This window comes from Mya arenaria, chromosome 9 (genome assembly GCF_026914265.1).
Source record: "Mya arenaria isolate MELC-2E11 chromosome 9, ASM2691426v1".
In the NCBI taxonomy this organism is placed as follows: Eukaryota; Metazoa; Mollusca; class Bivalvia; order Myida; family Myidae; genus Mya; species Mya arenaria.
Genome location: NC_069130.1, coordinates 72213190 through 72284042, shown reverse-complemented (window position 1 = coordinate 72284042; position 70853 = coordinate 72213190). Strand labels below are relative to the sequence as shown.

Here is a 70853-nt window from a genome sequence, read left to right as displayed (position 1 = left end):
CCTTCACCCTCAGTCCCCTTGCTTCTTCATGAAAGTTTGGTCAGAATGTTTATATTATAATATCGAAGTTAAGTCTAAATCTGGGTCACATGGGGATAAAAACTAGGCCATTAGGTCAAATCATAAGAAGAGCTTGTTAACACTCTAGAGGTCACATTTATGACTGATTGTTCGTGAAACTTTGTCAGAACATTTATATTGATTAACTCTAGGCCAAGTTCAAATCTGGGCCATTTGCAGTCAAAAACTAGGTCACCAGGTCAAATTTAAGGAAAAGCTTGTTAACACTCTAGAGTTCACATTTATAACTGTATCTTCATGAAAGTTGGTTAGAATGTTTATATTAATAACCTAAGTCAGTTTTAATCTGGGTCATGTGTGATCAAAAACTAGGTCATAAGTTCAAATCATAGGAAAAGCATGTTAACACTCTAGAGGCCACATTTATGACCATACGATCATGGAACTTGATCAGAATGTTATACTTTATGATTTTTAGGTAGAGTTTGAAACTGGGTAATCAGAGGTCAAAAACCAGGCCACTAGGTCAAATCATAGAAAAACTTGAATTGGATCAGGTGAAGGCCCTCTTGTCTAAATGAATTTAATAAAATATTTGTAAATATCAAAATTAAAGCTGGGTCTGCTACTGGCACAGCCCTCAACAAGCCATACAACTCAAATTTTTAATAGTAAGAATCGCTTTCTAAATTAAATTCAGTAATTCCGTAATACTATAATCAAAATCTGTCAACACAAGGCAATAAATCAAGGTCTAAAATGCATGTACAATTACGACAGCATTCTTGTTTATTTATCGAGATCAACAGAACACGTGTTTCAACAGCTGTCAAACTGGGTCATATCACATTTGATATTATTATCTGTGTATTCAGAAGGAAATTCATTTTTGGAAACAGAAGTGACAAATGACATGTGTTTATTCAAGCCAGACTCTAGTTAACTACATGGTAAATCAGCCATTTTGACACATTTCTGAACCATGAAATGTGACGTCATTCGTGCCTGATCTATAGGATATATTTATATGATATTTATTCATACATGCCATATTTTCTTGGGTCGATTCCGGGACACTCGTCGTAATGTTAACGCACACTAGGGGGGTCCGGGGGCATGCCCCCCCCCCCCTGATTTTTTTAAATGGGGACGTCTGTGGTGCATTCTAGAGCATATCTGAGGCTATTTTAGTCGTTTTTAACGTCGGGGAAAATGTACCTATTTTGACTGCCAAGACCTATTTTTACTTGACATGGTTTGTTTTTTTCTGCATTTTCTTGAAAAAATAAAACCAGATATATTCCCAGGCTTTAAATGAAGTGCTAACCAGGAGGATATGCAGTCTACTTTCGGTTTCATAAAACAGGAAATAAACAACTTACAGGCACCTGTTTTCCTGCGCTTTTGAGAACATGCGTTACAAAATGTTTATTTTTCATCACATTTAAAACGTTTGCAATTTATGACACACAATATTTTTTAGACGATCAAGAAGATTTTCCAGTCGATGAGCTTTTTTCTGTTTGGAGATGCATATAATTTTGATAGAGACGGGTCAACAACCGGCTGTAGAAAGCGATCACGTGACCTGCCATGGTCACGTGATTAAAGCACTCTATATAACCACCTGTACACCATATCTTCAGTTTTATTTGGGCGTAAAAATACACAACGACAGTTCAAAAAAAAGTTCAAAACACTACAATTCCTTATGAACGTGTAAGTTGTTTAAAGTATAATGACATATCAACTTTGAAATTTGAATGGAATATGGGATGTTTTCCGTGTTTTAATTTTGTTTTTTTACCCATTTTGTCACTTTCTTTGAACTTACCTTCATGCTCGTTTGTCGGTAAAATGTGTGAAAAATATCAATTCATCAATTAAAAGCTATCATTCATAAGACCAAACAAATTCATACGAAAACAATAAATTTGTATACAAGAACCCTCCCCGACTCGTAAAGCACAACAATAGGCCAATAGATCAATTATCGGGTGATTGACGATGACCTCGACGACGCACATACCAATTAACGGATTAGTGTCAAAAAGTCCTGTGTTTTACGACCAGTGTCCCAGACAGGCAAAATAGCTGACTTACATTGGTAAAATTAAGATAATCGATTCCGAGATTTTTTTTCATTTTTTTTATGACTTTCCGGGACAAATATGCACTCTCTGTGACAGAGATACGATTTCCGGGACAATCCCGGACGTCCGGGACGTTATCACATGTATGATTTATTATTGGTAGTTTTAAATAGCCAGTGACATATTTGGGGATTTTCCATAAAAAAAACGAGGCAAGCACGTGTCAAACATGCGCTGTCATCTTTGAAGGCGTGTTTTACCCCTGTCTATTTCAGTCGCGATTTTCTGAAAAGTTTGAATAGTAACATCATCTTTTTTCATGAGTAATATAATTATCGATGTTTATACTAAACAAAATGCATTTGTTGCGAAAAAATAAGTAACCGATATGTTAATAAATGACCGTATATAAGCATGGCGCATTTTGGCGCAATCATGCGGGAATCGATAGAGGAGCATTTTGGAGCAATCATGCGGTAATTGATAAAGGCGCAATTTGGAGCAATCATGCGGGAATAGATAAAGGGGCAATTTGGCGCAATCATGCGGGAATCGATAGAGGGGCATTTTGGAGCAATCATGCGGTAATTGATAAAGGCGCAATTTTGAGCAATCATGGGGGAATAGATAAAGGGGCAATTTGGAGCAATCATGCGGGAATTAAGATAAAGGGCCAATTTGGCGCAATCACGCGGGAATCGATTGAGGAGCATTTTTGGAGCAATGATGTGATAACTGATAAAGGAGCAATTTGGAGCAATCATGCGGGAATAGATAAAGGGGCAATTTGGCGCAATCACGCGGAAAAGGGTTAAAATAAAAGTGTTTTAGTTATTTTATGGAACAATGATGCACTTTTAAAAACTTCATTGAAAACTGTTCATAAAATCTTTACACTAAAAAACGAGCGAATAATAAACTAACAAAAAAGAATAGCAGAGAACTTTCTCAACAAACCGGATCTAGAAAATTGACAGTTATAATTTTGCATGAGGGGCGCCCCACGTGTAGCGGCGTAAAAAACACCCTTTTCAAAAAAAGTGGAAATTTAGAAAATATATTAAAATTCTATAAAACTCGGAAAATAAGCATAAAAGAAACAGAAAATTTGTTTATTGCAGTGAAAGATTGTATTTTATTCCTCTCGTGATCATAATAGAATAATAACTGAAATAAACAAATATCCTCTCTATCTTGCACAAAATTTAACCATATATTGATAAAAAATCAAAAGAAAGCAATTCAACCGCACAATATTAAAACTTGCAACATTTAATAAATTAAATATGACTAAAGTTATATACGTACATTGATTATGCCCCCTTTCATAGAAGAGGAGTACTTTGCACTGGTTGGTCAGTGGGTTGGTCAGTTGGTAGACCAAACCTTGTCCAAGTGATAACTTAAGAAATGCTGGACTTATGGTCATCAAACTTAACATGAAGGTTGGACCTGATTAGTAGATGACTCTTATTTATAGGGGTCACCAGGTCAAAGGTCAAGGTCATGGTGACCTTTAATGGTATAATGTCAAAGCTTGTCTCAGTGATAACTAAACAATGCCTAGACCTATGGTCCTCTAACTTAATATGGAGGCTTGGACTGACCAGTAAATGACCCCTTATGATTTATGGGTAATGCCCAATGGCCCTAAAATTTGCCTTGGAGGTTGGGCCTGACTAGTAAATTACACCTATTGATATAAGGGGGCGTTAGGTCAAAGGTCAAGGTTGTAGTAACCTTGAATGATAAAAAGTAGTCCGAGTGATATCTTTTATCCCCTGGCGTATCGAAGGTTTCAGGAGGGGGATATAGTTTTTGGCGTTGCCCGTCATTCCGTCTGCTTGCAAAAGTGGGTAAACAATGGTCATTAAGTTTTGTGAATGGATAGAAATTATGATCTCAGATTTTTACTAGTACTCTATGCTTGTTTTAGACAAACCTAAACTTAAATATGACTATAAATACCTACAGGTGGCCCTTAACATGAGTGTCAACCTGAAGATACCAGTCCATGTAACCAAGCTGACCAAGGCTTCAGTGACATGGAGTAAGAATGAGAAACCAGTCCTCTCCCACTGCAACCTGACTGTTAATGTAAGTGACCAGACAATAACCTTTACCCTGAGGAAGGTCACATGGTAAGACAATGCGGTGTACACAATACTTGCACAGAATGAAGCATGACCGGTCTCAGCTGAATATGATGTGAAAGTCATTGGTAGGATGTCTTGTCAAGTGTGAACATTTTAAAAATCAAACTTCACACAAAAACAAAGCACAAAGAGAGGAAGTGCAGTGTGCAAGAATCATAACTCTTTTTTAGTTTATTACAGAGTTATTGCCCTTTATTACTTTTTCTTATCCAGAGCAAGACTTAAAAACTAATAGATTGAATCTAATAGAACTTCATGCAATGGTTACAGGTAAACACAATGAGAGAAAATGCAGTGAACAAGAACCAGAACTCTATTTCATCTAATCATACCATGTCAATATTTTTGTTTATTGTGGGAGATCATGTAACATTTAAAACATAAGCTATGTAATAATGTTACATGACATCCCACACCCTTCCCTAAATTTGCCACGAATTGGACGTGGAAAATGGGTGGCAGTTGGTGGAGTATTGGAACGGGTGGCACTTGGTGTAAAACGATGAAAAACAGAATAAAATGGGACTTTGATCTAATTTTTCACCATTTTCCACCAAATGCCACCCCAACGTGGCACTTGGTGGAGTATTGGAACATTTTCCACCAAATGCCACGTGACAAATTTTTTCACCAAATGCCACCCCAACGTGGCACTTGGTGGAGTATTGGAACGTTTTCCACCAAAGGCCACGTGGCAAATCTTTTCACCAAATGCCACCCCAACGTGGCAGTTGGTGGAGTATTGGAACGTTTTCCACCAAATGCCACGTGGCAGTTGGTGGCAAATTTTTCACCAAATGCCACCCCAAGGTGGCAGTTGGTGGAGTATTGGAACAATTTTCCATCAAATGCCACGTTCAGTTTCTTTGATCTTTTTTCACCAAATGCCATGCCAATGTGGCAGTTGGTGGAAATTACGTGGCACTTGGGGGAAATAAAATCATGGGATTTATGAAGTATGCATACAACAACCTAAGAACAACAAAAAACATTTCTTTGCAGTCATTTAGTTTCATATGTACACAAAATTACAAAGGATCACAGTTGATGGTGAAGAGCTGTCTGCATTTCTACATTTGGAGAAATCCTGAAAACAGTTTTAGTATTATTTATTTTGGAGGTTTCATTTTAGCTATCATTATTCAAAATATATTTTAAATTTGATGCATAAATAAAATGACAACATTAAAAACATACTCTTAAATAAGTTTCTTCAGCTTTGGGCCTATAGCCAGATTAATACCAAGTATAACAACAAAATGATATACCATAACTAATTATAGATTTCAGCCTCATACATTGAATCATTGCAAATATGTTTTACATGAGCACTTGTCTGTTGTATTAGCAATGACAATACAGGTAAAAAGTTAATTTAACTACCAGTTTTGGTATTTTGAATATTGAAATGTCAATAACCTGTTTCTTTCTTTAGTGATGCAGTCATTCGGTTGTTGTTTTCTGCAAGTTTGGCTATACTTCTTCTGCTATAGAAGTCCCCTATTCATATTTCTTTCTGAAAAAAGCGATCATTTTAATAAATCTGTTCTATATAACAGGGTTTGCCTCACAGAAGAATGTTATTTGTTCTACAATTTGTTCTACAAATGTCTTTGGAAACATGTGTACACCAAGATTCACTTTAATATCTTTATTTTTTCAAAATCATGCAGCCAACAACATGAATTACACCAAGGCTTTGTCAATACCATTAACGATTTTTCTTAAAAACACACACACCCTTTAGATCATATACATCTTCTTCATCTTTTCTTGACTGGCATTTAATATTGTTTATCTCACCCTTCATAGCACTTAGCACTTTTAAATAAGTATAAGCTAATAAAATATGATAAAACTATGAGGTCAGTCTTCATTTAAGTTATTGTAATATTCAAATATTTACCAAAAAGGTCTTAGAATCTTTTCCAAGTACATTGTCATCCTTATGGGGGGGGGGGGGTTGTCTGGAAAAAATGTGTATAACATTTCTTTATACATGTTCAACTTCATTGTACAAATTGAATGATAATTTTTAAACTTAGTACATTGCTTGACTGAGTATTTGTCAATTATTTTGGAATAAAGTGAAACATACTTGACAGTATATGCATAAAGCTTATCTCTTAGTCAAACTTTAAACAAAGACAAAGAGCCTAATATGTGTAAAAATAAAATAAAATGACAAGTCATGATCTTTTTTGGATGTTAAAATGATAAAAAAAAAACAGTTACCTTATAATCAATCCATTTTATTAAACAAAACTGCACAATTTTTTTTCTCACTATTCAAAGTTCCACAAAATTAATACTAGTAACTGTCAGAAGATTCAAATATTTTGAGGAGATTTTCCAGCAGAGAGGTCATTCCGAGTTTAAATCAAACATTAATGGGATCCCTGTACCTTTGGGGAAATAGCAACAGAGCACATGTACACAGAAAACTTAGTTTAACTCATCATTATCATGATCATGATAATCATCATCACATTGTTGTTGTCGTCGTCATCATCATCATCATCATCATCATCACCACCACCACCACCACCACCACCACCACAACCACCATCATCATCATCATCAATAACAACATGTTGTTGTTGTTGTCACCACCACCACAATCATCATAATTACCACCACCACCATCATCATAATCACCAATACCACCACAATCATATTCACCAACACCACAATGAACTACCAACAACAACACAATTGTCAAAATCAACCACCACCACCACAATCATCATAATCACCACCACCACAATCATATTCACCACCACCACCACCACCACCATCATAATCATCATCAATAGAACCACCAACATCATAATCATCATCAATAGAACCACCAACATCATAATCATCATCAATAGAACCACCAACATCGTAATCATCATCAGTATAACCTGAGCAACATTACCAGTTAGTTTTAAATAGTAGCATATGTAATGATGCTAAAACAGCAGCATGAACAGCAACTGTCGTAAATTCTACTATTATTCCATCATGATAAGTAATGGTTCCATTTTACAGAACTCTTGAGATTTTCTAAGTCTTTTTTCACCAAATGCCACCCAAAAAATTAACTAAGTTCATTTTTTCACCAACTGCCATATGAAAAATTAACTAAGTCCAACTTTTTCACCAGTGCCACATGAAAAAAAAAACTGAGTTCAATTTTACACCAACTGCCACCTCCAGTTGGGTGGAAATTTCATGGCAGTTGGTGGAATTCTTGATATTCCACCAAGTGCCACCCATTTTCCACCAAGTGCCACCCATTTGCCATGGATTTGGGTGGCATTTGGTGGAAGTTGGTGGCAAATTTAGGGAAGGGCGAATGCCCTTTGTTTATCTTTCTTGTCGGGAGTATAACTTAAAAACTACTTGATGGAATTTAATTTTAACTTCATACAATGGTAAAGCAAGATGATATGAAGTGCAGTGTGCAAGAACCATAACTCTTTTTCAGCTAATCTCAAAGTTACTGCCTTTTCTTACTTTTTCCTTGTCCGGAGAAAAACTTGAAAACTTGGATGGACTTTCATTTAACTTCATACAGTGGTAAAGCACAATGAGAGGAATTCCACTGTACAAGAAGAGCCATCACTCAATTTCAGCTAATGACAGAGTTATTGCCCTTTGTTACTTTTTTTGTCAACAGCATAGCTTCTAACTGCAGTGTAACTTCTGAATTACTGAATGGATTTTATTTATACAACACAATTTGGTCAAACTTGATGAGTGCAAATGCAGTGCACAATAACTGAGTTATAGCATCTTTTCCAAATCAAAGCGCTGAAAGCGCTGCAAGACTGTCGGTGACGTAACTGAAGCAAGCAAACACTACCGCAAAGTTCTTTCAAATGAAACGTGATCAAATGATTTCATACGAATGATGAACACTCTTTAAGGTAGATGAAGAAGGATAAATGTGATTATAATAAGCACAAATATATTGGCCCTACTTAATCATGTATCCAATGGCCTACAAGATTCTTAATTCAAATTTCCTAATTTTGAACCGCTTTAAATTAGTTAAATGCATATTCATTATGTTAAAATTCCTTAAATTTATGACGTCGCTTATAACAGTTTCAGCAAGCAATTACATTCCTTCATTACATTAGGGTCTGTTGAAGCCAATGTCTTTAAAATGCAAATACAATACAAACTATACCCAAGATTCAAGGGACATAATAAAAAATATAACTTTAAAATGATGCTCTTTCAAGCCTAAAAATGCCTCCCAGAACTTCTATCAACAGAGTCCACATATCTACAAAATTTGTGCTCGAGTTACTTTCTTTGATATAAAGTGAAAACAAATCTGCATGGTGCTGTGGCATCATACCATGAAAAAAACTAATATCTTTAAAATTTGTTTTCTAGTTTGTTTTTATTATAAAAGTGTTAATAAATCTGCATGGTGCTGAAGAAAAAAACTAATGTCTTAAATTTCAAACCTGCAGCATTATTTAGCGCCATGTTGTCAAGAATATCTGGACAATTGAATGAAATATGCATGGACCAAAATGACAGCTGGTTTTTCATTGACAAAAGATGCCTTTGAGGCAGTTTTAAGATTATACTATTCAAAGTATGAGGGTAGTTGGTACAGTTTTCACTCATATTCAGATGATGGCTGATATTTGCTGATAAACATGTATCCTCTTAGCAGCAGGGAATAAGTAAATGACATAGTTTTAATGACCAATATTGGAGATGTGACCTTGACCTCCAAATCCAAAGGGGTCATCTGCTGGTCACCCCAAACCTAAATTTCAAGTTTGAAGGCCATGGGTGCAGACTTTGTCGAGTTGTCACACAGGCAATTGTCACACAGGCAAGCTTTTTGCGTTCAATGGTCTGTGACAAATCAATAGGGCTCACCTACTGGTCAGGCCCGACCCCAAAGTCAAGTTGTTCAAGGGCCATGGGTGCAGGCTTTGTCCAGTCATTATTAGTACAATCTTTTAGCATTCAAGGTCACTGTGACCTTGACTTTTGACCCAATGACCCCTTAAATCAATCTTCTAATAGTCAGACTTAGCCTCCATGTTGAGTTTGAGGGCCATAGGTGCAGGCATTGTCAACTTATCAGTCAGATGTATGGTTTGACACCTTCCTGTTCAAGGTCACTGTGACCTTTGACCATATTACCCCTAAAATCAAAAGGGGTCATCTACTGGTTAAACCAAACTTTCACGTCAAGTTTGACGATAGGTCTAGGAATTGTAGAGTTATCACCCGGAAAAAGCTTTGGTCTACTGTCAGACAGACGGATGTAGCGGCCAACATGTGCAAAGCAATATACTCCTCTTCTTTGAAAGGGGCATAATAAATTGAAATTTATTAATATTTTTGTTTATTATGTTAATTGACTTGCACTACATACAACAAGTACCATTTTGATATTTTCGAATGCTCATTTGGGCATGTACATGGGTTTTGATCTGACTATGAACATGAATTACAGGGATGATAATAGAGCCAAGTTGCTAATCCTGAAAATTTCTGCATGGGGTTCAGGGGGCTGCTTAAGGCCCCGATGGGTCCAGGGCAAAGCCCTGGTGGGGGACAAGGGGGGCGAAGCCCCCGAAGCTTTCCGTATTTCAGAGATTCTAATACCCTTTTTTGCCTTAGAATAGTGTTCATGGAGTACACCTTTCGGTTTGGTAGATATAATTATGTTCAACAAGAGACATCCACAATCAGAACAATTATCAGGAATCTTAGCAGTGAAGTTTAACACCTTTGTCTTTAAACAAAGTTAAATCTACTTTTTTACCTGAAGTCACAGGCATAAGACATGTACCTGACATTTTGGTTCAGTTGTCCACTTCCCATAAAACTCAACTCACAGGCTATGAAAATGCCTGTGTATGAACAGTCTACACTGTGGGATGTTTGATTTATAATAGTGAACAACATATCGATTATCATGCTTGCAAATGTTTATTGTAAAAGTGTTAATTATTCAATTTTAAGTATCATATAAAGAGTATTTATTCCATTTTCTGCACATTTGATGAGAATATATTGTTATTAATTATTATATATATAATATATTCCAAGTAATATCCAAACAGGACTTAAATGCTTTGGCAGCGTAGCCGTTGTGGACATGGTGGACTTTGACGTATTCTGGTCCCTAAGCCAGATTTTTTCCCCTCATGGTGTTACATGAGTCCAGTAGCACAAAAACTTGATTGTCCCATGGCAGTTCAAGTCTCTCAAACAGGCTTTCAAATTCTATGAAAATTGATTCAGAATCAGCCCTAGTGATTTTTAAGGAGGCCAAATGTCTCAACACTATTTCTTTCTCTATAGCAGAAAAATAGCTGCAACAGTTTTCTCATTGTGTTTGTTGACTTGTCTTAGTTGAAACAAACCGAGATCTATTAACCCCCACATGTTCATCATTGAAATGGCTAGCCACTCTGTTAGTCATCTTGTATGATGCTGTACACCTTTGAAGTTTTTATTCGCTTTTGTATCTTTGGCAAGTGTCTTAAGTAAGGCACACTACTGTGGTGCCAGGGAGCATGTTCAGCCATAAATCCAAGTATCATGGCCTCTGGATTGAATTGTCAGTCATTGACAGGAACAACTGGATGCACTGGCTGAGGTGTCTGTTCATCCCTGACTTTTGTAACCATCAACATACCTGGAAATACAAATTACAACTATAGAATTTAAATCTCACTCAAACTGGGTCCTCAAGACGTTTTGTTGAACTGTCTCAATAGAAAATAAAATGACTTCCTCTATGTGATATGTATTACTACTACAAAATATGTATTCATTTTTTTTAAATTTGAACCAAACCAATTTTCATTTGAACCTCCCATTATGGTCAACAGCCACTTCTTATTGAGAACAATGCTTCAAACATTATGAGAATAATAAAGAAACGGTTTACAGCGTAAACTTCAATCGGCCAAATAAAATTTGTAAAATAAAAATTGATTATTATGACACAATCCGAATCGGGATGTCCGAAATAATGCTACATGCGCAAAATTCTTTATCAGTTTGATCACTTTCTATTAACTTAAAAAGAAACGTTTCGTGAATTTTTCTTGAAAATAAATGGCAAATATACCCTTAAAATCGACGAATCGATGTTTTTAGAAGTTGGTGGTGGTCGGTTTTTTCCCCAATTTTCCAATACCCGTTTATTCGTCTTCGTCGTCTGTCATATCCGGATACGACCATCCGGATACTGTCTTCTAGTCCCATCGGTAATTTCCGTAATCACCGGATGCTATCTTAACCAATCATATAGCTCGATTGCCAAGACGTAAATAGGTTCGTTAATTTCCGGCTTTACACTTCCGGAAAACTCACCTTTCGCTACCCATATTGTTCGAACTGAGCTCGATTCGCTCCTGCACCCCTCCCCCCTAGAAAAACTCAACGGATTAACATTAATCTCAAAATCGATCCGTGAGGCCTTAAATCCGGAATTCCGGATTAATCCGGAATTTTATCATCCCTGAAACTACATTGAAAACTACATAGTGATGTTCCCTCCTATCAATTCTAAATTTAAATAACCATGAGAAAAAAGAATGTTTTCACTGCACCATGAATAAATATGTCAAACAAAATAAATGTCAAGTTATTCAAGATTAATTTAACACTGTTCTTTTGATGATTTCGTGCATTCCTGACTGCAGGTTTTTCCCATTTTCCCACACAGTTATTTCATATTGGCCTTACAAGGTCAGATCTTGAGTTGGGTCTTCATTGCTGGACACTATCTCTTTATCTCCACAGAAAACACACTGGTGCAAGTTTCACTGCAACAACTGCAAACAAAGTTATATTATATTCTAACTGAACTCTGCATCAATATTCAATTATTTTTTATTGGATTTAGGAAATGTCTTTGTTTTAAAGGGTTCATATAAATTAATGCATTTTTTCAATTTAATGCATTATCATGCTGGACTCTTTGACATTGATGGTTAAAACAAAGAAGGCATATGATTTGTGTACAGATTAAACATTATTAATTATAAATGTGTTCTTTAATTAATAGACAAGTGGCAACAATTTCCCCAGTTAAAAAAGCTTACATTTGTATATCTGCAGATTAATCAATTTGCCTTTGTTTTGCTTTGATCATTTAAGTCAAATGAGTTAGACATGATAATGCATTAAAATAAGAAAATATTTTTGGCATCAATCTATAGTGTGTACCTTCAATCTAGAAATAAATTTCTTCTCAACAGATGCTAAATTATAAAAAATATATAAACCAAGATTTTGATTATGACATACCTGCATAGTTAGTGGTCTCCATAACTGCTCAGAAATGCTCCCTATGACAAACTAAGTGCTGGTGTATGGCTGGGTAATAGTGCTGCTCCAACCAATAGCGCAATTCTTCCTACAGGTGGACCAGCTCCTCAATATGGTTTCTGTCATGGCAGTGATAACAGTATGTAACATGCCCTTTTCTACTTTCCAGAGAATGAATCTTCCAATCTAAATTACAAATTTAAGAACAAATATATACATATGCACATGTAATGTTGTTAAAACAAACCATTTAGATGCCACAAAACTATAAGATTTTAGGTGAAAATTGAGCCAAATCAAAACATTAGTCATTTAAAGCTGCACTCTCACAGATTTACTGTTTTTACAACTTTTGTATTTTTTGTCTTGGAATGACCTATTTTTTTGCTAAAATATCTGCAAACCAGTGATATAAGACTACTGACAAAATATTAGATTGCAGACTTCCATATTTCAGGTCGAAAACAAAGGTTTTATGGCTTAAAGCGTTACTAACGGTTTAAGAAAAATGCATAAAACATTTTGAACTTAAATATAAACATTTTCTGACAAATTTATTGTCAGCAATCTCTGAATGATTAACATGCATTTTCACATAAATTGGCCCGTTCCAAGACAAAAAATAAATAAAGTAGTCAAAACATTCAATCTGTAAGAGTGCTGCACTCTCAGTCACAGATTGAAGTGACAACTTCTTTTACTTTTTGGCTTGGAATAAACTAATGAAAAGCAGTATGAAAACTGATGAAATAAGACTGCTGACAAAAGATAAGATCATGTTTTTTATATTTACATTTGTAACTATTGGTTTTATGGTTAAAAGCATTACTAACGCTTTACTAATAATGAGATTTTTGGCACAGAATATCATCTTTTGACCGTATTAAAATAAGAAAACAGCTTTCCAATATTTTCAGTTGTCTTTTTGACTGAATTAATATAAGAAAGCAGCGATCCCCTTTTTCCAGTTGTCTGTTATGTCCAGTGTTCAAAACTCGCATAAAATAATTCATTACAAGACCAAGAAATAAAAAAATAGTTGGTAAAACAGATAATCTGTGAGAGTGCAGCTTAAACATATGATATGCATTATCAGCCAAGTGCAGACCTACTCACATCCTGGCTACACAACCAGTACATTCATCAGCTTTACTGATTCGAACCAGGCACATTTATATTGGTAGACTAGCATTTTACCATTCTGTGCTGGCCAGTAAAGTTCTCATTTGAACTAGAATTCAAAATGTATATACCTTTGTTCATTTTTTTGCCAACTCTGTTTCAACTGAACTTCCTAAATGAATGAGAAGTTTCAAAAAATAATTACAATATCTCAGTAAATACCTGCATTTATGTGTTTCTTGTGCAATCTGTCAGCTTTGGTAGGCTCAGGTTTCATTTTGTCCACCTCAATACTTGTAATCTTCTAGTCTGATGTACTGCCATCCAATTTTTAAGTCAGGTCAGGCAGCCATTTCAGCTTTGTTCCAGTTGATTGTATCAGATGATGTTAACAATACTAGCCTTGTATCCAGGCACTTCTCAATCTGAAAGTTTACAAAAGAACATGGCCTGTAATATTTAATAAAAAAATCATAATTGTTTACTCATGGATGATGGGTTCTAAAGTAAACCTTTGAGAAAAGATGCTACTGGTATGGTGCTTGAACCCACGACCATGTGAACACTTGCATGGAGATCTGTCAAACTGAGCTAACTGGGTAACTGATTTTTAGGCAGCTCCCAGCTTGGCTCTACAATTGACAGGTGCATTATACATTATAGAGACAATAAATCAAACACTTGAAGCACTAGTCCAAATAATAGTAACGTAACTGATCTTTTTACAAATTTTGAAATGGCATATCCTTCACATACAATTTTTTTGTACCAAAAGTGGGTAGCTATTCCGATTGGGATTCCGGGTCAGATAATTATATATATCTAAAATATGAGTTATGTACACAAAAAATAAAAGCTGACGAATTATTATGAGTTTGATGAGTGTTTTTCTTCATTTCATACTGTCAAAACATAATGATATAAACTGTTATACATGAAGATCACCTGCAAGGCTGTGGTGCATAATTATATAGATGTACATAGATGTAAAATGGTTGTGTTTAAATGCATTAAATGCTTGTTTTGTGAAAAAAATCTTTGCACTTACATGGTAATAACTAAAATACGAATATAAACCTTTAATATCTATTTCAAACATATAATACTTATCTAACTACGATTTCAATATCTTTCAACCCCCACCCTGTTTTGCACAAACCCGATTAGACGTAAGGGATTGGAAGAATCCCATATAACACGTCTATTTTTTTGACTATTGAAGCATATATGTTCTTTTTTGATGGTTGAGACGTTTCAGGTTAAACAACAATAAAAATGCGAAATAATTTTAGTGAATAATCAACTCTGAATTGAAAGTAACATGAAGATGTTGTAGTGAAGGATTTGCCATATATATATATATATATATATATATATATACACACATTTTTTTTAATCGTAAAAAGAGTCCGTCAATGTACAAATATTTAGACTAAGAGATGTAGATCAGCTAGATGTACCTTCTATTCCAAATAATTGTACGTTGACAGATTTTTTTACGATTTTTGATACAGCAAATCCTTCACGTACAAATTGTTTTGTACGAAAAGTGGGTAGTTATTCCGATCGGGATTCAGGGTTAAAGCATATTGCATCTATAACATATCATAAAAACAAGAAATATTACCAGATAATGTTATTTTATATAAATTCCATAACCAAAAAGTAATATCAAGCAATAATTATGAGTTTGATGTTTTTTTCTTCATTTCATTCTGTCAAAACATAACAATATATACATGAAGGGCACCTGCAAGGCTGCAGTTCACAATTTTACAACAATCGGATGATTTCGGCCATCAATTTTTACAACTCGCCATCTTCGGTAAGCTTCGAGATAGTCAATCCCTGTTGGATACTGGCTGAGGTGTTCAGATTGTTCGGCTAGTCCAAATAATTGTACGTTGAAGGATTTTTTTTAGATTTTTGATATGGCAAATCCTTTATGTACAAATTGTTTAGTATCAAAAGTGGGTAGTTGTTCCGATCAGGATTCCGGGTTAAAGCATATAGCGTCTATAAAATATCATAAAAACAAGAAATATTACCAGATAATGTTATTTTATATTAGTTCCGTACACAAAAAAATAAATATCCAACTTATAATTATGAGTTTGACGGCTTTTTTTCATTTCATTCTGTCAAAACATAACGATATATACATGAAGGGCACCTGCAAGGCTTTTAGGGCACAGTTTTTAATCGCTCGGAACATTTCGGCCATGGCCGAGTTATTACGATTGTATAACGAGGTCTATCTAGAAGCTTTGTCGGAGGAGGTCGAGTTATTACGATTGTATCGAGTTGTTCCCCTTCGCATAATTGTTTTCTGTGTCAGTCAACTTTCGTTTTATTGGAAAGGTAAACAACTTGTTTTAATGCACTAAATGGTTGTTTAGTGCAAAATAACATTTCACTTACATTGTAAAATATGAATATAACTCTTTATGATCAATTTCAACCATAAAATACTTCACTTAAAACAATTTCAATATTTTTAAAACACCCCCGTTTTTTGCACATTCCCCTTTAGACGTTAGGGATTGGAAGAATCCCGTATAACACGTCTATTATTTTAGACTAATTGTTCGGCCAAGGCCGAGTTGTTACGATTGTATTATCTCGAAGCTTGTTGGAGGTGGCCGAATTATTACGATTGTTGTTCCACTTGGCATAATTATACCCCCCAAAACAAAGTTTGGGGGTATACTGGAATCGGGTTGTCCGTCTGTCCGTCCGTCCGTCTGTCTGTCTGTCTGTCTGTCCGTCCGTCTGTCCGTCTGTCCGTCCGTCTTTTTTTTGTCCGGGATTCATCTTTGTCGTTATTGAACGAATCTTTTTCAAACTTTCAAATATTAATGACCATGATGTAAACCTGTGCCTCCGTGGATTTGGTCAGAATCGCATGATCCTGAGTGGAGTTGTGGCCCCTTAATGAGTTAAATTGGGCAAAATAAGCTTTGTCCGGGATTCATCTTTGTCGTTATTGAACGAATCTTTTTCAAACTTTCAAATATTAATGACCATGATGTAAACCTGTGCATCCGTGGATTTGGTCAGAATCGCATGATCATGAGTGGAGTTGTGGCCCCTTAATGAGTTAAATTGGGCAAAATTAGCTTTGTCCGGGATTCATCTTTGTCGTTATTGAACGAATCTTTTTCAAACTTTCAAATATTATTGACCATGATGTAAACCTGTGCCTCCGTGGATTTGGTCAGAATCGCATGATCCTGAGTGGAGTTGTGGCCCCTTAATGAGTTAAATTGGGCAAAATTAGCTTTGTCCAGGATTCTTCTTTGAAGCTATTGAACAAATCTTTTTCAAACTTTCAAATATTAATAGCCATGATGTAAACCTTTGCCTACATGAATTTGGTGGGAAATAAATGTATTGCCTTGTGCGTTCTAGTGATACCATAACTAAGGCCAGGGCAAACAACCTAGACAGGGAAGGGGTGGGGGGTATTCGTTAGCCTTTGGCTTACAGTTCTAGTTGTTGTCTGTGTCAGTCAACTTTCCTTTTAATGAAAAGGTGAATAATGTGTTTTAATGCATTAAATGCTTGTTTTTTTTGCAAAATAGCTTTGCACTTCAATGGTAAAATATGAATATAAATCTTTATTATCCATTTCAACCATAAAATACTTCACTTAATACAATTTCAATATTTTTCAAACACCCCCGCTTTTTGCACAAAACCGTTTAGACGTTAGGGATTGGAAGAATCCCGTATAACACGTCTATTATTTCAGACTAATGTACATGTACCTTCGTGTCCGAAATTGATCACTTCCTGGCAGCTCATTTCTGGATTGTCTCCATCTAAATTTAACATTTTTAGACGCATACATTGATGCCATTTTTGCTTCGATTGATGTTAAAGCAATAGCACTAATACAGGTCGGTTATTTTTGTAGAAGAACGTGTTAGAAGTAACATTCAATTTCATTTCCGCATAATCGCCGCCATATTGTGTATGACTTAAAAACTACACCCTATAGTCCAAAATAACAATAGGCATAACGTTGACACACTGTGATAGGTATAATCCAAATAATTTACTCAAACAAATACAATAGTTTGATTGCTGCTGAAAAAATCATTTGAAACATAAAAGCTTTTCACAAAATATTACATGACATGAAGTCTTTAACCGCGTATGATTTATTTCTTAATAATAGCTTTCATTCATAAAATAAGTTCTTTGCCGGTCAGTCTTGAATGCCGGATATGTGTGATGTCACACGGGGTGCAAACATGTGTGTAGCTTACTATTGGATGTAGGGTAAAATGATTTGTATGTAAATGCTATACTTTCATTATTTTTCATTATTTTGTTTAATAAAACTAACCAAATTGCAACGGTACAACTATACTAAGAGTTACACACAATGTTTGTCATAAAAAAGGCAATAACGCCTTAAATACACATAAGCAGGTACTTGACGCCCCACATTCACGTAAGTAGTTCTGTTGCTACGCAGGTGGTGTGTATTAATATATTCATGTTCAATATGTCGTGTCAGGCGACTAGTCGCGTTTCTGAAATACCGCTCTCTTAAAAGACTGTCGGCTTGCAGCCGACAGTCTAAAAATAGTTTGCCATTCCTGTGCCCAGGCGGCATTGTGGTTATTCTCCACTCCTGTGATAGCTCTAATATGTTTTATCTAAATTATTGTCACTTAGAGAAGAAGCAATACCTTATTTATATTATTAGCATTCATTTTCTATTTGTGTAATATAAGAATTAAGTGCCAAAATGTGAATGAGCCCATTAACATTGATTTTTTTAACAAACATTTTATGTGAAGGAAAACTTTGCCTCCATTTATTTCGGTTCAAAGTAATGGCAAGAGACAATTGCATCTTTACATGTTCAGCAGTGATCCAATTTATAAAACATGTCACTAAAAAGGGACCCTCAGCTTCAGAGACTATGTCTACCATTCCAGAGTCAATGCAGATACTAATCTGCAGAATAGCAAGTCCTAAAGTAGTCAGATTAAATGATAAATATCGTAACTTTGACATTTAGTATTTCTGTAGAACAATGCTGGCATATAAGATGATTATATGAGCCACTTTCACGTCCATTCACTTGATAAAAACCAGTAGTTGTGTCCTTTTTGAAAGGCAAAGAAAACATATTCTGTTGGGAATAATTTACCCATAACCTCTTGTTGGAAAGGTGGGCACTTGGACCACTAACACTATAAATAATTGCTGTGGAGTAATATTACACTTTCAATACTTGTTTGTGTTTGTAGGTATGCCTGGTGTAGAGATAACAAATGTGGATGGTACTCTATCAACTCTGCCACTATGGACAATTACCTCTCGCTCATTCTCAAGAGGGTAAGAAAGTGTATGCATCCTGGTAAGCTGATTTTAAAATGAAGAAGATAATTGTTGATTTCATGTTAGGACCAGCATGTCACATAGAAATACAATGTCAGAAGGTCAACTTTCAAGGTCACAGTTATGGATCACTGGTCAACTTGGCCATGTGCTTGGTGATTTAAAGTAACTTGGCACAAATGTTCGCCAGATTTAGGCGTGTCAAAAAAATGAGTTGCGTATTCATAAAATCGCTTCGATACTATATTCAATAATCTTAACTTAGGGACTGTTGACAATGTCCAAACATATGCCTTTCATTCAATATGAGGCATATAGTAATCAGACCATCCCGTCCATCCATCCATCCCAATAGTTTCTGATCAATTTATTGTGAATGCTTAGGCCCAGGGACCTTAAAGTAGGCAGGCAGGTTGTTCCTGACCAGAAGATGAACCCTATGATTTTGATGACAGTGGGTCATAGGTTAAGGTTGTTCCTACCAGTAGATGAACCCTAGTGATTTCGATGAGAGTGGGTCAAGGTGAAGGTTGTTGACCAGTAGATAATTTCCATTTAATTTCGATGACAGTGGGTCAAGATTAAGGTTGTCCTGACCAGTAGATGAACCTATTGATCTTGATGAGAGTTGGTCAAGGTGAAGGTTGTTCCTGACCAGTAGATAATTTCCATTTAATTTTGATGACAGTGGGTCAAAGGTTAAGGTTGTCCCTGACAGTAGATGACCCTATTGATCTTGATGAGAGTTGGTCAAGGTGAAGGTTGTTCCTGACCAGTAGATAAATTCCATTGATTTTGATGATAGTAGGTCAAAGGTTAAGGTTGTCCTGACCAGTAGATGAACCCTATTGATTTCATGAGAGTGGGTCAAGGTGAAGGTTGTCCTGGCCAGTAGATAAATTCCATTGATTTTGATGATAGTAGGTCAAGATTAAGGTTGTTCCTGACCAGTAGATGAACCCTATTGATTTTGATGAGAGTTGGTCAAGGTGAAGGTTGTTCCTGACCAGTAGATAATTTCCATTTAATTTTGATGACAGTGGGTCAAAGGTTAAGGTTGTCCCTGACCTGTAGATGAACCCTATTGATCTTGATGAGAGTTGGTCAAGGTGAAGGTTGTTCCTGCCAGTAGATAAATTCCATTGATTTTGATGACAGTGGGTCAAAAGTTAAGGTTGTCCCTGACCAGTAGATGAACCCTATTGATCTTGATGAGAGTTGGTCAAGGTGAAGGTTGTTCCTGGCCAGTAGATAAATTCCATTGATTTTGATGACAGTGGGTAAAAGGTTAAGGTTGTCCTGACCAGTAGATGAAACCTATTGATTTCATGATAGTGGGTCAAGGTGAAGGTTGTTCCTGGCCAGTAGAAATTTCCATTTAATTTTGATGACAGTGGGTCAAAGGTTAAGGTTGTTCCTGACCAGTAGATGAAACCTATTGATTTTCATGAAAGTGGTTCAAGGTGAAGGTTGTTCCTGGCAGTAGATAATTTACATTTAATTTTGATGACAGTGGGTCAAAGGTTAAGGTTGTTCCTGACCAGTAGATGAAACCTACTGATTTTCATGAGAGTGGTCAAGGTGAAGGTTGTTCCTGGCCAGTAGATAAATTTCCATTGATTTTGATGACAGTGGGTCAAAGTTAAGGTTGTCCCTGACAGTAGATGAACCCTATTGATCTTGATGAGAGTTGGTCAAGGTGAAGGTTGTTCCTGGCCAGTAGATAAATTCCATTGATTTTGATGACAGTGGGTCAAAAGTTAAGGTTGTCCCTGACAGTAGATGAACCCTATTGATCTTGATGAGAGTTGGTCAAGGTGAAGGTTGTTCCTGGCCAGTAGATAAATTCCATTGATTTTGATGACAGTGGGTCAAAGGTTAAGGTTGTTCCTGACCAGTAGATGAAACCTATTGATTTTCATGATAGTGGGTCAAGGTGAAGGTTGTTCCTGGCCAGTAGATAATTTCCATTTAATTTGATGACAGTGGGTCAAAGGTTAAGGTTGTTCCTGACCAGTAGATGAAACCTATTGATTTTCATGATAGTGGGTCAAGGTGAAGGTTGTTCCTGGCCAGTAGATAATTTCCATTTAATTTTGATGACAGTGGGTCAAAGGTTAAGGTTGTTCCTGACCAGTAGATGAAACCTATTGATTTTCATGAGAGTTGGTCAAGGTGAAGGTTGTTCCTGGCCAGTAGATAAATTCCATTGATTTTGATGACAGTGGGTCATAGGTTAAGGTTGTTCCTGACCAGTAGATGAAACCTATTGATTTTCATGATAGTGGGTCAAGGTGAAGGTTGTTCCTGGACCAGTAGATAATTTCCATTAATTTTGATGACAGTGGGTCAAGGTTAAGGTTGTTCCTGACCAGTAGATAATTCCATTAATTTTGATGATAGTAGGTCAAAGGTTAAGGTTGTTCCTGACTAGTAGATGAACCCTATTGATTTTGATGACAGTGGGTCATAGATTAAGGTTATACTGACCAGTAGATGAACCCTATTGATTTTGATGACAGTGGGTCATAGATTAAGGTTATACTGACCAGTAGATGAATCCTATTGATTTGATGACAGTGGTCAAAGGTGAAGGTCATGGTGAACAGGAGCTGAATTTTTTTACGTTCAAAATTCCTGCTTGTTATTAAGTAAAAAAGTTTCAATGAGATGCCTTAGACACATTGCCCTCTGAAAGAAGTTTATGTGTTGCCGGTAAAGATTTGCATGCGATAAGACCCCAGCTTCTCCATAAATCTCAAGCGTAACAAACTTAAATAGCTTGAACCTGTTATAAATAAAATATTTCAATAAATTGGGGTAATTTAGAAACATGACATACAAAATAAAAAATGTCATGTACATACAGTGTACTAATGCTCAAAAGCAATATGTTTGGTCATTAAGAACTTGTGTTTCTATAGTATAGGACAAATAGATTTCAGTGTAAATCACTTGTAAATGGGATATGTCAGATAAGCACAAATTTCAAACTTTTTTTCTGTATTTCAGAATGCATCCATGCCACCTGGTTTTGACATTACGGCTGTTGACTGATTTCAGCAATGCAGGTATTCCGATGTTATTGTTTAACTGGAGGCAATAAGTTTGGAAATAAACTGGACAATATTGTGCTCAGATTGGATGAGCATGACATCATTTAACCACTGATATCAAGGTTAAAAATATCAGCTATTCTTAATCATATAAGCTCATGATATACTGTTTGTTTCTTTCCTAATTGAATTTCTTTCATGCCGTTTTTGTTGCGGCTTTGAGATAATATCATTTTCTAATGAAACAGCTGACTTGTATTGGTCTTTGGTCTATATGTGCATCTATTTGCACATTTTGTTTGCTCTTTTTAGCAAACATTACATTAATTGCAAACAAGTATCAAAACTTGCTACACATGGATGCAGAATGATGTTTCATTTACAGGCGCCTAGCCAGGCATACTCCCATACTCCCGGGAGTACTTCGATTTTGAAAAATGAAAATTCTGAATGGCCTAAATCAGGTGTAAAACTTGAACCAGTAAGGGGGTACAGGCGAATTTGAAACCAATCCAGCTCGGCATTATAAAAGTTAAATGTAAAATGTCATCGGTAGAACTGTACATAGAATCATTTACTACGATGTTCCAAGCACACTTTAAATATGAAATCTTAAACACGGTAAACAACTTAGCTTTACTTATACGTATTATAACTATGATCAATTATAGTTATAGTTACCTCCCGTCTTTATTACGTCAAGTCAAGTTTTAAACAGCGCGAATTTTAAACAAACAAAAATGGCGTCTCCGACAACCTTTTACCCACCTTGTCCCGATATTTTTCGAGGAAATGGAACTTGTGCAACATCAGTCCTGTATGATAGTGAGTTCAAATTCAACCTGCTGACCAAACACTGGGATGAGGCTCCAAGTTTCAAGTTTCCAACAAGGTATTCTATACTATTATTTATAAAAATACACACGCTACTGTAGACTTTCAAGAAAAGTAGCACTTCCCTTCTCAAAAAAGTGCGGAAAACGCGCGTTTAACGCGCGTTAAACGTGCAGAAAACGCGCGTTAAACGCAGCGGTATTGGCACTGCGTTTTAAGCGTATTTTTCTTACCGAGTGCGTAAAAAGTGAATAAAATTGAACAGAAAAGCGCACTTAAGCGTATTTTTCTGCGCTTTTTACAAAAAACGCACTAAAACGCACTTGAGCGTATTTTAAGTGCGTTTTTTAACAAAAAAAATACACTTAAAACAAACTTACACAAAAAAAAACACACTAAGTGTGTTTAAACCGCGTTTTTTTGGATAAAATGCGCACTTAAAACGCAGTTGAGTGCGTCTTTTCTGAAAGTGCGTTTTTTACCTCCAAAAAGCGCAGTTAAAACGCACTTAAGTGCGTTTTTTTAGAAAGAATGCGCACTTCTTGAAAGTGCGTTTTTAGTTCGCTTTTTGGAGGTAAAAACGCGCTTCTAGAAAAGACGCACTCAACTGCGTTTTAAGTGCGCATTTTTGGGTTAAAAACGCAGTTAAACGCACTTCAGTAAAGAAGTGCGTTTTGATCCCTAAAAAACGCGCTTAAAACGCACATCCATTTTTACTGATTAAAAGTGAATCTTTTGCACCCAAATTTTATGAAAAAAAAAATGCGTTAAAAGTGCATTTTTTTCTGCATTAAAAGAGCATTTTTCTGTGTTAAAAAAGAGCACAAATTCACTCAGGTACATTTTACCTGCATTAAAAGTGTCCATTTTTGCAAAAATAAAAAATGGACACTTTTAATATATTATATATATATATATAAATATATTGAACCATCAAAAATAGAACACATTTGAATAAATAAATACTGATTTTGTTTCATTTAAATTTCCTAAACATGAGTTTGTGTTACATATATAAAAAAAAATCTTATAATTAATTTAACATGACACCTTGTAACTGGACATAATGTATTTACAGTCAGACAAACAAGTACATATTTGTAAAATTTAGCAATAATAAAATAACCTTTTACTCAGTGGCAAAAATAATTGATAGAAAATCATGAAACTGTAAGCTACAAATTGGAAAATGACAGTCTCAGGAATCTTTTGTTATATTTTTGTCAAATCTAGAGATTCCTGACAGCTCTGGAATAAAAACAGGGTATCATATTTTAAATAAGTAATGACTTTATTAGTACTTAAATTGTTGACCCAATTTGGCCAGTTTCCAATAACTGGTAAGCCATGTGGAAGATGACAGTTTTATGACCCCTCCAAAAACCAACACTGTAATCATTTGTATAACTTTAAAGGTGCTAGTGTGCATATTTATGGAAACATGGCAATTTCTGCTTAATATGTTAATATTATATTAACATATATAAGGATAAAAACAAGTGCATCTTCATAGAGTTTTAAACTGCATCTACTATCTGGGACCAATAATCCTACTTCCAGCTACTATCTACACCAGCATTGTTATTTATTAAAATATGTGCACTAGATTGAAAGTTGACAAACAAAAGTCCCACAAGTAGTCAAGTGTCATAACAGTGAAATTAACAACTGAAATAAAGAATACATACCATGACCTGAGTGCTTTCACATGTCAGTTTATCACAAATCATCCAATAGTGGTATTGTCATGTTTCTAATCATAGTTCATATTTACCTGATCTAATGATCATTATTTTATTTCACTAATCCCTTTAATATTAATTTGTTTTAATTGGTGTAAATCCATTTATTAATTAAAACATCATCAATATTCTTTTAATGAAATCCCAACAAAATGGCTACCAGTAGCTTTGATTTGAAATTGGCTCCCTAAATGCTGAGATTTAATTGGTCCTTGGTACAATCAGATAAGATCAGGCTTATCATGCATGTTGTAAAATTGGAAAAGAAATGACAAAGAATTTGGTACTGGCATTACAAGAAACTTAAGGAATAATAATTCTATAAATGTTATAATTACATGCAATTGATTCTTGCCTATAAGTAAAATGTGTTCTTTTGATTACACAATAAATAAGAAATTATAATATATTTTTGATTTTTAAAATAATCTTTCTTTTTATTTCATTATTTTATTTTTTTTATTTTAAAGGTATATTGATCAATAATAAAATGCTTATTTACTGGTTGATTTATTCATTCATTCATATTCTTGTATTTATGTGTGTATTTCATAAATGTTATTTTGAGAAGGGCATGATTCACATTAATATTAAAAAAAGTAAAAGATTCACTTCTTAACAAAAAGACACACTTAAAACGCACTTACTGGTAGTCAGAAAAATATCAACGCACTTTTCCCTTAAAAGATCCACTTAAAACGCACTCTGCTGAAAACAAAAACCTAAAAGATTCACTTTTAACGCACTTCTGTTAGAAAAGACGCACTTATTCAGACAAAAAACGCACTTCTGTTAACAAAAGACGCAGAAAAAATACACTTATTTAGAAAAGATACACTTATTACGCAGTTATTCATAAAAATACGCATAATAAATACACTTTTTCAGAAAAACGCAGGAAAAATACACTTTTTAGTGCGTTTTAAGCGCGTTTTGGTAAAAAGTGTATTTTTTTTGAGAAGGGTTAACTGAAATACTAATTAATATTGTAAAAGGGAATTCAAATAAATAAATAATGTAATAGCATGTGTTTTTGTTAATTTGGTGACTTTTTCAGAGCAAGAATTTATAAAAATATAATACAATTTGATAGTCAAATTCGGTTAAATCCCTTGAGATAATTAAAAGTTATGAACGTCATATCACAAGTCCCTGTAGCGTAACGGTTAGCGTCGAGGACTCGTAAATCATCAACTCGAGTTCGAATCTGGAGAGAGTACATATATTTTTAAAAATTATTTTTACATATTTATTGTTATCTAATGTTGTTATTATTTTATTCTTGTTGTTGTTGTTGTTGTTGTTGTTGTTGTAGAAAACGATTTGTATTGCCCATTTTGAAGCAAACCTGATTAGGAACATTATCTTTAATTTAAGGTATGCTCAAGGACGGTTTCGCACCCTTCAACCAAAGTATTTCGTGTCATACCCATGGCTACGCTATTCTGTGGTCACTGATGGTGTCTACTGCGCCCAATGCCATATGTTCGCTGGCCCTGATGCTCGCGTGAAAACACTAGTCACAACAGTATTGAAAGATTGGAGCAATATATCCAAGGTAGTTTTGAGCCACATGAAATCAGAGGCCCACCTGTCTAACTGTGATTCAGCAGATCATTTCTTAGCAATAATGAAGGGCGAAAAAAAAGACATACTATGTAGCATGTCATCCCAATACAATGTGGTTGTTGAAGAGAACAGAAAGATCCTTGTTAGTATAACAGATGTGATAGTGTTCTGTGGAAAACAGAACATTGCCTTGAGGGGGCTTGAAGGTGATAAGGGAAATTTTCAGGCCCTATTGAGCTTTCAGGCAAAGCAGGATCCCATATTAAAAGAGCATCTAGAACACGAGATCCAAGATCTATGTACCTTAGCCCCGATATACAAAATGAGCTTATTTCCATTTGTGGAAAACAAATCACAGACAGTATCGTGTCAAAGTGCAACAGTGCACCCTGCTTCGGGTTTATGGCTGACGAGGCAACTGATGCCAGCACTATGGAACAGATGGCCATGTGCCTTAGATACTTCGACGGAGCTGATTTACGCGAAGATTTTTTTGGGTGCGCATAGTGCGAATCAACTACAGGCGAGACATTGGCCAATGCCTTCTTAGCAAATCTTGAACTTGCGGGTGTTGACGTAAACAAAATGCGTGGCCAGGGATATGATGGCGCTGCCAATATGTCCGGTATCCAAAGAGGCGTACAGGCAAGGATCCAACAGCGTATTCCTGGGGCTGTGTACACACACTGCAAAGCCCACTGCCTCAACCTGGCTATTATCCACGCATCAAAAGAAATGTATGCAAGGAACATGATGGCTACCGTACAACAAATAGCGTTTGCTTTTAACTACTCCGCTTAACGCCTCCTTCGCTTTCAGGAAAACCTTGACAACGATGAAGTTGCCCGTGTCAAGATGGATAGGCGCACTAAACTGCAATCTCTGTGCGAGACCCGCTGGGCAGCTAGGGCGGATGCTTTGCACACTTTCCTATGCTCATTTAGGTAATCTTGAGTAAACATACTTAAATTATATAATGCCTTAATGCTCTAAATCAATATTCTTCAAAGTGTTTATTGTATTTTTTCCTAATTATGTGATATTTCTTAGTCTGTCACCTTATCACTTTTTATTGAAAATAATGTACGTCTGAATAGAAAGGCTTTCGATGTTCATATTGTTCACTCACAAGCCATTCTCGAAACATTGATTTAATTGTGTCATGAATTTTCATATGTAAGTCAATATGTACCAGTGTACTTGATCTTACTTTGGGTCGGACTATAGTTATACTTTTCATCGGCGTAAATGGCCATGTATATTTTTTTCCTAGACCCGTCACTCATAAACAGTGCACTAATTTCATAGCTTGTATATATGTTTACAGAAACAATTCAATTCTTGTGTGTGTACATATGAATTGAACTTTGTAGTCATATGTTATTAAATGTTTTCCCATCTTCTGATTTACAAAAGAAAGATGGACGTTGCCGTGCGCTTTACTAATGCGTTGTTTAATGTTACGTCACTATCGAATATCATTTCAGTCTGAACGCAACGATCCAACAGTATGGGACAACCTGTACGAAAAGGCTATGTCACCAGCACGAGACATTGGGGTGGAGCCGTCCATTCCTCGAGGCCCGGGGCGACAAGCAAACAGGCCTAACGCACCAGCGGCAACACCCACAGAATACTGAAAGGTCAACATGTTATACATGTATAGTTAAATAAAACATCAATTATATTATTATAACAAAGTGTGTGTACGATAACCACCAAGAGGCTTTCATGGCTTGGGCTTTTTAACATTTATCAAGAGCGAGATATCAACGCTAAGCACGTAGTGGATGTTTTTGCACGTAGGAAAGACTGTCGGCTGGCGTTAGTTCTCAAAGTTTAAACGTGTGTTGTTGTGTAAAAATGTTTCAGAATGGGAAAAAATCCATAAGATAAACTATGTATACATTTGTGTATTATTTGCTTGTGATGTTAAAAAGGAACCATGTTTAAATCAAACTATATGTGATATTTGTCCTCAATGCAACTTGTTCATCTGTATATCCTATATATTCGGAGGGAGGCATCTCCACCAAGTATAAATATGTTTTGAATATTTATTGCTCGATCTTGCAGTTTTCTTTTTTGCTTCAGTTATTATTAACTTAAAACTTGCATTTCAAGTTACCAGATATGCGTCAAATGCCACCAAATCGCACGAGTAAACAAAAAAATTCAGGGGGAGGACCCCCGGACCCCCACTAAAAATGGGAGTACTTCAAATTGGGTTCCAGCTATGCCCCTGATTTAGTGTGCATATGATTTTTAGCTAATGAACTAGAAAAACATCTACTTTAACAATCACAGCAACACAATTTAAACAAATATTGCTACTTTTCATTAATTCATACTGTCAATCATTCATGAATATATATATTCATTTATTTGAAGTTACTTTACATTTCTGACGGCAAAAGAAATAAAAAGTGAGCAGGAAACTTTCATTGAGATTAGAACCTTTTCCCTTTATAAATTAAAGAAAACACGTGAATCAACTGAAAATGCCTTAAAGGGACTGAACACCAGATTGGCACCAAAAAGTTTTTTTCTTCATCGAATCTCAGGACAATTATTTAATAAAATGTTGTCAAAACATTCAATCTGTGAGACTGCACTTTAAAAACACTAATTTATTGTTTATTTTGGTAGCCAGCCTGGTTCCGACAGCTGAAGCCACAGAGGTCAATGCTGATCAAAACGTGGTCTTGTGATGGAATTCCATACCGGCTCTCGGCAAGGATTTCCGAGAAAGGAATATCGTCTGCAATCTGAGTACAGGAGATGCAGCTCTGAATCCAATATTTCAGAAGAATGAAGATGTAAGTCAACTCTGTAGTACTTGTTTGTGTGTAAATGATTCCAAAGAGTGAGATTAATATAGCAAATCAGGTGTAAAAAAGCAGTAAAGTGTAGACAATGATAAAGTGCTATACTCTTACTTTTAAGTCAAATCAAGCCTTTAAAACAGATACTTAAAGCAAAAAAAACACTAAAACTGGGCATAATAATGCTATTGCTGCATTTTCGACATCATGTAGCAACCTTATACATGAAAACACAAGCAGTTTTCATGAATCTTTCAGTTTTGGTGTTTTTTTGCCATTTCCTTTGCTGCTCCATTTGTCCCCAGCGCAAATAATTTGGCATATAGTGGTGTTTAGACTGTCTATAAACACATGATCACTAAAAAAACATTGTGAAACTGAACAGTTCTGTTAACTTTGTATATCAGTGGACCAGAAAAAGCATAAATTTGACTAGTTGAAGCATTATTAAAATAAGTTTGGCTCTGTGTCATTTTTAGCTCGACTATTCGAAGAATAGGTGGGCTATACTACTCGCCCTGGCGTCGGCGTCCGGTTAAATTTTTAGGGCAAGTTGGGATTTTCTCTTAAAACTCCAATACCATTCATTCAATTGACTTAATACTTCACACAGATGTTCAGAGCCATCACATAATGAGGTTAGATAACTCCATATTATCTTTTATACAAATTATGGCCCCTGATTGACTATGGAACTTGGGTTAAAGTTTTAGGGCAGGTTGGGATATTGTTTAATGACTTCTATACCCTTCATTCAATTGACCTAATACTTCACACAATTGTTCAGGACCATCACCCAATGAGGTTACATAACTCCATATTCTTAATATAAATTATGTCCCCTGATTGACTTAGGTTTAAGTTTTAGGGAAGTAAAAGTTAAGGGCAAGTTGGGATTTTATTAAAAAAACCTTCTATACCGTTCATTAAACGCACTAAATAAAATTCAAAATTATTTAAGACCATCTTACAACAAGAAATATAACTCTGCTTTAAGCCTAAATACAAATTATGGCCCTTGAATTATTATTATTTTTTAATTCTTTTTTTAATTTCCTTTGAAGGCAACCACATTTTCATAATGGAAAATCAAGTTATTTGAATGGCTTGTGTCATTGTTCGGGCTGGCTGGTGGGAAGGGCAGCATCAAAGTCACCTTTTGTATCGAATAATTTTAGTTGGGTTTGACATTAAGAGACCTAACTTGGTAATATTACATCGTTATTGTATTCACTTCTAAGTCAAAGCGGTGTAGTCGAGCGCGCTGTCTTACGACGGCTCTTGTTTATATAAAATGTTAAGCCGTTAAAGTGGAAAAATCTTATTTTGTTTTAAAAAAATCTTAAAAGAGTAGGCAGGCCATTTTTGTGGTGCTGTTTCATAAAAACCATTGAAAGCTGAAAAGCGGCGGAATAGTCGAGCACGCTGTCTAAGTTACAGCTCTTGTTTGTATATATACTGGTGTTCTATATTGTTTGTTACTATGCATACATGTTGACATTGATAATTATAAATATATGTGTTGTTGACGATGTACATTGTACAAGTCGAAAAAAACTGTCTGTCTGTCTGTCATGAAAATTGCCTTGTATTTACAGCCCCAGGACAATTCAGTGCTGTACCAGTCCAAGAACATCACACTGGAGCCAGTATCTCTCGAACTTCAGCAAATGGATCTGTATTTCAACACCATTAGGACCAGAGTAATCAGTTATCTTGCATGTGTTTAATAATTATTATCAGTTCACAAATTTGATGAAGTCTTAGATTATCCATGGTGATGGACAAGTGGTTAGTGTATCAGATTCAGAATGAAATGGTCCTGGTTTCAAACCCCAGTTGGAGGGTAGACAATGATTAGAAATTGTTATCACCCAGGAGTTGTAAATGGTTTTTAATCATATAAACCAATAAGATTTTAGAACTATGGTCATTGCTATGAAAAGTAAAATCAATTATTTCTTTATATATGAAAAAGCCTTTTGGCTTTACAACTTTGTGCCTTTAGATAGGAACACAGTTGTTGTTTGTCTGCTTGACTTGTCCCTGCAGCTTCTGTTGGATCAGTTAATGAAATATATAATATGTGTTTGTCTGCTTGACTTATCCCTGCAGCTTCTGTTTGATCAGTTAATGAAATATATAATATGTGTTTGTCTGCTTGGCTTGTCCCTGCAGCTTCTGTTTGATCAGTTAATGAAATATATAATATGTGCTTGTCTGCTTGGCTTATCTCTGCAGCTTCGGTTTGATCAGTTAATGAAATATATAATATGTGCTTGTCTGCTTGGCTTGTCCCTGCAGCTTCTGTTTGATCAGTTAATGAAAATATAATATGTGCTTGTCTGCTTGGCTTATCTCTGCAGCTTCTGTTTGATCAGTTAATGAAATATATAATATGTGTTTGTCTGCTTGGCTTATCTCTGCAGCTTCTGTTTGATCAGTTAATGGAATATATAATATGTGTTTGTCTGCTTGGCTTGTCCCTGCAGCTTCTGTTTGATCAGTTAATGAAATATATAATATGTGTTTGTCTGCTTGGCTTGTCCCTGCAGCTTCTGTTTGATCAGTTAATGAATATATAATATGTGTTTGTCTGCTTGGCTTGTCCCTGCAGCTTCTGTTTGATCAGTTAATGAAATATATAATATGTGTTTGTCTGCTTGGCTTGTCCCTGCAGCTTTTGTTTGATCAGTTAATGAAATATATAATACGTGTTTGTCTGCTTGGCTTGTCCCTGCAGCTTCTGTTTGATCAGTTAATGAAATATATAATATGTGTTTGTCTGCTTGACTTGTCCCTGCAGCTTCTGTTTGATCAGTTAATGAAATATATAATATGTGTTTGTTTGCTTGATTTGTCCCTGCAGCTTCTGTTTGATCAGTTAATGAAATATATATATGTTTTGTCTGCTTGACTTGTCCCTGCAGCTTCTGTTTGATCAGTTAATGAAATATATAATATGTGTTTGTTTGCTTGATTTGTCCCTGCAGCTTCTGTTTGATCAGTTAATGAAATATATAATATGTGTTTGTCTGCTTGGCTTGTCCCTGTAGCTTCTGTTTGATCAGTTAATGAAATATATAATATGTGTTTGTCTGCTTGACTTGTCCCTGCAGCTTCTGTTTGATCAGTTAATGAAATATATAATATGTGTTTGTTTGCTTGATTTGTCCCTGCAGCTTCTGTTTGATCAGTTAATGAAATATATAATATGTGTTTGTTTGCTTGACTTGTCCCTGTAGCTTCTGTTTGATAAGTTAATGAAATATAATATGTGTTTGTCTGCTTTGCTTGTCCCTGTAGCTTCTGTTTGATCAGTTAATGAAATATATAATATGTGTTTGTCTGCTTGGCTTGTCCCTGCAGCTTCTGTTTGATCAGTTAATGAAATATATAATATGTGTTTGTCTGCTTGGCTCATTTTTTAGCTCCACTGGCCGAAGGCCATGGAGCTTATGTCGTCACAGATTGTCCGTCGTGAGTGCGTGCGTGCGTGCGTGTGTGCGTAAACTTTTACTTTAAACGACATCTCCTCTGAAACTGATGAGCGGATTTTGACAAAACTTCACAGGAATGTTCCTTTGGTGGTCCTTTACCAAAATTGCTCAAATGGTTCCGGTCCATTGCACAATATGGCCGCCAGAGCTAAAAATAGCAAAATCTTTAAACGACATCTCCTCTGAAACAGTTCGGCAGATTTTGATGAAACTTGACAGTAATGTTCCTTGGGTGGTCCTTTATTAAAATTGCTCAAATGGTTCTGGTCCATTGCACAATATGGCCGCCACAGCTAAAAATAGCAAAATCTTTAAACGACATCTCCTCTGAAACGGATAGGCAGATTTTGATGAAACTTGACAGAATTGTTCCTTGGGTGGTCCTTAACCAAAATTGCTCAAATGGTTCCGGTCCGCTGCACAACATGGCTGCCAGGGCAAAAAAATAGAAAAACCTTTAAAGAACATCTTCTCAGAAACCGATGATCAGATTTTGATGAAACTTAACAGAAATATTCCTTGGATGGTCCTTTATCAAATTTGCTTCAATGGTTTCGGTCCACTGCACAAGATGGCCCCCAGAGGTAAAAATAGAAAAACCTTTAAATGACTTCTCCTCAGAAACCGATGATCGTATTGCAATGAAACTTGACAGAAATGTTACTTGGGTAGTCCTTAACCAAAATAGCCCAAACAGTTCTGGTCTGCTGCACAACATGGGCACCAGAGCTAAGAATAGAAAAAAACGTTAAACTACATCTTCTCAGAAACCGATTATCAGATTTTGATGAAACTTTACATAAATGTTCATCGGGATGCCCTTTAACCAAAATTGCCCAAATGGTTCCGGTCCGCTGCACAACATGGCTGCGAGAGTTAAAAATAGAAAAACCTTTAAGGACTTCTCGTCGGCAGTCTTCACGAAAAACATTTTAACCTACTAGCCAGTTGGACTAGCATAATGGCATATTTTACTAGTCCGAATGACAATCTAGTAGTCCGACTATTTTGCCACATTATAAAACTGTATGCTTGAGGTAAATACCTATTTCAATTGAGCAGCTTGCAGTTTGAGTAAACATTTCTTTATTATGATGCTCATGCAGTGATAGGGAGTGACATCCTTCTGTTGGGAATAGTGCTCCTTGTTTTTCAGAACCTATGGGTACTATGTAAAAACAAAAGGCATCTTGCTTGAATAGACTGTAATAATATCAACATGGTTAGAAAAGAAATGCCATACTTTAATAGCTTTGATAACATTTTACTACTGAATTACCTCCCTTTAATAGAAAAAAAAATAATGTCTTAATTTTTCACGTATAGCATCTTTAAATAATTTTTAAACAATAATAATTTATGAGTAAACATATAAGCATAAAGTTCTCACAAAAAGATCAATTTAAAAACCTTACATTTATACATAGGAAAGTATATATAGACTGAACATTAATTTTCGTTTAAGTGACATTCTGAAAGTTTATGAAACAGCTATTTTTAGTAACTTAAATGGCCGAAAAGTGTAAGTGAAACACCAAGTCGATTCTATCTCGTCAGTTCTTGTTCAGGTTAGATATTTGCTTCATAATCTATTCAGATTAAATGTTTATTAATTGTTTAACTTTTAAGCATTATTTTGGGTCGATATTTATAGTTTAAAGGAAAAACTTATATCTTAAACAGCGACAACGTGTCGCGAGTGGCAAAAGACCCGACATCACATCAGAAGTGAAAAAAGATGGTCTTATGCAGGACTAAGTGGATGCGTGTTGAATGCTGCTTGTATAAATATATTTTGATAATCAGTAACTAGTGATTAAAATCGATATCACTTAAGTTAAAAACTAAAAAGACAGTAAATGCTTATATTACTTCAGGTTGAGGGTTCTTTTCTGTTGTTGTTGGTTCTTGTCGGTTTTTAGTGACAGCGATTATTCGGAACGTCTCGTCGATTTCCAGATAATTTCCCGCGGAAAAACAAGCATGGCTGCGAAAAGAAAACGTGAAAATGACATCGGTAACGGGTTATTTAAAAGACGTGTCGCCATTAAAAGTCGCAAAAAACAATAATAAACGTCTCCATTTCCATTTGGAAAACAATGGTTTGTAATTTTTAGCTCGCCTGTCATATGACAAGACAAGATTACATGTTAGTCAATCGTCAGTCCACAAATTGCCTGCGTCACAATTTTGACATAATCTTTATGAGACTTAATAACAAGGGTCATCTCAACAAAATCTTTGACAAAATGGCCCAAATGGTTCCGTTCCGCTGCACAACATGGCAGCCAGAGCTAAAAATAGGAAAAACCTTTACACCACTTCTCCTCAGAAACCGATGATCAGATTTTGATGAAACTTGACAGAAATGTTCCTTGGGTGGTCATTAACCAAAATTTGTTAAATGGTTCCAGTCCACTGCACACCATGGCTGCCAGAGCTAAAAAATAAAAAAACTTTATACGACTTGTCGTCGAAACCGATGACCTTTTTTCGATAAAACTTGACAGAAATGTTTGTTTGGTGCTCCTTTACTCAAATTGCCCAAATCATTTCGGTCCACTGCACAACATGGCAGCCAGAGCTATTAAAGTAAAAAATATTTTTAAATAACTTCTCCTCAAAAATTGATGATTGTATTTCTATGAAACTTGACGAAAATGTTCGTTAGGTGGTCTTTGCTTGAACCTTTTGGCCAGTGGAGCACAGGCACTGATATGCCTCTTGTTTAAATTTTCAACTACTGGGCTTGTCCCTGTATTTATCATTGTGTTATTGTCCCTGCATCACTTAATGAAATATTACTGTTTACATTTGCTTTTGGTATTATCAGCCATTTACATGTTTTGCATTCTTTCATTTTTCCGAATAATTAGGAAAAAGTGAAAAAACTTGTGAAGTGGTTTTTAGTAGGTGGATGAGGGCTTTTATGCAAAAAAGCAACAGACAAACATTCTGTACTCTGTCATTTCAACATAATATTGTCGTCCTAAAAAAAACCTCAGCATTTTCTGCCATATTTTCAAATATTTACAAACACATTTTGTATTGAAGCTTGATTGTTAAAAATATTTCTTTTAAAATCTATGTGAAGTCTGAAATTATTAAAGAGATTGAGCTTATCGGATTTTTTTCCTTGCAGCTGTTATCAGCTACCTCAATGGAATCTTGCAGCAGATAAACAAGGGGATCAAAGTGACAAACACCGAGACATACATCAGCCTTTCAGAAAGGATTATTGCCAAACTTGAAGCCTGAAACTTCACTGGAAAGAACAACACTCTTGCTAATGCATTGAAGAAGCTGAGATGTGTATGTGGCTTGTTTATTGCATACTAATAAGTATTTTATGAAATCACTTGGAACCTGAGAGAAATTCAAAATTATTTTGGGAAATAATGAATTTTAATAAATTACAATCCCCATGTTAAGCCGTTAAGTTCATGTTTTAGTTTCAAAATTAATGTATATATAAAACATATACTGTTGGAAGTAGAAATGCAAAACAGAAGATTTCAAATAATTAAAGTAAGAATAAATGTTTGAAATCAAATTTATTATTTAGGCCACAACAAATTGATCATTTGTTCTACGGATTTTGCCCAAAAAAAGTAGGAGCGAGCGAGCGAAAAAAAAAAAAAAAACTTTTTTTTTAATTTAAGGCAAATCAGAGGCGAGCGCAAGGCGAAAAATTAAAAAAAATAAAAAGTATATTTGTTACCAAATCTATCATACAATTATGTCAAGAAATGCTTTTTAATTGCAAACATATGTTCAGTTATTAATGAAAAGGTTTTGATTGTATCACAGTGACATGAAAATCTCTCTCAGTATTTAACAAATGGCAATAAGGTCCAGTGCTTTACTATTAACTTCAATTTAAACGTGGATTATTGTAAAGACAACATTCCTCATAGTAACATACAATTATTCGAAGACCAAAAAGAAAACTATTGTATTAATTCCGTAACTTACTATTACAAAAAAAAACATTTTAGACTTGTAAGAGTTATTCATGATTTAGCATTTCTAAATATTGGGTCAGGTCTAAATTTGAACCTCTTGAAGCACATGATTAAATTGGTGTCAACTACTAGTGACTTTGACATTTCAGAAGATTGAAAATGTAAATAACACAGAGAACATATCTAAAAAAGACACTGTGGATTAAATTGCGGGACAACATAAATGAAGCAGTATCAAACAAATCTGCAAATGTGGCACCAGTCATTATATTAGAGCAGGTGGTGGAATAAAGATATTTCCCTTTAAAGAACCCGCCTTTACCCCGAACCTATGGTTTATAGGTCCGTGCCTTGAAAAAGAATATCATGTCGGCCTCCATAGCTTCAATGCCCATAAGAGGGTGAGAGTGGTCTAGTGGTATAGGTGTCCGCCTCTCACCTAAGAGGTTGTGGGTTCGATCCCCACCAGGGTACTTTCTCATAGCTTCTCAAAAAAGGACACAGTACTGGTTTCTGCCCAGGAAACGGACTCGAGAGTGATTCTATAAGCTATCAGCTTTCGTCACAATCGAGCTAAAAAAAATAGTATAAACCAATGCCCATAAGAAACAGGCCACTTTAATTACAGGCCATTTTATACAAATGGATCAAAGAAAACAAGTGGATAAAAACGAAGAATTGAGAAAATTAAAACAGTCATTTTACTTATAAAAGGTTTTATTTTCTGATTTTACTGATGTTTTTTTATACTGTCCATGTGTATGTAATGCACTAGTCAATTGTAACCACGCCCCAAGGTCCGGGGAATAGCGGGGACTTTGATTTTCAGTCCAGCCAACCCCGGGTATATCCACTGCATTCACCCGGCACTGTGGGGCCACCTGGAAGGTAAAAACTTATTTAATATTCCCCCATTTCCCCGACTATCCCTGGTATACCCCAGGACCTGGGGGGGGGAGGGGGCGTGGATTAAATGGTTCATAAATTCAATGTACAGGCTGTTTCTAAAACATTTACAAGTCCTACTATTTTTATCTGTTTTATCTGTTTATAACGATTATGATTATATGAAAACTGAGAAATGCATTTTAGAAAATTTAAAAAATAACTCACCAAAACATGTTCAATTGTGTTAATTCGTGTGTCCGTGTATTTTAATATAAGTTTTGCACTCAAAATCCGATTTAGTTATTATTTAACACAAAATTTTGAGTACAAAACAATGAATTACTTAAAACACACATAGATAATTATTGACTTCGACGCTGTGAAACTGTTGTTGTTTACTGAAGACTGTAATCCATTGACTTTGACACTGATTTTCATTTAAAACGTGTATTTTACATTACGAAAACTGAAAGTAACCCGAAAATTAATACCGGAAATAAATAACGACGGTGCGTCCTGCAAAATATTCCCGACAAAAAAGACTGTCAACAAATATCGGCTGTTTTGCGGTTACCCGGACCTGATTTTGTCCTGACACGAGGAAATTTTGCTCGCGAAGAATGTAAAGCATGGAAATACCTTCAAAAAAGGCGAAGTTGACGTTGAAGGATTAAATTCTTAGTAAAATAACTTCAGAAAATAGAGGAAATTCAGAAGTAAACAAAAAAAATAATATGGGCGGCCAAATAGTAAGTGCGGGCGCAAAAACAAAGTTTTTTATTTTTTTTTGTTTTTCGAATTTTAGGTGCGGCAAATCCGACGAACAAATGATCAATTTGTTGTGGCCTTAAACAAATAATTTTAAAGATATAAAACGATAAAAAAACAAAAACGATAAAAAAAACTAACTTTGTTTGAAGAAAAAAAGTAAAAAAAGTTGACTAAACCTTTGCTTCTTATGCAAACTGTCCTTAAGAGTTCCCCCTGATAAGATTTCTGTATTACAGTACTAGAAGGTGTAAAGGCTCTACAACTGACACCTCAGAAGCAGGCGACTTTCCGACTTTCCGTGACACAGTCTCTGGTGATACTGAAGAGGTCAACCAATGGCTCTTAGTTCTACTGGTAACATGGAATAAATGAGGTGTTTGGTTTAAAAGTAAAGAATTGAAGGAAGGCCTTACCACTTACGCCTATGAATCTGGCATTGTGTGTTGCAGTGTCAAGTGATAATTTATATTGATGAGGTCAATGGACACAACTCCTAAATCTTTGGATAAAGTTAAATGTATATTTCCTGTAGTTCCAAAATTAACACCTTATTATAATGAAGGTAGTTCACCAAAGCAGGCATGTCATTGAAATTACTGCTGATGCCTTAGATAAATATGACCTTCTTGGACAAGGTTTATGTTGTTATGTTTGTGGTTGATTAAATAAAATATGAATATGAGAACCTACTATACTACCAAAGTCTCAATAAGAACAGAACACAAATGCACTCTTCAGTATTTGTTTAACAGGTAAACAGTGAGAATTCAGCAGCTACGACCACCAAGGCAAAGAGCATTCTTGCAGAACTAATCCTCAACACAAAACCAAAGATTGAAATGAGCGTCGACGAGATCTTACTCGGGGAAGATTTGACTAAGGAATCCCTTAAAGAGTCCACACAACAGCTCAATGATTCACATAACAACCTAGATATGGCTGCAGGGGAGCTGCAGGTAAATACAGAATAATCAAATAAAAATAAACTACTTTATTTCTTGTCCGAGTCATTCCTGGGTTTTGTACTGCTGCTATCGCAAGAAATGATTATTTTAAACTGTAGGCTGAGGGTGAGCTATTAGGATCGATGAATGTCTGTCATTCATTGTCCGTCCACACTTAGTTTGTAAACACTCTAGTGATCATATTTTTGCCTAAAAAGTCATGAAACTTAGTCAGGATGTTTGTCCCAGTAGTGAATACTTTGACGAGTTTGAATATGGGTCATCTGGTATGATAAACTCGGTCACAATACCCCAAAATCAAAAAATCTTGTTAACACTCTAGAGGCTACTTCAGTCCAAATATCCTGGAAATTTGTCTTCTAGCTCAAGTTTGAATATGGGTCATCTGGGGTCAAAAATTAGGTCGGACACTGCCGAAATATGAAAAACCTAGTTAGCACTCACGTTTTCAGCCCAAATATCCTGGAAATTTGTCATAAAGGTTGTTTGGATGACTTTTTAACTCAAGTTTGAATATGGGTCATCTGGGGTAAAAAAAACTAGGTCACCGATCTCAGTTCTCACTACTCGGTATAAATCTCTTGCCTTTTTTTTTTAACTTTTAGTAACTTAATTTTTGTAGTAATCAATATAATTCTTTGAGAAAATTAAAAAAACAAAAAAACATTTAGCATTATTTATACATTTTCAGATAACAACCAAAGTATAGGAATAGCTTGGTTGATTTGAATCTTATTTCAATAAGATGGCCGGTCTTAGTATAATAGCCAAATAACCTTAGAAACATTTAGTAACTATATCTTGGATTTTTTTTTAAATAGAATGGTATATAACTAGGTACATAGATAGATGGCAATGAGAGAATGTGAAGTGGACAAATAATCATTTTACGAATATAATTAAGTTATCTCCCCTCAAGTATTTTTTTTCATAATTTGTGATTGTTTTGGCCGTGTCTTGGAAAATTCTAAAGAGATTGAATTGAAACTCTATAGTGACACTAATATTTAAAGTCAGTACATACACATGTATAACAAACATTTTTTAGTGATTAACCTTTAATTACTTTCTAAATAATGCATTAATGGAAATTATTAATTATTGATAACAAGATTGTAACTGTGTATTCAATAGCTGAGAATGCACAAATATTAAATGACTGGTGGGTCCTAAAAGATTTACAGTGATAAACTATCCTCTCATAATTATTAGGTTGAAATACCTTTCTTCTGCAATTTTCTTTTAAATTAAATATGGTATGCATAATAGAACCATTGATTTCGATTTTTAGCGCGACTATTCGAAGAATAAGTAGAGCTATCCTAATCACCAGTGTCGGCGTCGGCGTATCCACTTATGTTAAAGTTTGTGTACCACCTCAAATATTTTCAAAGTCCATTGACATATGGGTTTGAAACTTTGCATCATACCCCCAACCTGCAACCAGGAAAAGGTAACTCAATCAAGCATTTTGACAAAATTATGCCCATTTTTTTACTTTGAAAATAATATTTTCAAAGTCCATTGACATATGTCTTTGAAACTTTGCACACTTGTTCACCACCATGGCCCCAACTTGTACACAGGAGGAGGTAACTCTATCAAGCATTTTAACAAAATAATGCCCCCTTTTTTACTTAGAATTTATATTAAAGTTTGCTACCACCTCAAATATTTTCAAATTCCAATGACATCTGTCTTTGAAACTTTGCATGCTTGTTAACCAACATGCCCCCACCCTGTACACAGGGGGAGGTAACTCTGTCAAGCATTCTGACCAAATTATGCTCCTTTTTCGACTTAGAATTTATATTAAAGTTTGCTACCACCTCAAATATTTTCAAAGTCCATTGACATATGTCTTTGAAACTTTGCACACTTGTTCACCACCATGGCCCCAACTTGTACACAGGAGGAGGTAACTCTATCAAGCATTTTAACAAAATAATGCCCCTTTTTGGACTTAGAATTTATATTAAAGTTTGCTACCACCTCAAATATTTTCAAATTCCAATGACATCTGTCTTTGAAACTTTGCATGCTTGTTAACCAACATGCCCCCACCCTGTACACAGGGGGAGGTAACTCTATCAAGCATTCTGCTCCTTTTTCGACTTATGTAAATATCTCGGCACATCATGTATTGCATTGAAATCTAATCAAACAGTGATCCATGCATATTTTGCCAAAACTTTTCAATCCATACACCGAAAAGCAGCTGAATAGTTGAGCATTAGAGTTTTTATTCATTCTTTACGGTAAATTTTGACTGCCTCATTTTATGCTTTGTGCGGTATATAACAGTTGTTGAATACCTTTTAGCTGGATTTTTCACCGGCGAAAACCGGGCAAGCGGGCGGGTGTTAACAATTCTACTTTTTATTCTATGTTATAATATCAAGTTTTTTTTTCCCAATTGTTATCATACTTGTTCAGACTATTTGTCAGCATGTCATCTTCAATACATATGAATATTGGTCATCTCGGGTAAAAAACTAAGTGACTAGATCAAATTTTTAGAAGAAATATTTCATGCTAATAAATTCAACAATTGTTATCAAATCTTGATGAAACATGGTCAGAATGCTTGTCTGCATTATATCTTTCATATTTTTAATATGAGACAACCAGGGTCAAAATCTAGGTCAAATCTTAGGAAAAATATAACCACTTGTTCAGAATATTTGTCTGCAAAATATCTTGATTATTTTTTATATCTTTCATCCTGGATCAAATTCTAAGTCACTAGGTTAAATCTAGGGAAAATATTTCCATGTCATAAATTTAACAATTTTTCTCGAGTCTTTATGGAACTTGGTCAGAATATTTGAAAGTTCTTTTATATGGTCATCCCCGCTCAAAATCTAGGTCACAAGGTGACGGTCATAAAAATTCATTTTTTTTTTCAAAAATGAAACTTGGTCAGAGTATATGTCTTCATGTGTCTTAAACATTTGTGAATATGGGTCACCTCAGATCAAAAACTAGATCACTAAGTCAAATATTTTACCAATGTCATAAAAAGATGAAAAAGTGTGTCATCTAGGGTAAAAAACTAGGTCTCTGGGACAGATCTTATTGGAAAAGCTGATATATTTATAAAACATTATTTATGCTGTGTGTGACACGTATACTTACTGTGTGTGCAGACAACCCGAAAACTTTTTCTTCTTCACAGGACATTGCGACAGGTAAACACCTTAAGTTTACCTGTCGCAACAAATTTTTACCTGTCGCAATGTTACAAACAGTATTCGGTTACATCAGCTGAAACCTTGATTTTAAGCATCTTTTTTTTTAAATAAGTTTTGCAAATCCCCATTATAACAGGTTTAGATCTATTTGGATAGATTTGTCTTACAGTTCTATAATAAATTACAAAAAAAGCTAAATATCATGTAAAAAAAAATCAATATTCGGATCTTATGTCATAATTTTTTTCTTCCCTTGCCTCCCAAAAAAACCTCATATATGGTTTGTCTACCCATGGAACAGCTAGATCTTACTCTTTTAATTCATCTTTAAATTAAAGATACAGTACGGTTATAAAATGTAACGAATTGTACTACAAGTCAGGCACAACATTTATGCAAAAATGAAAGTAGATTTCTTGTTATTGGCAAAGTTAAACAGAGCGGAAAGAAAGTCAGCTCAGTATATTAATCATCATATCTAAATTAAAACGATTGCCGGGAACCACTTCGCCGAAAATAAATACATACGGAATTTTGTAATTTCCGAACATTTCCGTAAAATAAAAGTATTAAATTACGAGCTGAAATCGGAACCTTACGCGTTTTATCGGCTTTTACGGAAACATGTCGAAACGGGGTTTACAAATAGTGATACACGGATTAACACGCTGAATAATCATGATATAATAGTTAAAAATAACTCTGAACATTTATTTAGAAACTGAAAGTAAATTTTCCGAAAATTAAATGGTGCTGACTGTAATTTTTCACCGGACATTGTGACCGACCAAAACAAAAGTTTCGTCGGTCAAAATGGAAATATACCGGACATGTCCGACTGTCCGACGGACATTCGCATTGTCTGTGTGTGATGCATATACTTTCAAAGTGTTACACATATTATTTCAGGGTGTGACACGTGTATTGACAACATGCTTGATGACCTTCTGGAGGTTCTGGAAGTTGATGTGGAGAGTATGAGGGACAGGCTGTATTGTTCATTGGTGTGTAGGCCATGAAAGACTGGAGAAATAAATGTTTTCTTTTTAAATCTTGCAGGTATTGTAAAATCATTGATGTCTGTAGCGTTCTAAGTAGAGATACAAACAAATATTTGAATATTCGATCAAACATTTGGTATTCAAATGTCTATATCAGTATTCGAATATTCGATGTTTTGTTATTGAATAAAAGGAATAAAAATATTTTGCCTTACACACTATTGCTGTGTGCAAAGTTTTTTTGTCTTGTATTAATTAAAGCAATTTGCCCATTACACCAGAGGTGATAACAATACACTATACAGGCTTCATATGTCACTTAGGGACATATCATCGGGTACTAAAGTCCCCATCATTTTACAACAACTGGCTATTATACAAGTGACATCAAATATTTCTATCATTTTCGTAAAATTTTAATGCCTTTGCCAATTATCTATTTAAGGAACCGACCTTCACACAAATGTGTTGCCTTGGCTGCAAATTAAGCTGTGCAACACTGCTGTAATCGGTGTGATGCTATAAATGACATGTGCTACAATAATGTGGTAAAATACATGTGCTTTTTAGCTCACCTGTCACATATTGACAAGGTGAGCTTTTGTGATCACAATTTGTCCGTCGTCCGTCCGTCGTCTGTCCGTAAACTTTTACTTTAAAAGACATCTCCTCAAACCGCTTAGCCAATTTCATCCAAACTTCACAGGAATGTTCCTTGGGTGGTCCCCTTTGAAAATTGTTCAAAGAATTGAATTCCATGCAGAACTCTGGTTGCCATGGCAATGGAAAGGAAAAACTTTAAAAATCTTCTTCTCCCAAACCACAAGGCTTAGGCCTGTATATATATGGTAGGTAGGATCACCAAATGGTCCTCTACCAAGATTGTTCAAATTATGGCCCTTGGGTCAAAATTGGCCCCGCCCCGGGGGGTCATGGGTTTTCTCTATATGTTTATAGTGAAAACTTAAAAAATCTTCTCCTCTGAACTTACTTGGCCTAGAGCTTAGATATTTGTCATGGTTCATCGTCTAGTGGACCTCTACTAAGATTGTTCAAATTATGGCCCTGGGGTCAAAATTGGCCCCTCCCCGGGGGGTCATGGATATGCTCTATATGTTTATAGTTAAAACTTCAAAAATCTTCTCCTCTGAACTTACTTGGACTAGAGCTTAGATATTTGGCATGATTCCTCGTCTAGTGGACCTTTACAAAGATTGTTCAAATTATGGCCTTGGGGTCAAAATTGGCTCTGCCCCGGGGGGTCATGGGTTTTCTCTATATGTTTGTAGTGAAAACTTCAAAAATCTTCTCCTTTGAACTTACTTGGACTAGAGCTTAGATATTTGGCATGATTCATCGTCTAGTGGACCTCTACAAAGATTGTTCAAATTATGGCCTTGGGGTCAAAATTGGCCCCGCCCCGGGGGGTCATGGGTATATTTGATATGTTTATAGTTAAAACTTCAAAAATCTTCTCCTCTTAACTTACTTGGACTAGAGCTTAGATATTTGGCATGATTCATCGTCTAGTGGACCTCTACAAAGATTGTTCAAATTATGGCCTTGGGGTCAAAATTGGCCCCGCCCCGGGGGGTTAGGGTATTCTCTATATGTTTATAGTGAAAACTTCAAAAATCTTCTCCTTTGAACTTACTTGGACTAGAGCTTAGATATTTGGCATGATTCATCGTCAAGTGGACCTCTACAAAGATTGTTCAAATTATGGCCTTGGGGTCAAAATTGGCCCCGCCATGGGGGGTCATGGATATACTTGATATGTTTATAGTTAAAACTTCAAAAATCTTCTCCTCTTAACTTACTTGGACTAGAGCTTAGATATTTGGCATGATTTATCGTCTAGTGGACCTCTACAAAGATTGTTCAAATTATGGCCCTGTGGTCAAAATTGGCCCCGCCCCTGGGTGGTCATGGGTTTTCTCTATATGTTTATATTAAAAAAAATAAAAAATCTCCTCTGAACTTACATGCTTAGAGCTTAGATATTTGGCATGATTCATTGTCTAGTGGACCTCTACAAAGATTGTTCAAATTATGGCCTTGGGGTCAAAATTGGCCCCACCCCCTTCGGGGGTCATGGGTTTTCTCTATATGTTTATAGTGAAAACTTCAAAAATCATCTCCTCTGAACTTACGTGGCTTAGAGCTTAGATATTTGGCATGATTCATCGTCTAGTGGACCTCTACAAAGTTTGTTCAAATTATGGCCCTGGGGTCAAAATTGGCCACACCCCGGGGCTGATGGGTTTTCTCTATATTGTGAAAACTTAAAAAATATTCTCCGAACTCACAAAGACAAGTAACGTCTTAATTTAAACTGGATAACATATTTAGTACACATACCAATTTTCAATATGGCCACATACAACAATTAATAACAAATATACATATATAGATACACACGTAAAATCAAGTAGTGACAAGAGCTTAGATATTTGGCATGATATATCATCTAGTTGACTTGTACCAATATTGTTCAGTCTTTGGCCCTGGGGTCAAAAAATGGCCCCACCCGGGCGGTCATGGGTTTCCTTATATATGTATATGATGAAAACTTCTTCTCCGAAACCAAAAGGCGAAGGCCTTAGATATTTGGTATGAAGCATTGTTTATCGGACCACTATTAAGATTGTTCAAACTTTAGCCCTGGGGTCAAAATTGGCCACGCCCCGTGTTCATAGGCTTAGGTTTTCAATATTTTTATATAGTCTTATATAATAAAACTTTAAAAATCCTCTTCTCCAAAATATAAGACCTAGAGCTTTCATATTTGGTACATAGTGTTACCTAGTGGACCTACACCAAAGGTATTCAAATTATTGTCCCGGGGTCAAATTGGCCTTGCTCAGGGGTCATTTGTTTTTACATTGTCTTGTCACTTAAACATCTTTTCCTCTGAAAGTAAAGGTCAGAATGACTCCATACTGTCTTGATATGTAGCATCCTTACATGGTCCTTTCTCAACTTTGTTCAAATGGTTTTGTTTGGCCCCTTTTAACGGTCACCAGAGCAAAAAAAAGAAAAACCTTTAAACAACTTGATCTTATTAACTGCATGATGGATCTTCAAGTCTGAAGCATCCTAGCATGGGCCTCTGTCAGGTCTTTTCAAATAATTTTGTTTGGCCCCTTTTAAGGGCCACCAGAGCTAAAATTAGTAAAAAAAACCTAACATTTTCTTCGCATGAACCCCTTGATAGATCTTCAGCAAATTTGGTTTGAAGTGTCCTTGCATGGACCTCTCTTAAATTTGTTCACATAATTTTGTTTGGCCCGGTTGCCATGGCAACCTAAAGGAAAATGTCAACAATTGGTTATAATCATCTTCTTCTCCTAAACCGCTTTGACAATTTTGATGAAACTTCATAGGAATGATCCTTGGTTGGTGCTTTTTCAAAATTGTTCAAAGAAATTAATTCCATGTAGAACTCTGGTTGACATGGCAACCTAAAGGAAAAGTGTCAACAATTGGTTACAATCATCTTCTTCTCCTAAACCACTTGGACAATTTTGATGAAACTTCATAGGAATGATCCTTGATTGGTGCTTTTTCAAAATTGTTCAAAAAAAATAATTCCATGCAGAACCCTGGTTGCCATGTCAACCTGAAGGAAATATAGGCTGTCGTGTCCGCGCTGTGACTTACTCTTATATGGACAGATTTTAAAATGACTTGCCATATGTTTTCGACATACCAAGACAATGTGTCGTGTGCAAGACCCATGTCCCTACCTCTAAGGTGAAAGATACACTAAGTGTTTATTCACAATGGAATGCTGAATATGAGGACATAAATTTAATATAACTTGCAATATGTATTTGACACATAAAGGCAAGATCACCTTTTTATGTACTTGTTCATAGATCAATGTCACATTGGGGGGCATTTGTCACATACTTTGACAGCTCTTGTTCAATATACTTTGAGAAACAAGCTATATTAATAACAAAGGTTAAACTCTTTTACTCAGGTGAGCGATTTAGGGCCATCATGGCCCTCTTGTTACTGTTTTCCATGTTTTCGATATAATGTTCGTGCTTTGAAATGAGACTGTATATTATAGCATTTAAAGGTATATTTCCTCTATTGATGTACTATGAGTCAAAATCCGCATATGATGCTAGTTTCCGAGTTGGTTTTTTCATAGTTATATTTCGTAGAGGTCAATCCCAGAACGAGGCTACTCGTCCTATGGAAAGACCCTCCATTGGCGCATTAAGCAATAGATAAGAGATCAATCTAAATTAACATTGTTTGCAAATGAAGGCAGTGGAATTGAAATTATTTGATTTTGGTTTTTGTTAGTTCAAAATGTATTGTGTTTTTATTCTGAAAATGGGAATGTTTTCAGAGGCTCATTTGAGGTAATCAGGGTCCTCAGAGCATACTGGCTTTGACAAAGTAGGTCAAAATGCCCCGACTATTACAACAGCAAATAATAATAACAGTTTACTACAACTTCTAAAAGATGTATTTTGATAATCAAATATTAATTTTGCCATTTGTTTGCATCCCTAGTTCTAAGCTTTTCATATTATGCTTTCTGTTCAAGCCCTTTTAAAAATCCATAATCAGTAAGAACACATAATCTTTTAACAGAGCTAAGCACCTTTGCAATTGCTGCACAGAGAACTAGCAAAGTTTCTTGACAGATTTACATGTAACAGTATTGTCGACAGTACTCCTGAATTGAACACCTCGCACTTCTGTTGGAAGTTTCATCTGATACCCTCATAACTGCCTGTTTACTGAGTCGTATTTCAAGCATAGTCATTCTCTGTCAATTTCAGGTACTCGATGTCATGTTTGGGCTGAAATGCTGAGTGGTACCACCATTCACTGAAGCCACCTTTTCCCTCACAGACGAGAGACTTGTCCAGACAGTGACTGCAGTTTCCAGACTAGCACTCACCTGTAGCCTTACAAACTTCAGGTAAGCAGTAAATCTTTTATGTCTTTATGTCCTTGGCTAGTGCTCAAGCAGTTTCTTGTTGAGATGCTTGGTGTGCGATTTCAAAACATATTTGGGCTCCAATTGGCACCTCTGGCTTTATTAATTTGCCTAGATTCTGATGCTGCTGTGGGTCAGCTTTCTTACAGACATTACCAGTACAGTGTTTTGCAGATTTGCTATACAGCAATGCCGGCAGGGCCACCTGGACATTCAATTTCAAAGTTTGTGTTGCACAGGTAGGCACCAGTCCAGCACAGTTTGTTTTGGCCTGCATTTAGACCCATCACATTATTAACTTGTGACTACCCGGTAGTATGATTTCCAATAGCCACACTATAGACCTGAGAAATATTTTGTCCAGGTTTGTATGAAGAAACCATGCAGTTGAAATTATAGTGGCCATTTACTGACAGACTTTGGATTTTCAGTGCCACATTTAAGTTTGTGCTCAATGATAAGTTGGCGCTAAAGCTGCCATGTCATCCTCATTGAGTTTAAGATGTAAAAAAGGGGGAGGGGGGCGACGGATAAGAAAGTTAACAGTGTTTTATAACACTATAAGGTATTTATGTTTGTTTTTAATCACCATTTTGAAGCTAGTGATTGTATATTTACAATATGTGCTAAATGAATGCAAATATTTGTATTTTATTATTATTGAAATATGGAAATCTATGATTTTTTATTGAAAATTCAAAGTAAATGTATCATAAAGCTCTAAAAACACATGTTGAATGGTGTGAGGGGACTAAAACAGGGGATATTATGGAACAACTATAACACAAAGGCTATATCATGTTTTTTAACTCATGTAAATCCATTAATTTTCTCTGGAGAAATATTAAATTTAGTCTGATCTCCATTTCTCAGACAATGTTGCTGTCCAAGAGCCTATAATCTATCAATGCTATGAGAATCACTCTCTTTAAATTACTGTTGTGGTACTGCTTTTCATAGCAGAAGGAAAGAAGAGTTTTATTTTTTTAGTTACATGTACACTCTTAGAAATAAGGAAAAGTAATAATCTAAAAAAGGCCAAGGTAAATTGCATAAAGGTGTGGCACATCATAAACCAAATGATTTCCGGGTCACTCACATTATCCCTTTAAGTTGTTCTTAAAAACATTTATGTTTCCCCAAGTAAGGTAGCTTTTAATAATGTATATATTGCATTATTGATAGTGTTTTTAAGTTTACACATGATTTATATCATATTTAGAAACATAAATGTAGTTTTAAATGATATTTTGCAGGACTTGTTTCTTGGGTGGATGGATTCAGAGATGACCCCAGAGATGCGGCCATGACTGTGTCACATGGACGTTATAGATAGGGATTGTAAGCGTACGATGATTATCCTCATATTGGTTCTGGTGTTAAATCAACAGATAAAGTGTTCTTAAATTGTCACTTTACATGGTCAATACTCATTAAATTGCATAACAATAATTATGATAAAAGATCTATCAAAATAATGAAAACAGTTTTTAGCTCTACTGGCCAAAGGCCAGAAGAGCTTATGCGATGGTAATGTGTACGTAGTATGTGCATCCGTGCGGTCGTGCGTCTGTGCGGTCGTGCGTCTGTAAACAATTGCTTGTAAACAAGATACAGTCTTCAGTTTTGATTGTATCTCCATGAAACTTGTACAGTATCTACATATCCATTAGAGTTCGGTTCCTTTCGAAAACCAGCCAGATCCGTCCATGCATGCCTAGATTATGGCACTTGATAGTATAAAAAAATGCTATTGTGTAAACAATTGGTTGTGAACACGATACAGTCTTCAGTTTTGATTATATCTCGATGAAACTTGTACAGTATCTAGATATCCATTAAAGCTTGGTTCCTTTCGAAAACCAGCAAGATCCGCCCATGAATGCCTTGATTATGGGCCATGAAAGTTTTAAAGAAATGCTTTCTATTTTTAGCCAGGTCTGCATGAGCGAATTCTATTTTTAGCCAAGTTTACATGTATATGTTAATTCAAGTCTATAGTTAAGGGAGACAATTTGCAAGTCTAGGATTTTGAGAGACAATTTGCTTTTTGCTTGGTTGTGAATGTTTAAGTTATGCACCTGGTGTCATTACTGGCCACACCCAGGGTTCACAGGTTTGGTAAACATAAATCTGGAAAGGTTTGAAAATCTTTTTGTGTGTTCGTGCATCCATCTCAGCACAATTGATTGTGAATATTTGTTCAAATTGATCAATGCTGTCCTAGGATGCCCTTGACTTTGACCTTTTGACCAAATTTTTTTAACTTTTAAAACTCTAGAAAATTTTACTATGAGTACAGTTTTGAAAGCATTTTTTTTTTGTCAGATGACTTTTACTTGGCACATATTAAAATAGTTCATGCAACTAATCTGCTTGCAATACTTTCTGGGCTCAGATGTTGAACGTGCTACGTTTTCAGGTAACCCAAACACAAAACATAAACTATATGTCTGTTGCCTTTTACCCATACATACATGCTCTGGATTGATATGACCACAAAAGCCATACCAGTAGAGCATAGGCCATTTTGGGCCTCTTGTTGTTATAACACAGACAAATTTGTTGGTGTTGAAACAATTTCTAAACTCACCAGGCAGGTAAAATGCCAACTGCTGTAGTACAGTCAAAACTTGAACAGTAAATTATTATGAAATGTAGTTGTTTCCTCCTGGTTTAAACAATGATAGCTGTTTGTCTACTAATAAACTGTAAACTGTGTTAATTGCTAAGAATTGAATATCAAGTATTAGCTTAAAGTAACAAGGGAGTCAACAACAGACATTTTTGATTAACCAGTGAATTCAAATATATCCATTAATATTTTTCAGCGTTATCAGCTTGGGCTGGTGGGACCCCTTACTGCCATGCATTCCTTATAATGTGGATGACCGCTTCAGTCAGCCCTCAGGTCCTTCATATGTGGATGACAGCTTCAGCCAACCCTGCAGTCCTTCTAATGTGGAAGACCATTTCAGTCAACAACACAGTCCTTCTAATGTGGATGACAGCTTCAGCCAACCCTGCAGTCCTTCTAATGTGGAAGACCATTTCAGTCAGCCACGCAGTCCTTCTTATGTTGATGACCGCTTCAGTCAGCCACGCAGTCCTTCTTATGCGAATATCCACTTCAGTCAGCCGCGCAGTCTTCTAATGTGGATGTCCACTTCAGTCAGCCGCGCAGTCCTTCTTATGCGAATGTCCGCTTCAGTCAGCCGCGCAGTCCTAATGTGGATGTCCACTTCAGTCAGCCGCGCAGTACTTCAAATGTGGATGGCCGCTTCAGTCAGCCATGCTGTCCTTCTAATGTGTATGACCATTCAGTCAGCTGCGCAGTCCTTCTAATGTGGATGACCACTTCCACCACAATCGACTTCTATAAGGCATTGACCTGTATTTTTGCAACTTATAATGATTTTTATCTTAGAGTTTATACTGAGATATAATAACATAAGTAATTACATTCATGAAGAAGGGAACAAATCGTTGAAACTGCAATTTTGTACAATGTACACTTAAAGAAAATGTTGAATGTTACAGGAAAACTAATGATGCTATATTCTAATGAAAAGTCAGAAAATGATTTCATTTATTTGCTTAACTATTCAGTGAAACTGTTCGTAATCGCACTTTTAAAGTGACTTGTTCATGGTTTTTAAAATGCACTTTTTAGAAAAAGAATGTTTTTATTACAAAATAGTGTGGCAAACGAGTGATAAAACTTGGATACTGATGGCTGGAACCATTCAACGAATTTCAATATATATACTACTAAAATTTGATAAGGATCACTTGATTAGTTATTTGTAAAAACCTAACCAAAAAGCATGGTTATTTAATTTCAAAGCATTAGTTTTATCCCTTCATAGGCCTCTTGAATTTCGATGATTTTGATTGTATTGCTTAGTAACCAGCGTGTTCATGGGCGGCACGGAAAACTGCATACACAAGAAATAAGGCGTTTTGGCATACATGTAACAACTTAAACATGTGGTCATTTCTTGTTTTTCGCTTCGTGTATTCGATTTTTACTCGGACTATCTACCACATTGTGTTCAAAATGCCAAACAGAAGACGTTTAACTCCTGATGAAATGCAATTGTTGGCATTGGAATGCTTGAGGCAGAGGACTGTGGCAGAACACCTGAATGTGTCACAAAGTGTAGTTTGCAGGATGTTGAATTGTTATCAAAGGAATGGAAACACTCAACATCGACATGGTGGTGGTAGTGCTATGGCTGTATCTAACGTTTAGGATTGTTACATTGCGGTTTTAGCCAGACGTAACCGTTTGCGTAACGCCATTTCGTTACGTAATGACTTTCAAAACGCCACAAATGTAAGAGTTTCAACGCAAACCATCAGAAATCATTTGCATAGTGCTGGCTTGATGGCACGACGTTCGGCAATTCGCATCCCATTGACCCGATACCACATCCTGGAGCGTTTGGACTGGGCACGTCAACACGTTGGATGGACGTTAAACGAATGGACCACAGTGCTTTTCACAGACGAGTCAAAGTTTTGTATTGCCTTTACAGATTGACGTTCCAGAGTGTGGACGGGACGTAATGAACGTTTTGCTCCAGTTTGTGTCGCCGAACATGACCGTTTGGGCAAGGGCTCAGTCATGGTATGGGCCGGAATCAGCATGCAAGGGAAAACAGTCTTACACGTAATTGAAAACGGTACGTTGATGGCTGTTTGTTATTGTAACAAGATCCTGGACGTTTATGTTCAACCGTATGCAGGTGCAATCGGTCCTGATTTCATTCTTATGGATGATGATGCGCGCCCACACAGAGCAAACATCACAAACCAATTTCTGGAAAATGCTACCATCGAGAGAATGAACTGGCCAGCTTGTTCCTCCGACATGAACCCGATCGAGCATGCACGGGACATGCTTCAGAAAGCTGTTTCTGCTCACAACATGTGGAGGCGATGTCAAGCTGTTATTGACGCTCAGGGACATCACACACGCTACTAACATTGGTTTAAGAAAAATTCAAAGATATTCTATTGACTTTCCAAATTTGTTGACAAACTGATATACCCTGCTTTTGACCCCTATTATGTTTAGGAGTCTGTTACACTTGAACGGAATTGGTTTGGTACTGATATCTTATGACATTTGAAACCTGAAACAATGCCATTTGATAACATTTAGTGTTGATATACCGTTTTCTTGAAATATGTATGTACTTTATATTGAAAAACATGATCCCTATCAAATTTTGAGTAGTATATATTGCTTATATTGTCTATGAAGACCAAATTTTCCAAAAAAAATTAGCATTTTCGAATTGCTACAGGGTTGTTCCCTGAAGTTTGTGATGTTACCAATGTCTTTGATATAGGTTTCCCATCATTTTTAGCTCTACTGGCCAAAGGCCAGAAGACCTTATGCGATGGTAATGTGTACGTAGTATGTGCGTCCGTGCGTCTGTAAACATTCCTCGTTAACACGATACAGCCTTCAGTTTTGATTGTATCTTGATGAAACCTGTACAGTATCTACATATCCATAAGAGCACGGTTCCTTTCGAAAACCAGCCAGATCCGCCCATGCATGCCTAGGTTATGGGCCTTGATAGCATAAAAAATTCAGTGTGGCAGTAAACAATTGCTTTAACACGATACAGCCTTTAGTTTTGATTGTATCTCGATGAAACTTGTACAGTATCTACATATCAATAAGAGCTTGGTTCCTTTCAAAAACCAGCAAGATCCGCCCATGCATGATTAGATTATGGGCCTTGATAGTAAAAAAAATCAGTTTGTCAGTAAACAATTGTTTGTTAACACGATACAGTCTTCAGTTTTGATTGTATCTTGATGAAACTTGTACAGTATTTGGATATCTATTAGAGCTGGGTTCCTTTCGAAACCCAGCTAGATCTGCCCATGCATGCCTAGATTATGGGCCTTGAAATGATTAGATTATGGGCCTTGATAGTATAAAAAATGCTATTGTGTAATAAATGCTTGCGAACATGATACAGTCTTCAGCTTTGAGTATTCAGACACCCATAAGGGGTTGGTTCTTTTCGAAAACAGTGATGTAGACCACACAATCCCAGCCAGTAGAGCATAGGCCCTTTTGGGCCTCTTGTTTTTAGAAGTTGAATATCATTCCTTGTCACCTAGTCTTTATACCTAGGTTTTCTATTTTTTCTTGACTATACCAGCGTGGCTTCTTTTCAAACTAAACTAAAACCAGAATTTTTAAATATGCTGAAATTGTATTTGTTTCTGCAGTTATGGTATCAAAGAGTTTCAGAAGGATTAAATATTTTAAGAGGCATTTTCTTGGTATGTCTTATCTTCGGTCCAAAAACATGAGCGAGTCCCTTTAAAGCTTATGAAACTTAAATATCTGTCATCAGATAGAGCTGTAGTTGAAAAGTACATGCTTTTTAGCTCACCTGGGCACGAAGTGCTCAAGGTGAGCTATTGTAATCGCCCTGTGTCAGTTGTCCGCCGTAGTCAACCATTTGACTGTTTACACTCTAGAGGTCACAATTTGGGCACAATCTTAATGAAACTTGGTCAGAATGTTACCCTCAATAAAATTTTGGAGTTCGATATTGAATCATCTGGGGCTAAAAACTACGTCACCAGGTCAAATTAAAGGAAAAGCTTGTTAACACTATAGAGGTCACATTTATGACTGTATCTTCAGGAAAGTTGGTCAGAATGTTTATATTGATTAGCTCTAGGCCAAGTTCGAATCTGAGTCATGTGCGGTTAAAAACTAGGTCACCAGGTCAAATAATAGGAAAAACATGTTAACACTCTTAGAGGCCACATGTATGACCATATGTTCTTGGAGTTTATCAGAATGTAATTTTAGATGACCTTTATTTGATCAGGTGAGCGATACAGGGCCTTCGGGGACCTCTTGTTTAATTTAGCAGAATTTACTCAATACTTGCATGAGGTACATTTATGCATAATAGGATTTGTGTAAATGTTTTTCAACATATTTAAATTGAAATGCGTCTTTTTTGACGGATTATTGTTTTGATTGACTGCATATCAGGGGCGAAGCCTACACATTTCCCCAGAAAGTCGAAAAAATAAAAATGTAGGGGTAAATGGAACACCAGAAACAAGATTTGCCAGGAATAGACAGTGATTGATTTGTCGGAATTTAAACGTGTGGAATGATCTGCAGTCTGTATACCCCAAGGAAGAGTTCGAACGACTGGGGCCCGCGCATTGTAATGTTTGGACCGGCCGCGTATTGTAAAGTTTGGACCGGCCGCGTCTTGTAAAGTTTGGACCCGGGCCGCGTCTTGTAAAGTTTGGACCCGGGCCGCGTCTTGTAAAGTTTGGACCGGCCGCGTCTTGTAAAGTTTGGACCCGGGCCGCGTATTGTAAAGTTTGGACCGGCCGCGTATTGTAAAGTTTCTTCTGTAAACATTTCTAACAATGCTTGGTGGCTCTTTCTTTCAAATGTATTAAAGGATCGGTAAACAAAAATCGAAACATGTTGTCCAGAATTATTGAAATAATTATGCTTTGCGCAAAGCAAAATATACCATTACGCGGACACACCAAAAGTAACAGCAATTCCATGGCTATACTGAGGACCTTTGCACAAAATGACCTGTCTTGGCAAATCATCTAGACAACGCACACTATAACAGTAAATACACTTCACCAGAAATCCAAATTGAATTAATTGGCATTTGTGCAAGTCAGGTGGAGAAACAACTTTTGGAAGACTCGTTCGTGCCCCTTTTATGCCATCATGGTTGACAAAAAAACAATTGTCTTCTTGCGTTTGTTTCGTCGATGGGAGTTGCGAAGTCCGAGAAAGATACATGTATATCGGTATAATTAAGATCAGTGCTATGACTGTGCGTCAAACGGGTCACGGACACTACGGACCATGGACATTACGGACCAGACATTACGGACCAGATTTAGGGACACTACGGACCAGATTTAGGGACATTACGGACCATCTTCAGAAACTTACGGACCATCATTTATAATGTTTTTAAACATTTGCTTTCTGAAATAAACTTAAAATCGTCATATTTGTTTGTTTTCCGTTTTCCGTCAAACATGTCTGGTAAATTCTGGGGACTTCAAGCTCTTAATCCGTGAACGTTCACCACATGCAAATCATGTGCATTGCAAATCGCATTGTTAGAATCTGTCTTTGGTCCATAGTTTGAACATTCCTTGTGTCAGAACCATGATGTCGACTGTTCAGGACATACACTTCCTGTTTGATTATTCTGATGAACGGTTGTTGCATACCAGAACGAGCTGTCACACGACGTTGCTACCCAAGAGAAAATGAACCAGCGCACTAAGCTTTATACTCTTGTGTGAAACACGTTGGTCCAGTCGGACAGACGCTCTTGAAACTTTCAAGAATGCGTTCCCTGTAGTGGTTTACGCATTAGAGACATTACAGGCAGATGGCGACGAAAATGCAGGGCAATATCAGGTTGTCAAATTGCAATTCAAATTTATAATTGCGCTCCTTGTGGCGGAACACGTTCTGAGGAGCACCGTCCAACTGACAAATCTACAAAAGCAGGACAACGACTTGTTGCATGCTGTGAGTGAAACACGCGTAGCTATTAAGCTGTGCAACAATGAAAGGGCTGATCAGTATGTTTTGGATGTTCCGTACGACAATGCCGTAGATGTTAGCGCCGATTTCGACATTCAACCACCAATGCCGAGAAGACCTGGTCGCAAACCTTGATGTCCAAACGGTGTCCGATTACTACAAAATTACTTTGTATAATGTATTCCTGGACCATTTAGTTCAGGAAACGGAAACTCGCATTTTTGGTAATAAATATCGGTACTGTGCGCAACAATTATAGCCTTATTGACTTTTATTCAATTTCCGTTTTATATCACCAATAACTGTGATATTAGTCACTACTCCACAATTGCGCTGTGTTTGTAAATATGTAAGCTTTGCATTTCTTGTACTCTGTTACTTAATTAACTAATCAAAATTTCATCGAATTTTAAAACATTGACAGCTTTATGTCGGTGTGTTTTGGATTTTGTTGATTTTAAAAGAAAGTGTTGAAAATATTCCAGAGTTCTTTGGTTGTCTAGCAACACCATCTTTCGTTGCATTTTTCCCATATCTGTATTATTGCAAAATTATTTGTGAACTCTAAATTAAGATATTCTTAAATTGATAGTGGTCAATGTGTTGTAAACTCAACTCAGCACAAAGTGCTCAGCCAGTGTGAGCTATTGTGATATCTTGATTGTCCTTCGCCGTCCGTCTGTCATCAACAGGTTCCTTTAAACAACTTTTCCTAAACCGCTGGCAACAAAGCTTCACAGGTATGGTCCTTGAGTATTTCTCTTCAATTTTTTTTTCAATTAAAGTTGTCCTATGCAGAACTGTGGTTGCTATGACAACCAAAAAGAAAAACTTTGAAAATCTTCTTCGAAACTTCTGTCCTGAATTCAAAATATTTTCACAGAAATGCTTCTCACGTGATCCCTTATCAAATTCTTCATCCCATTTTGATTCATATACAACTGGTTGCCTGGGGCTTAAATTGTTACCACTAGGTGTCTGTATGGAAAACTTTGAAATCATCTCTTAAAAAAACATTGACCCAATTTTAAAACAAGATTCACAGGAACCTTTCCAAGGCGACCATACTATATCAAATTCCTTCACCACAATATGATTCATAAAACACATGGCCGCCGTGGGGGTGGGGCCAATTAATGATTGACCTGATTTCAAATATATGGACTACCGCTTAGACATAGTCTACCAGCATAACACACAGACTACCGGCCTTGCGCATGGACTACCGCCCTAACACATAGACTACCGCCCTCACACATAGACTACCGCTCTTACACATGTATGGACTACCAGCCTAACACACAGACTACCGGCCTAACACATGGACTACCGCCATACCACATGGACTACCGCCCTCACACAAGGACTATCGACCTATAGATGGACAACCAGCCTAACACGTAGACTACCGGCCTAACACATGGAACACCGGTCTAACACATGGACTACCGGCCTAACACATGAACTACCGCCCTTGCACATGGACTGACGGCCTAACACACGGACTACCGGCCTAACACATGGACTACCGGCCTAACACATGGACTACCGATCTAACACATGGATTAACGCCCTAACACATGGACTAACGGTCTTACACATGGACTACCGACCTAACACACGGACTACCGACCTAACACACGGACTACCGCCCTTACACATGGACTACCGACCTTACACACGGACTACCGGCCTAACACCCAGACTACCGGCCTAACACATAGACTACCGGCCTAACACCCAGACTACCGGCCTAACACATAGACTACTGGCCTAACACATGGACTACCGCCCTAACACATGGACTAACGGCCTTACACATGGACTACCGGCCTAACACAGGGACAACCGGCCTAACACATGAACTACCGCCCTTACACATGGACTAACGGCCTAAACACGGACTACCGGCCTTACACATAGACTACCGGCCTAACACATGGACTACCGCCCTAACACATGGATTAACACCCTAACACATGGACTAACGGTCTTACACATGGACTACCGACCTAACACACGGACTACCGACCTAACACACGGACTACCGGCCTAACACATGGACTACCGACCTAACACACTGACTACCGGCCTAACACATAGACTACCGACCTAACACATGGACTACTGCCCTAACACATGGACTAACGGCCTTACACATGGACTAACGGCCTTACACACACATGGACTATCGACCTAACACATGGCCTACCGGCCTTACACATGGACTATCGACCTAACACATGGCCTACCGGCCTTACACATGGACTACCGACCTAACACATGGACTACCGGTCTAACACATGGACTACCGACCTAACACATGGACTAACGCCCTTACACATGGACTACCGACCTAACACATGGACTATCGACCTAACACATGGGCTACCGACCTAACACATGGACTTCCGGGCTAACACATGGACTACCGCTCTAACACATGGACTACCGGCCTAACACATGGACTACCGCCCTAACTCATGGACTACCGCCCTAACACACGGACTTTGCAGTATGCTACGATTACGGCGTACCAAAATATGTAGGCCTATTTGTTATTGTGTTTGTACACAAAGCTGTGTTTGTAAATACAATGTTCAAAAAGGCATTAATACACGACATTGCCGTTGTATAATAACGATGAATACAAAAGCACACAAAGTTGTACAACCAATACAGTTATGAAACAATCCGCAGTCACTGTCCATGGTACAGTATGTGTCCAGGAGCCGTATTAAATAAGCATCCTAGTGAACATTTTTAACTTAGTTAGATTTTCGTTATTTTTGACAACAATTATTTTCAATTCTATTCATATATTGTTGTGACCATTTTCTTGCTTATTTTCATAATTTTGGTGTATATAATTTGTTATTGTTTTATAATTCAAATTAGAAAAAAGGCAAGTTTTATAAGTTGAAAATTGTTACTTAGATGCATATTGAATACACCCCCTAGTCAGCAAACTATGTCGTCTTTACAGTGAAAGTAATATTGGACACTGCTATCATAGAGTGTGTGTAGACCCAGATGTAAATGGTGGAGCCACAAATTTGGAGAAGAATATGACCGCGTCACCTTAGGCATTGAGACTTGTGGCAATGGTGTCGTCGACTGGTTTGACATACTCATACAAGGTCGTGGTCATTGTGTTGGCCCAAACAAAGGCACCGTCCAAATACCGCTGAGGAATGGAGGGCGGGTGTGGCCATGCCCCAATAATGTTCGGGGTTGCCATGGGTGCTGGTACTAAAATTGGCTAATGTACTGAGCAAGGTGCCCTATACTGAACCGAGATCATCAACAACAAGAAAAAAATTGATGCATAGCATCAAAGTCGGCGCGATAAAATTAGAAGAAAAACGTGCATGCAGAAAACCAAAAATGGTTATTATTTCAATGATAATGTTTTTTTTATGTTTTGTGTACATATGCGCGAAGGACATTAATAATATTGTTACAATAGTTAAAGCCCGGAATTATAGATATTCTGTTGTTTTTTTCCGAGCTAATCCTCTGGTTAAAACTAAATTATACCAAAAATATACATACGTTTTTTTCGGAAGAAATAGAGTCAATGGTGTAATTCCAATAGCATGAAATTTACCTTTTATTTGTACCGGCATGTTATGAGAATTCATACGAGTATATAGAACGGAGTAAAATACTAAACATCAAGAGGGAATTATCTGGAGTTCGTTCCTTCGAATGACATTTTCAAAACAAACAATTAAGCTCAATGTTTATTTTTCAAAACTCGGCATTTTTGTTGTCGCCAAGGGAGATAACTGCGTAGAAGGTTTACAAACATAAAGGATATTGTAATAGTACCGTGTAACCTTCATTTATTGAGTTGGTCATTCGGAGCTCCTGATGTATATGGATGGTTTACACACTCAAAAAGTGGTACGTTTAAATCCGCTGCAAGTAGATCGCGTAGTAATTTTATTTAGCAGTTAAACTTTGTGACTTAACTCTTGGGATTCTTCATTATGTTTGCTATAATACAATTCAATGACAATAAATTTAAACTTAGATCAATAAATACAACTCTAAAACACTACATTTAACTAATGATATAATTCAAAATTTTACGAACTACTTCAACAGATGTACCGGCATACATCCGAGGTTGTTTTCGATAAAATGGCCGAGGAGTTCCGAATGTGAGTTGGTATCAATCGGAACACCTCGGCCTGTATCTATCTCGGAGATGGCCGAGTTGTTATTATGATTGAGTTGGTATTTATGATTGAGTTGGTATTTAAAATCAAAATTTTCAAAATAATAAGCAGGGCTATTATAATTTAAGGTTTCATTATCAATTAAAGTGAACAGTTTTATAAAACATACTAAACTTCATATTTTATCATGCAACATTGAACATTGAACATTGAAAGGATTGTTCTGTATTTCATGAACTAGTCCCTAAGTTAGAATATTTCTAAAGTAATATCAAATATAGTCGGCGCCCTTCTGGGCGCCGACTAATAAACGTATAGCTATTGCGACAGTGAATAACACAAGTTTAGCATATTTAGTATTTTCCGAGGCCTTGCAACGGCTGAACCGCCTCATACCCTGGCCTTCCATTCACGCAGACAGCCTGCTTAAGCACTTCTCCTGTGCTCCATGCTACATTTCTCACGTTGAAATATGAGAAGAGATTATTGGATGGTGAACTAGTTCAAACTACTTTTGTTACTTTGAATCAACACCCAAACCCAGTTATAAATGCATTAGGATGCATTAATTTAAAAACATTTCAGCAAATGGAGGTAACGGTTACTAACACTGCGTGCAGTTTCCAATGCAGTTATCTCGCATTGAATGTTGTTAACCGAGGTCAAATCGCACAGACATGCTTGAACGTACCTATCAGTCATAATAGTTCTACATGATAGAAAATAAAAGCTTAACCTACCCGATGTAGGTTAAATAATATTCACTTCACATTTGCAGCGTCTAAATCTAACCTGATTTGGGTAAAACTCTTGCTAAAAAATGTCACGAAATCTACGTTATTTCAATCAAAACAGCCAAGTCAAGTTTCAAGATTTTTCCATGGTTGTATGGTTATTTGGACATTTTATTTGACATATATTCGTACATTTAAAATTTAAACCTATATTTAATCTGAAATACGAACGTATAATTTAGACAATATTTAGTGTAAGTTGCAAGGCGATGCAAGTTGGGCAAGTGGGCTTATTTATATACTGTTCACGATCCATCCAATAACTCTTGGAAATCAAGTCTCTGTTTGTCAGTGCACATTTGATACGTCATGAACCACAAACACAGACGCAGCAATCCGACGTTCACATTATCGGGATTAGACAACAGATACCATTGCAAGAAAAAGGATCTTTTTCAAAAACTTAAAAAAAATGAGACTTCGTCCGGTGATCCCGTTGTTGGAGGGTTGAAGCGTCAGCTTGTTTTATAAGTAGCCTCGGACAAGTAAAAACTTACAGCATTGCTTGATTTTTGTCATGCAAACTGCAAAACATTATAAAAAACTGATAGGAACGATGAAACGGTAGAAAATTGTAAACTTGTAAACACAAATATCAAGCTGATTATTCTGTACATTCTTTCAAAAAGGCACTTAGGATCAAATAAAATGGTATGAGATTATAAGGTCGGTTGAATAATAGTTGCTATCCTTTTCTTTATTTTCGACTTATACACATATGTTATTATATGCTATCGTGTGGTTAATAGGAATTTATCAATCGAATAACAATGATGTGTCAATTGTCGCTGAATTATGTAAAGGATAATTTTTATTTTAGTGTATTTTGGTAATATATTTCGCCGAATGAGCACAAGAGGATAATTGTTTGTTTCTGCGTAAGGTCGTTATATATTTCACTGAGTGAGCACCAACATATATATGTTCACAAAGTGAAATATATTGCTATCTTACACTGAAACCGTTTTTCTTTTAATTACGTGTTTATAAAAACGCACCAATTTGTATTCGCCCAATACGTCGGTTGGAAATGTCGTTGAAGTCGTGTCCCAGCCCTGTCCACGCTGACATTTGATTTGGAACTGAGAGCAGGCTAATATTTCAAAACTGATAAGTATCAATTTCATTTCACTGATAAATCTCTGCAACCCACCTATAAATCACCCTTGCAATCCAATCGTTTAATATTTGTTCAATAACATTATGCACAAGTCAGTTGTAAACATGCCCCCTCCTGGTTCCAGGGAATAGTGGGGACTTTGACTTACGGTCCAGCCAATCCCTGATAAAATCCTCGGGGACAAACTGCTCCCTAAATGCCCCCGCACCCGGGATGCCTAGGTAAGGCCCATTCCCCGCTATTTACGGAGTGAAAACAAAACCAACGCATTCACTCTGCACTGCCTGGGGGGGGGGGCGTGGTCACATTTGACTGATGAATTAGTAAATACCATATTTACGAACAGGAAACCAGTACAACAAGACTTAAGATCGTTGAAGTTAACATTGAAATACGAAACCACGGAATACTTGAGTGTATGCAAAGCAAATTAAATTTCATGGGAAGTGTTCGATACAATTTTAGACCTGAAACAGCGTGATTGGTGTGTGGTGGGCGGACAGACGTCGGTTACGCATTGTGTGAGCACATGTAGACGGGGATTCCTGTGTGTTCCTATAAACGTTTATCGGGAGGAATGAGTACTTTCATTCAATACTTCTTTCGTTTGATCGTAAATTCGTTCGTTCATTCAGCAATATCCATTCAGTCGGTCGGTCGGCTGATCGGTCAGATGTTCATTCGTTCGTTCTTTCGTCCCTCTTATTCATTCACTCATTCACTCATTAGTAAAACTTTCCTTTTCTTCTTTAAAGCGTTTTGTTTTACATTAACTAATTTGTCCATTTAAATACACACTAGTTTACTAGTTCGATCTCTCATTCATTCGTTCATTTATCTATCAATCCATCCATCAATCAACCGTTCGTTTATTCGTTTATTTATTTATCGTTCGTTCGTCCGTCCGTCCGTCCGTTCGTTCGTTCCTTCTATATTTCGTCACAAGTTTTGACATCTTAAATGATGATAAGAAGAAAAATAATATGATTACCTAATGGAATACTTCACCTATTATATGTAATGTTATACAACGCATAAAACACATACATAATAGCACATAACTACAGGTTTGCTACAACAGTACCCGTTTTCATTAGCTTATTGTAAAAAGAAAGCTTCTACCTTCAATTAAAAACCACAATTGTTCCAATCGGTGTGGTCAAACGGAAACTATTTAACGTTTACTGGTCGTACATGTATGTCATATTGCAACGTTCACTGGTCGTACATGTATGTCATATTGCAACGTTTACTGGTCGTGCATGTATGTCGTATTGCAACGTTTACTGGTCGTGCATGTATGTCTTATTGCAACGTTTACTGGTCGTGCATGTATGTCGTATTGCAACGTTTACTGGTCGTGCATGTATGTCGTATTGCAACGTTTACTGGTCGTGCATGTTTGTCATATTGCAACGTTTACTGGTCGTGCATGTATGTCGTATTGCAACGTTTGCTGGTCGTACATGTATGTCATATTGCAACGTTTACTGGTCGTACATGTATGTCATATTGCAACGTTTACTGGTCGTACATGTATGTCATATTGCAACGTTTATTAAACTAATTAGCGACGTTCTTGAAATCCGCTTTATTACACGTTTGGCACTGCCGTCGTGATTTGGTTACTTCATTCTTCAGTTCTGGTAGTGAAAGGTTCGCATTGATAATAAAAGCAATAAAAAAAGTGTACAATACATGTCAGTAAATTTTCTTATAATGCTTTAGCGCAATACATGTGCACGAGAACCTCGTACAAGGTGAACATGTTTGTTCAATTTTCTTAAAATGTAAACTCGCTTGTGGGATACATATTGCAATGCGAGTCTATTAAATGAATTTGTACAGACCGTAAAAAATAGTAATCCTGCATTTTGTTCCGGGAGGTTGTAAGAGAGACGAGCGGACTTTTTTGCAGATTCGGGTTTGGCGAGGCGGAAGTCGAGTGAAATCAAAATCTTCAAAAATCTACGATAGTCGAATACAACATCTCGAATCAAAACGTTCAAAAATGTTTTATGATGTTTTAAAACATTATTTTTTCAAACCGAAATATGAAATCTACGATCTGATTTTTTTCTCAGCAATCTTATATCATTGGTTTGCAGATATTTACGCAAATATTTGCTCAAAAAATAAAACAGTTGTTAAAATGGCCAATCTGTGAGAGTGCCGTTAAAGTGACACTATTATTTAAAATCAATTCATACACATTTCTAACAAACATAACATAGTGATAAACCTTTAAATACTTACTAAGTAATGCACTTATTGAAAATATTAATCACTGATAACACGATTGTAACCGTGTATTACAAAGCTGAAAACGCAAAAATATTAAATGATTGGTGAGCTAAAAGATTTACAGTGATAAACTCTCATCTCATAAGGTAGAAAACCGTATTCTCTGCACTTTTCTTTTAAAATTCAAGACATTATCCTTCATAAAAAACCCATTGTTATTAATATTTATAAATACTTTTTGGTAAATTAAAACTATTCTATTAATTGTGGCACATCTTGTGATGGAGTAAGAGTGCATCCTCAAAATCGCACAATATAGGTTGATTTCTTAAGAATTTGTTTATCTTAACACAACTCTTGTTTGTTTTGTTTTTTATCACTTAAGTCAAATAAGTTAAACAGAACTATACATTCCTAACCTTTTTAGTGCGTCTTTAAAAGAGCCGAACATTGATAATAACTTTCATTTTAATGAAACATTATTTTGTCTAGTGACGTCATCTTTACATCTCGCAATTATACGTAACGTCAACAGAGTGGAATACGGCCAACGGTTTTTGCACTAGAGTGGAACACGGACTACCATTTCCTGTGATATATAATTTTACATTGGGTGTGGAAAAATGATGGAGATACAACAGGAAAGCGACAAGGGGTGTAGCTAGCTACTTTTTCGAAAGATACGCGTTGCCCACGAAACTTAACTTTAATGTTGTTTTTTTCTTATTTGAAGGGCGTTAATGTACATTTTCGCAAAGAAACACCACTTTTATTTAATTGGATGCAATGCAATGACCTGTTTGTAAAACAATGATACAAAGTTGGATTTCTTGATTATCACAAGTATTTAAACATACTACAATCTCTTCAAGGCAAGTCTAGGTTTGTCCTCATTAATAATACTTTAAAAAATAGGTTCCAGTTAATTTGGCACAGGGGCACGGGGGGTGGGTGGAAACTGTTTATTATGTATATATTACCACACAAATTCACTTGTCCTTTAATCTCCCTTCATTCCGACTCTTTATCTCCCTCCCCGTCTCTCTGTTTATATCCCCCGTATCCCTGTTGATCTCTCACGTTTCCCTGTTTATCGCCCTCCCGAGTCCTTATTTATCTCCCCCTATCTCCCTGTTTATCTATTTCCCCGTGTCCATGTTTATCTCCCCGTCTCCTTGTGTATCTCCCTCCCGTCTCCCGGTTTATCTTCCAACCCGTGTTCAAGTTTATCTCCCTTCCAGTATCCCTGGTTATCTCCCTCCACCGTCTCTCTGTTGATCTCCATCCCGCTTCCCTGTTTATTTCTCCCCCCTTCCCTCCCTGTCTCCCCGTTTATTTCATAGCCTTCTCGTTTATCTCCTCCACCTTCCTGATTATCCCCTATCTCTTCTCCCTTATTGTCTCCCCCTGTCTCCCTGTTTATTTGCCTTCCCGTCTCTCTATTATCTTCCACTGTCTCCATGTTTATCTCACACACCCCGCCTCTCTTTAATTATGTTTATTCCCCCGTTGCCATGTATATCTCCTTCACCGTCCCAATGTTTATTTCCCTTGCCGTTTCCATGTTTATCTGTTTCCCCGTCTCTATGTAAGGTTTCTCCCCTTATCTCCCTCCACGTCTCCTTAGGTTATCTCCCTCCCCGTCTCCCTGTGTTATCTCCCTTCAACTCCTTGTGGTATCTCCCTCCCCGTCTCGCTGTATATCTCCCTCACCGCCTCCCTGTATGTCGTCCTCCCCGTCTCCTTGTGTTATCTCCCTCCCCGTCTCCCTGTGTTACCACTCTCCCCGTCTACTTATGTTATCTCCCTCCCCGTCTCCCTGTGTTACCTCCGTCCCCGTCTCCTTGTGTTATCTCCCGCCCCGTCTCCTTGTGTTATCTCCCTCCCCGTCTCCCTGTGTTACCTCCGTCCCCGTCTCCTTGTGTTATCTCCCTAACACCATCTCCCTGTGTTACCTCCGTCCCCGTCTCCTTATGTTATATCCCTCCCCGTCTCCCTGTATATCTCCCTGTCCGTCTCCCTGTATGTCTGTGGACAATTCAGAAATCAAACAATTGCCTAGCGTTAGAAACCCAAGTGCTTTTCTGGATTCGAACATGAAAATGGAAAATCATGTGAACAGTGTATGTAAAAATTCATTTGCACTGTTACGGAAAAACGGTCAGATCAGACAATACCTATCGACGAATGCCACCATCTTGTTAACTCTCTTGTCACATCACGTTTGGATTATTGCAATGCTCCTCTCTATGGAATGCCAAAATGTTCAATCAACAAACTACAGTATGTGCAAAATAAGGCAGCTCGAATCATTTCCAGAACATCTACACTGTAGAACATCTAGTTATGAGCATATTACTCCCGTGTAACGAGAACTCCATTGGCTTCCAGTGCAGTGCAGGATAGAGTACAAGATTCTTACACATACTTATAAAGCAATCAATGACCAAGCACCAAAATATGTCGTAAACATGATAAAAATATACGCGCCATCCAGGAATTTAAGATCACAAAACAACTCTCTTACACTTGTGGTGCCAAACAGTCGTACAATAAGATATGGCGACAGGAACTTTCAGTCAGCAGCTGCAAGGTTGTGGAACGCGCTTTCCTCTTGGATAAAGGACTGTAAAACATTGGCATGTTCTAAAAAGGCACTCAAAACTCAGTATTTCACTGAAGTATATGGGAACTAATTATATCTGCAATATCAAGATGATATTAAACAGGCAATAATTATATAATTTTAAAACTTTATCATGTATCTAGTTATTATTTTTTAAACCATATGAATAACTTTTACAACTGTTTTTATTATTTTGTAATGTTTTATGAAATGATATTTGTTTAAACTGTTTTATCTGTTGTAATTTACAATTCGGTATTGGGGATTTATTTAAGCATACCATATCAAGTAAGGTTATTCTGTTTTCATTTTATGTGATATGAAGTTTGTAAAGCGCTTCTGAACGTGTATTTTGAACATGGAATGAACGCTATAAATATCTAGTATATAACAATAGTAATAATAATAATAATAATAATAATAATAATAATAATAATAATATAATGCATGATACTCCGTCAATCTAACATTTGTAACATTGTGTTATTGCTGCTGTCAAATCATTCAGATGACCATATTATCGTCATTACTTCAATTTATGAGTACTTTAAATTTTGTCTTTGTTGCGACATTAACAAAGAGTAGGTTTCTTTGTGACTTTTCATGTCTTTCCCCTAGGTGTTTAAAAGGATTTAAGAAGTCAAAACAATTTCGAATTATATAGAAGATTATTCGTTCAAAACCTCCTTATGTGATATAATTTACAGACTTGAAAATATATAATGTTCAATGTAGCAAGACTTTTTTGTCGAGTATATTCTCATTTTTTTATGAAATCATGTCACGAACAGAATCAATGTCGCATCCAAAAATTTACCTCGTCAAATACCTTAATCAGAAAGAACTGTACATACAGCATGCGAACAAACAGTGCGTAATTACAGGTCATAACAGGTTGACACAACGGTATGTTATTTCTCAACGAAACGACATAGGAAATAAAATAAATATCATCATCAAGTTGTGATGCCTGCACACTCATTACACAAATATATAGATGGACACACAATACTCAGTGAAATGACCCTGTCAATAGAATGTCTAATATTCCAGTGTTGAAACCATTCACCGCATACCCCCCCCCCCTCTTTCACCCACCCCTGTCCCATCCTCTCTACCGCCGTGATGCACCCACATTTACGAGGACGCCGTGCTTCTCCAGTGTTGCCACCAAAGTTTTGTACGACCGGATCTTAACGGAAAGCCATATTCTGATTTCGCAACAGGACCGCCGGCGGAACCATTGCGGGGTTATGGATGGTGAATAGTAAAGGCCGCCGTTTTACACGACTTGGTCATGTTATTAAGCCTGCTTGACATCGATGAAAAAAAACATAGTTTGTTTCTGGTAAAAAATTCAGTTCGTCCTAGCATACAGGCTGTTGGCGGGATACTATAAATCATATAGTTCGTGGCGACGTTTAAGTGGTGATATCTGCCGCATATGTTCACGCGGTGGCCCTTTGCCTCCATGTCTGTCTGTATGTGTCACTGTTTATGCACTATTCGTATTTCAAGAGTCAATTTAAGATGTACTGCCGGTATGCAAATTTAGTTAGAAACATATTTCCATTCATGGCCATGTTTTCGCACCTTTCATTGTGATGGTCAATACATTTGCACTATATGCATTGTTATTATAATAATACATTTATTTATAGAACATTTGATAATAATATAAATAGAATGAATAACAATTAACGGAAGCAGAAAAATAATACTAAATCGCTTAAATATGGCATTAAACTCATCTTTGAAAAATTGTCATTCCAGAATAGTGCTATTAAAATGTGATATTATAACATCTAGGGGTTTTTCGTTCCACTTCTATAATTTGTACTAATAACATTTCCACGGTAAGTGTAATATGAATCTACCATAAAAACCTCCAAGTTTTCTTTTATGCCAATACCCCAGGGTTTCAAATCTTGGATGAATTTGTACGGGAACTAGCGGTGCTGGTTCCCGACCCGGCTCTCAGAGCCACCGCTCGTACGTGTGGTCGTGCATGGTACGAGATCTGTCTCCTCTCTTCTGTCTTTCCCACTGGCTCTAAGAGCCACCATCGTACATACGTATGTGGTCGCGCATGTTACGAGATCTGAACTTTCTTTTTTTGTCGACTTTCGTTAATTCTTTTTATTTCTGCCTCCCTTCCAAACACTGACTTTTTCTCTGTGTTTATCCTTTTTTTCTGTCTTAACCACCTATATCCATTCTTATTTCTCTTTAACCTTTTCTCAACCTCTTTCCCCATCTTCTGTCCTTCCTCTCCTCTCTCTTCCCCTTTTCTACCCCTTTTTCCCTCGTCTTCCCTTTAACCCCCCTATTCTACCCTTAAGCTCCCCTCTCTCTTCCCCTCCTCTACCCTTAAACTCTCCTCCTCTTCTACCCCTCAACTCCCCCTCTCTCTTCCTCTCTTCTACCCCTCAACTCCCCTCTCTCTTCCTCCACTTCTACCCCTCACTACCCTCTCCCTTCCTCTTCTACCCCCAACTCCCCTCTCTTTTCTACCCTCAACTTCTTCTACCCCCTCTTCTCCCCTTTTTCTCCCCCACTCTTCTCCCTCTCTTCCCCTTCTACCCCCCTCTCCCCTCTTCTTCCCCTCTCTCTTCCCCCTCTCTCTTACCCCCCCTCTTCCCCTTCTTCTCCCCCTCTCTCTTCCCTCTTCTTCCCCTCTCTTCTCCCCCTCTCTCTTCCCCCTCTCTCTCCCCCTCTTCTTCCCCTCTCTTCTCCCCCTCTCTCTTCCCCTCTTCTTCCCCCTCTCTTCTCCCCCTCTTCTATTATTCTATTATTGCAGACGTTACGTGACAATTATTCTTACCTTATTAAGACAATTGGGTTAACTTCTTAGGACCATTATATATGTTTACTAATGAATGTGAGCTTTGTAAAACTTTCTTTTTCATTATTAATCATTGTTTTTTTTATATTA

General features: G+C 36.6%; 1 protein-coding gene, 1 long non-coding RNA gene and 1 pseudogene across 3 annotated transcripts in view; 1 reads left to right on the top strand and 2 right to left on the bottom strand.

Annotated features, from left to right (window-relative positions):
* Positions 1-11814: 11814 nt before the first annotated feature.
* On the bottom strand, positions 11815-17543 carry LOC128203425 (uncharacterized). 2 transcript variants are annotated; one of them, XR_008255946.1, is made up of 4 exons: positions 17479-17543; positions 13931-14133; positions 12566-12772; positions 11815-12090 (listed from the first exon to the last, which is right to left on the bottom strand). It is a non-coding gene; the product is annotated as an uncharacterized LOC128203425 (long non-coding RNA). The 2 variants fall into 2 exon arrangements; XR_008255945.1 differs by lacking the exon at positions 17479-17543 and having other exon boundaries at positions 13931-14626.
* Positions 17544-26711: 9168 nt separating this feature from the next.
* LOC128246544 (zinc finger MYM-type protein 1-like) lies at positions 26712-51441 on the top strand (annotated as a pseudogene).
* Positions 51442-70340: 18899 nt separating this feature from the next.
* LOC128246355 (octapeptide-repeat protein T2-like) overlaps positions 70341-70853 on the bottom strand; it is a 12696-nt gene continuing 12183 nt past the window's right edge. The window contains exon 3 of the mRNA XM_052964543.1: positions 70341-70698. Within this exon, the coding sequence (XP_052820503.1) occupies positions 70341-70698 (358 nt within the window). The remainder of the gene's footprint in view (positions 70699-70853) is intronic.